The sequence below is a fragment of the Bubalus bubalis genome, chromosome 6 (assembly GCF_019923935.1).
Source record: "Bubalus bubalis isolate 160015118507 breed Murrah chromosome 6, NDDB_SH_1, whole genome shotgun sequence".
NCBI classification, from domain to species: Eukaryota; Metazoa; Chordata; class Mammalia; order Artiodactyla; family Bovidae; genus Bubalus; species Bubalus bubalis.
Window position 1 is genome coordinate 90,286,317 of NC_059162.1, and position 72,089 is coordinate 90,358,405.

General features: G+C 42.9%; 3 long non-coding RNA genes across 8 annotated transcripts in view; 1 reads left to right on the plus strand and 2 right to left on the minus strand.

The window, feature by feature from the left end:
- LOC123333923 overlaps window positions 1–2,398 on the minus strand; it is a 2,921-nt gene extending 523 nt beyond the window's left edge. The window contains exons 1-2 of the long non-coding RNA XR_006551517.1: window positions 431–2,398; window positions 1–29 (exon numbers count right to left, since the gene is read on the minus strand). The exon at window positions 1–29 is cut by the window's left edge and continues 523 nt beyond it. This is a non-coding gene — a long non-coding RNA (uncharacterized LOC123333923). The remainder of the gene's footprint in view (window positions 30–430) is intronic.
- Window positions 2,399–4,069: 1,671 nt separating this feature from the next.
- Window positions 4,070–8,069, minus strand: LOC123334112. Of its 6 annotated transcripts, none has more exons than XR_006551892.2 (3): window positions 7,757–8,069; window positions 5,628–5,751; window positions 4,070–4,747 (listed from the first exon to the last, which is right to left on the minus strand). It is a non-coding gene; the product is annotated as an uncharacterized LOC123334112 (long non-coding RNA). The 6 variants fall into 6 exon arrangements; XR_006551893.2 differs by lacking the exon at window positions 7,757–8,069 and adding an exon at window positions 7,619–7,742; XR_006551895.2 differs by lacking the exon at window positions 7,757–8,069 and adding an exon at window positions 7,319–7,365.
- A 23,384-nt stretch (window positions 8,070–31,453) lies between these two features.
- On the plus strand, window positions 31,454–44,099 carry LOC123334113. Its single transcript, XR_006551896.2, has 5 exons — window positions 31,454–31,516; window positions 33,039–33,153; window positions 38,901–39,044; window positions 40,134–40,329; window positions 43,632–44,099. It is a non-coding gene; the product is annotated as an uncharacterized LOC123334113 (long non-coding RNA).
- The last annotated feature ends 27,990 nt before the right edge of the window (window positions 44,100–72,089 follow it).

Genomic DNA, 72,089 nt, shown 5'->3' on the forward strand with positions numbered 1-72,089 from the left:
TGATGCCAGCTTCAGGGGAGCTCTGGTTCCTAGGAAGGGAAGGATAGAGCAAAGAGGTTTCAAGTTTTTACAGAGAGATGCAGTACATTTTTCAGCTATTAAATCTGGATCATGGATATGCTTGGGCATCTATTTTCTCATTTTTGTGTATTTTGAATATTTCATAATAAAAGAAAAATCTACATCTACCCTTGCACATGAACGCACTCTCTTGTTAACTTCTGCTTCTGTGAACATAAGTATGAAAAGAAACTGAAACTCATTCCTTAAGTCCTGGTTCAGCGTAGTGGGCAGAGTTTCCCATACATTTCTAGTACTTGGCATACAGCAGGTGCTCATAAATGCTTATTGAATTGAAATAGTTTCTGCAATTCCCAGGATTCCCTGTCTTGTCCCTCAGACTGAGGACTTCAACATTCCCTGTACTTACCCATTCCACCAACACTCATCAGATTGGACTAGAAATATTCAGTTAATATCTAGTTAGCTCTGTGAGGGCAAGAAGAGCATCTCCAGGAGATAGCACAGTGCCTGATACTTATTAACTAAAATAACAATGAAAGTCCCATCCACTCCTCACAATCGGTAGCTACCCAGATCAGCCCATTCTCAATACTCCAGAGACAAAATGTGAATCAGGATCCCTTGCCTCTTGACTTCTAGAGAATTATACCAGAGCTGGTCCCCCTTCTGCCACTCTCTGAACTCTGCCCAACTGAGGACCACTTTGCAAACTTGTCCTGGGTTACCCTCTGACTTTGGTGACCTCGCTTTGTACCTAACTCTTCAGCTGTTGCTCTCAGAGGCACCTGGAATCTTTTCCATCCTCCTGCTTTTGGCCACCTGGGTAGAATCACTGGGCTTAAGGGTAAGTTTGTGCTCAGGTTGGTTTTAGTATTGGGTCACCTGGGTTTGGCAACCTGCCTACAAGGAAACTATCACAGAGCCCCTTGACTGAGCAGGTCCTACACACAGGACACTGAGAAAGCACTCAGAATCCCTGGATCAATCTTGAATGGACAGTTTCTAGCCCACAGGGAAATGGCCTAGTGGCCAGCAATGACTTTGGGGCTGCTTGATCTTGTTCCCAGGGTACTGGCCCCACCCTGGACAGGGACAGTCTCATGGTAGTCACACAGTAACCAAAAGTCAGGGCTTAACTGTGACTGCCAGTGCTAAACCCCCTCTGCTAGGCTCTCTCTTTACAAATGGATTACATTGGGTTCTTTTTTGGTTGTCTTTCCAGTAGCTGAGGTTGAGACACTCCCATCTCCTGGTACTTAACATTCCTACCCAGGCAGCACTACTGCTATATATCACTTACACTCCCTGCTGACATTTTATAGGGATTTTAAAGCAGCAGGTGTGTGAGATAGAAGCCATTGTCAATCATTGTGTTAAAAATGCTCTGCCCTTTCAAACGCCTAATCAGCAAATTTGATGGATTGCAGCTGGTTGCAAACCAGCCAAGGTTTGACGCTTTCAAGGCAAATAGCACCAACCCACTTTGGAAAAGAAGAGGGTGGAAGGCTTGGGAAATGGGCAACTGAGAAGCCCAGGCCAGGCTAAGGCACTGCGTGCGTGCGTGCTCAATTATGTCCAATTCTTTGTGACCCCATAGACTGTAGCCCACCAGGCTCCACTATCTATAGAATTTTCCAGGCAAGAATACTAGAGTGGGTTGCCCTTTCCTTCTACAAGGGATCTACCCTACCCAAGGATCAAAACTGTCCACTGTATGGGACTCCGCATCATCATAAAAGTAGTGGAAGTGTTTATCCACCAAAAGGAAGTCAGCATAAGTAATGCGCATGGTCTTGCTCCATACTGTTGCTCTTTGCATGGTATTTATCCATGCCAAAGGTTATATTTTGAAGAAAGCATCCTTAACGACTGGTGTGTGTGTGTGTGTGTGTGTGTGTGTGTGTGTGAGTGAGTTGCTCAATCGTGTCCAACTCTTTGCGACCCCATGGACTGTAGCCTGCCAGGTTCCTCTGTCCATGGAATTCTCCAGGCAAGAATACTGGAATGGGTTGCTGTTTCCTTCTCCATAAGCACTGATAGATGTCTTATTTAGATAACCTGAAGGAGTACCCTCTCAGGGTCTGGTCTCTTTCAAGAGGAGTATTAAATGGGAAACAGGTAACTGACCCACTTCATATGAGGGTCTAGATAGGCTGTGAGACTGCAACTTAATTGTGTGTTGACTGAGCTCATTCACCTTATATCAGAAAACCCCTTCCCTTTACTGTAAAGATTTGGGGAATACTCCCATAAGCAATGTCTGGAGAAATAAGTCCTTGGATCTTCAGCAACTGCAATAACACACATAATACTCGAGCCTCCAAGGTGGCTCAGTGGTAAAGAATCTGCCTGCCAATGCAGGAGTCACAGGAGACACAGGTTCAATCCCTGGGTCAGGAAGATCCCCTGCAGAAGGAAATGGCAACCCACTGCAGTATTCTTGCCTGAATAATCCCATGGACAAAGGAGAATGGTGGGCTACAGTACATGGGGTCACAAAGAATCAGACACAACTGAGCGTGCAACACTCACTGGTGAACCTCAATGACTAATATAGTCTATCTTTTATAAGTGCTCTCCAGGTACACAATAAATGTCCCTTTCTGATCCAGACTGTACTTCCAGATTCTACCTATTTCTAGATTCTTCCATTTTACCAAATCAGGATACCACACTTTAAGTCAAATAAAGGAGAAGTGGAATGTGTGGCTCTGTAACCATCACAGGACGTTTGCATGCTACTCCATGAGACCCACTGAATAAACTTGAGTCCTTGTAACTCTAGCTCTGGGTTTGCCTCTCAGACACTGGCTCTACATTCTGTCCCTTCTTGGACTTCCTGTCTCCTCTGTCAACTGCTCTTGACCTCTGTCTGTCCACTCAGCACTTTCTGTGCATGCTTGTTGGTGACCTGCCTATGAACCCACTGTCTGGGGTACATTTTTGAATTCAAGTACATCTTTGAACAGGGCTCTGGAGAACTTGTTTCTGAGTCTTTTATCCCCACTCAATTAATAGCCTCTGGAAGGTAAAGTCATACTTTACCTGCAGTAACTCAGTACAAAGTAGTTTGTCTCATTAATCTCTGCATTATCAGTCCTCTAACCTCTGCTCTAACAGTTATCATACAGGATCCAATGTCAGTGAGTTAATTGTCTAGTACAAGAGCAAGTTTACTTATCTTTAAGAAACCGCATTTAAAAATACACAAAGGGAGTGTACACAAAGGCCAAGAGGAAGGGACAGCCAAGATACAAATAGCCATGGTATTAGGGGATAGGAAGAGGTTAATTCTCACATGGTGATCCAAGAGATCTTGCTTAGAACTGATGATATTTATAAAGTACTCAGAAGACTGGTCAATCTTCTAACAAAAGAGGAGCTAATGCTGAAAAGAAAGGTAGAACATAAAATGCTGAAAAGAAAGGTAGAACATAAGCTCTGGGGAACTTTGTCATTGACTTTGCCACTGTAAGGATGGGGTTGAAAGAAGACAACTCCACAGGAAACAGGACAAAGACCTCTGGTCTTTTCCCCCATACTCGATTTAAATACCTCTTTTGCTCCTTCTTCTCTGCCAATTGGGTGAAATCTAGGGCAATTCTTTTGACCCTACTGCTCACTCTTTTTCATGAAAGAGTGATGAAAATACACAACCCCAGGTAATGGCCAAAAATTCCAAATCTCATTTTCGTGTAAGCAACTTTCCTCTTGCAGATTTGGGAGGTGAGCATCTTTTTTCTGTCTGATCTCCTATTTCTCTGTTACTCCCCAGCTGGCTAGCCCAGGGTGTAAGGAGGTGTGGGCAGAGACTCAGGAGGGAGCAGAGAGAAGAAAAGCTGCACCCAGACTGATACTATTGTCATCATCCATTGGTGCCTTGGAATTGGTAAATGTTCAAAACTGGCCTTTTTCTCTAATGGTCTGCTTTTGTGGACCCTTCAGTGATTACCTTTGGGAACATTTGACTAAACTTCTTTTAATAGGAAGTATGAGTTACCTGTTACCACATAGATATACATAAAATATCCTAAAACTTAGCACCTTCAAGCAATAAACATTTATTATTTGGTTAATATTATTTGGCACATGGTTCCTGGGCTCCGGAATTCAGGACCAGCTTAGCTAGGCAGTTCTGGCTCAGGGTATTTCAGAAGGCTGTAGTCAGTCTAGTTGGCCTAGAAATAAGTCATCCAAAGGCTTGGCTAAGGCTGAAAACTGCTTTCAAAATGGTTTAATTAACATGATTGTTGGCTTGAGGCTTCCGTTCCTTGCTATGAGGAAGTTCCAGTATCCTTGGAACATGGCACGGTGGTCTCTTATAACACCTTCCTCTACCCCAGCATGAAATCTTGAGCTGGGTTAGGACACCAGGAAGTACATCTTGCCCCTAAAGTGGCCACATCTCCACTCCACCACTAGGAAAATAGCAAAACCTCTTATCCATAAGACTCCTCAGGTGTGGGTCAGACACAAGTTCCCAGAGCACCCACATCTCTCAGATGGACTCTCTGCAGCCTCCTCATTAAACGTGGGATGAGGAAGCATCCATGGAGGAGGCTGAGCAGGGAAAATGCCACCGCATCATAAAACCTTTCTTCTCGGCCCACTGCATACCTCAAGGGTCTATATAGAAGCAGTTGCGGGCAGGAAAGCCCCAATAAAAATTAAGAAATATTTTTACCAGCTCAGTTGAATAGGAACTCAAACAAAATCAGTTGCTCTGTGGGAAAAAAAAAAAGAGAGAGAGAGAATGATATATTGTTTTGCATACCTGAGTGTATAAAGTGCTTCATACTCAGTGCAGAAAGCAGAAAACTACTTATGAGAAATGTGAAAGCATATAGTGACAAATATATTTAAGTCTATGCATTAATCTCATGAAACTGAATGAGATCTTCACCATAAAGTTAGTGTTGGTTTATTTCTGATTCACCTGGAGGGAAATGAGGATCAGAATAAGAGAGGGACTTGCCCAAGTAATACAGTTATTGAGCACCCCATTAGGAGTTAAAACACAATCTCTCTACAAAACTCATTTTCCCCATTTTGCTCCCTCTCCTCCATCACATAATCAATGAACCTCTCTGGGACCCAGTTTCCTTTTATTGACATGCCTATTCATCTAATATTGAGCACTCACCATGTGCGAGGCTCTATACTGAGAGTGAGGGCATGTAATTACACGTGAATATTGTGAAGTTCCTGCCCACAAAGGAGCTTGAATACAAAGGGCTCGTATTCCTAAAGACAAAGTGTTTTTAATGTTATGAAGGAAGGATAGAGTTGGGGGTGCAAGGAGATAGTGGGGAGGTGACATGCTCAATGTGAGCACAGACTGCTATGAGTTAGCGCCACAGTCTCCAGTCTGGACTTGGAACCATTTCGAAAGTTTTTCCTAGTTACAGAAAAGGTCATCCTGGGTGTGGGAGTCAGCACAGGCTCTGCTGGAAAGTTATTTTTGAATATGCATCCTGCAGTGCAGGGAGAGTTAATCCTACATTGCCACTTCCAGTTAGGGGAGGACACCCTGAGAAACTCCTTTGTCTAACTAATATTTGAAGTTCTTTTGCTCTGATTCCAGTCACCTTTTCCAGTCTTACCTTCTGCTCTTCCTTGAACTCTAATTTGCAGGCCAATCCACCTTTATGTAACTCCATGACAGTATCCTTAATGTATCTCTCTTCCATTCTTTCCTCTTCTGCTAAAACCAACCCATCCTTTTCCCTGGAAGAGATGATGGAGACTACTTGTTAGGATTCCCGTATTCAGAGGAGAAAGCAAGGGTTGAAGGAGGTGGGAGTCGGGCGGGGGGTGGAGGTGGAATGGGATGGAGAAGGAGGGAGGGGATGTAATCCTTAATTCAAAATACAGAGGCCTGAATTCAGTCTCCTACCATAAGGCTACCAGGCTACATGACTTAACAAACAGAAAGACCTTACTTCTCTCTGGACCTCAGTTTCCTCATCTGTGAAATATAAAAAGAAGCTTGCCTACCTGGCAGGACAGCTACAAGACTCAAGATCATTTTTGTAAAATGCTTTGCAAATTATGAAGCAATCCTTTATGCATGTGTTTGCTTATGCAAACGTAAGGGATTGTCATTAGTATTCAGAATCTTCCTAACTGATGTGTTTTTGCAAGAGTTTGGCTAGAATCATGATTAAGATATGTCCCAGCTGAGTAGCTTCTTCCACTGCAGCTTCATCCAATAGCCACAAAGGGGATAAAATAGGTCTTTTGTGATTATTTTCACATAGTTGGAAATATTTCAAAGCAAAGTGAGCTCTGCTTTATTTGCATTAAATCTAGGTCCATCAGTGCCAAACAAGTACCATAAACTTATGACTCCAAAGTTAATAGCTTAAAATAAAAGATAAATGTCCTGTAATTTTTTTTTAAGATTCAGGATTTGCAAAGAATTCATATATCACTGACAATACTGATGAGTCACATTTGAAAGGAGAATTGAGGAAGCAATTCTGGTTAAATAGGAAGTTCTTCTAGGCTGATAATGAAGTGTAAAACTTTCTCCTTGGCTGTCAGAAAGATACAACTTGGATTTATTGATTGATTACTTCATTGGATCTATGAACAAACACAACCTAGAAAGAAAAAAACATAATAATCCAAAACTTGAAGGAGAGTATTCCTACCTAAAAGATACTGAAAAAAGGGGTAGGTTGGGGAAGAATAGGATGAATTCATTTTGGAACATATTAATTAGTTTCCAACTGCCTTTGAGAGTATGCACATGTACGTGCTCAGTTGTGTCTGACTCTTTGCGACCCCATGGACTGTAGTCCACCAGGCTCTCCTGTCTATGGGATTTCCCAAGCAAGAATACTGGAGTAGGTTGCCATCCTTCTCCAGGGGATCTTCCTGACCCAGGGATCGAACCCGAGTCTTCTGCATCTCCTGCATTGCAGGCAGATGCTTTACCACTGAGCCATGAGAGTAGGGGTAATGGATTTTGGAGTTGCAAAGCTAAAACTCAAAAGTGGTGAGTTGAGCTGAGATTTGCAAGTATTGGCAAATAGCTGTAGAAATTGGAAGGAGAGATGGTGAGTGAAGGGAATGAGTGCAGCACTGAGGGATCGGCACAAAGATGAGCATCCAGCAAAGAAGGCTCCAGAGGGACAACCAGAAATGTGGTAAGAAATTCAAGTGAATGTGGTATTAGAGTCAGGGTAACTGTAAAGCAAGACAGAGAGTCAGTCAGAAGTGAGAGGCTGCTGATAAGTCTCATACAATGAGAACTATTGAAACTGGTTCACTGGATTTAGCAACATACAGGTGACTCAAGAAAGAGCCACTTTGGTAGAATTACAGGGCAGAACCAGTCTGGAACAGGATGAAGAGAGAATGAAAAATGAAGTAGAGACACAGTAGTCAAGTTTTTAAAATTTCTGCAATTAAAGGAAGGAGAGGAAGGTGGCAACACCTGGAGGGGACATGAGCTCCTGAGTCTTTTGATGAAATTGGCAGAGATCAGGGCATGCTTGATTGTTGACAGAAACAGCCCAGTTGAGAGAAGTTAAAGACAGAGGGGAAAGAGGCACACAATTTCTAAAAAGACAGAAGCACATTTTACCAAAGCACAGATCAGGGTCACTATTCCATCTGATGGTGGAAGGAAGCTACCTGGTGAGGAAGATACCTGACCCAACCCATTTAGAGGATGGGTGAATGTATCCAGGCAGGAGAACAGATGAAGAAAAGTAGAGCTCACCCAGTGCTCATTTCAGTTTTACCACTGGGGCCTCTCAAATTGCTTGGATTGAGTGGAAGAAAGTGTTCTTGAGTAACATTTCATGGAGCTGTAATTTTTCTAAACTCATTTTTATAAATAAAATGTGGGTTTGCTTATACAAGGCTTATATTGTGTGTCTCCACCCAAGGTATATTTCTCATCTGGGTTATTTCCTTTAGAAAATGTGCAGCCAATGATAGTGAGCCTTAACTCCCAAGCGTCTGCAACTATTTATATAATGCAATGGGTTGCCTGACTCCCTATCACATTTCCTATGTTTTTCGTAAGTGAATAATTTCCTTATAATCATGATGCTGCCTAATTAGAATCTGTCCATCTCAGCTGAAAGGAAGAACTTGGCCTTTTAGGTGGTCAGGACTGAACTCACTTGATGAAAGACATATTTTTTCAGTGGTGAGAGTTTGGGGGTGGGTCTGGATTGGGAAGGAGGTTTTTAAAGAGGCAGAATATTCTGTGAGAGGCACTATCCACAAGGAAAAAAATAAGCTATTAAAGATAAAAATGTTTTATTTTTTCAAAGCTAATAGTGTGTACTAACCAAAATACATGGGAAGAAATTTAATTCACAAATAAGTACATGGAATGATATTCAAACTCTCTAATAACTTAAGAAAGGCTCATTAAATTGAAGTAATATTTTCACTATTCAATTAGCAATAATTTCTTTTAAAATACTAGTAACTAAAGCTAGTGAATATATGGTGGAAGCAATGCCTTCAATCATTCCTAACATTGGGGTAAATTAAGGTAATTTTTTGGGAAAGTGATAGAACCATAAAACAAGATATATAAAAATGTTTATATATCTTGATCCAGAAATTCTCCTTCAGGAAATTTATTTTAAAAAAAATAATAAGGTATGAATTTTATCTCACATATTCAGGGTGAAATAATTCTGATTTTTTTTATGATGTGTTGATGATGTAAAGTTGCTCAGTCGTGTCTGACTCTTTACGACCCCATGGACTGTAGCCTACCAGGCTCCTCCATCCATAGGATTTTCCAGGCAAGAGTACTGGAGTAGGTTGCATTTCCTTCTCCAGGGGATCTTCCCAACCTAGGGATTGAACCCAGGTCTCCTGCATTGCAGGCAGATGCTTTACCATCTGAGCCACCAGGGAAGCAAGTTGGTTTTTTATGACTCAATTTCTGACTCTGAAATCCATTTCTTTGATTATCTTGGAAAGTTTAATCTCAATTATCAGGGTTTCCTGAATACAGGATTGCATCAGGATTCCAGGATCATTTACGGTTCTGAAGCTTCTTGAGATTGAGATGAAGTTGACCTTTGAAAGTGAACCATTACCCCACCTTTTAGGTGCCTTAGAGCTCAGCCTCTCTATTGCTTCTGCATCACATGTAAGGCACAGGGATCACTGATAAAGAGGAGAAGAATTTTGTAAAAGGTTGTGCCTTTAGCCCAAACCCAAGCCCCCTCCATGCTGTCTGGATGAGAGGTGGGGACACAGAAAAAAATTAAGATCTCGAAATATTACCTTGATATACATGCATGAAGATTGCTATGATAGAAAGAAATGGTGAAGGGAACAAAAAGTTATCCAACAATGGGACATGATCATGTAATCAATCTCCAGAGCAGACTTTAAAAAATTTTCCTGATTTTAATCTTCATAATAATCTTGATTGACTATCATGTAATCATTAGAAATAATTCTGAAGACAAGGCATCAACCTGGAGTAACATTATCACTAGTAATCACTGGTTATATACAAATATATTTTATATTATCACAAAAACCAAAAGTCATCAGCAAAATTGAAAATATCTTATGCATTTAGGTGGTAGGATTTTGTGTGAATTGCTTTTTTAACTAGGATGATGTAATAACATTAAAAAGAAATCAAAACAGAGAAAAAATACTTATTTTCAGATTTGGAATGAAAAATGAAAAAATCCTTGTGGATTTTGCCTCAAAGGGGATTATTAAGATCCAGTTCCAAGAATTCAAAGCTGTTCCATCAGCTGCCATTGTTAATGAGTTGTGATTACAAAGACAATCTTTTTTTTTTTTTACTTTATTTATTTTTTATTGAAGGATAATTGCTTTACAGAATTTTGCTATTTTCTGACTAATCTCAACATGAATCAGCCATAGGTATACATATATACCTATGAGATTACAAAGACAATCTCTTGATTTAACTTCCTCTGACCCACTAATGATAACATCACCAACTCAGTGAACATGAGTTTGAGCAAACTCTGGGAGATAGTGAAGGACAGGGAAGCTTGGCGTGCTGTAGTCCCTGGGGTTGCAAAGAGTTAGACACAACTTAGCTACTGAACAACAATAACAACAATCCACTGAGACCTCTTCTCTGCTTCTCCAGATCCTGTCCATCTTTTAAATACTGGAGAAGTTCAGGATAAGAAAGAATTAGAAAGACACAATAGTCATTGAGACCTTTGATAAGTGGTGAGCTACCTGGCCCATATGACAAAGCTTTTATTTCTAAAGAAGGGGAAACTCACTGGCTGAGCACCTTCTGTATTCCAGACCTAGGGGCAGAAATTTTACCATCATCATATTTAATAGACTTTATTGGTTTCATTTTACGTATGTGGAAACTGAGGCCCAAAAACACTAAGTGATTTGCCAAATGCCATTCACTGATTGAATCAGAATCCAGACTTAAGTCTGCCTGAGCCTAGAGTCCCGGTTATTTTCCATGACACTATGTGGCTTCTTCTCAAAATGACCTCTCATTGGCAAGCCCATTCTGTCTGCCTGAGGCAATTTTAAAAACACAGAAAAACTTCATTATCAACTTAAATTAGTAGAAATACTAAATAATGCATTGTTCTTACTGGAAACCAATAGCACCATAGACCAGCATTTCTCAAAAGCAGAATCCAAGAATGGTCCCTGATAGAAGCGTTCCATGGCCAAATAACATGGGCAGAAGCTCTATACTACTGGCACCTTTTGGAGATTCATAGTTCACTGAAAGTTCTGAGTATAGTTAGGGGGAAAAAAAAAAAACTTCATTTTTATCTTTTTTGGTCCAGTGATGCCCAGAATTTCATAGTCACAGAAGACTTTTCACACTAATACTCTTACAACTCCTGGCCCAGTTGCTTAAACTTGTCTGAGACCATGGAGGTGGTCTCCAGGGTTAGGCTAAAGGAAGCTACTCTCCAGGGGAAGGAGGGTATTCTCTAAGACACTAGGATAGCTGTGCTCACTGAGATGGTCACCCTAGGAAAGAGCAATGTTCTCCTCAATCCTGAGCAGAACCAAAAAGGCCTTAGCACAGTGAAGGCTCTAGGAAATGTGAATCCACTTTGGCACAGCAAAAGCCTGCAGCCTTGGGAACATCAGAAGACAGGCAGCATCATGCCATGGCATAGAGGTAACCAGCAGTGATGAGAGGTCCTCTGGTGTTTCCCAAGCCACATGCCTCAGTAAGGGCAGTTAGAACAAGAGAGGAAGGCAATGCCTGGCTCAGTACAGGCACACAATCAATACTAAATGAAAAGATGAAAAGTTTGCTTGAATTTGCTCGAGTTCCCACTGGAACACAAGAAAGAGATAGTGGACTCAGAAGAGCTAAACCAAACAACAATTCAATGAAGGGGTTTTTTACAGAGGGCTTCCCTGGTGGCTCAGATGATAAATAATCTACCTGCAATGCAGGAGACCCAGGTTCGATCCCTGGGTTGGAAAGATCCCCTGGAGAAGGAAGAGTTACCCACTCTAGTATTCTTGCCTGGAGAATTCCATGGACAGAGGAGTCCTGTGGGCTATAGTCTTGTGGGGTTTCAAAGAGTTAGACATGATTTAGTGACTAACACACGCTTTTTACAGATACATGGAAAGCGTTAAAGGAATCAACAAAGGATGGAGAGGTATCTAGCATTGGCAACTGCAGGAAGATTTTTCCACCCCTGGGTCTAAGGGGGAAGGGGAGAAAGCAGTATCATTGAAGCTTGGTGGGAACTGGAGCCACAGAAGAGGCCCCATGTGCCAGGGAATGTGAGAGGACAGAAGAGCCAGCCGAACAATAAGACATCTGGGATGGGCTAACAAGCCTGCAGACGTGGATGGTGAAAAAGTTAGTGGAATGTGGATAATTATTATTAACTTACTGACCACAGATGTAATAGTAAGTTTTTTGTCACCCAAATATCATTGACTGGAGATGTATCCATATTCACTTACATAACCAATCGCTGGCAATGGGTGTTAGTTTCTGTAAAAATCCCTTGGTCAATATAATGTTTTAAGAGGTCACAATCTATTGGGTTGGCCAAAAAGTTCATTCAGGTTTTTGTGTAAGAGGAAACAAACTTTTTGCCCAACCAAATATATTCATAGACTGGGGAGACGTAGACACAAGAATTACAGCAACAAACTCAGAATCTAAGAAACTCAGAATCTTAGAATTTTAAAATATATATAGTCATGGTTAACTTGGAAAAAATATATATTTGGGTGAAACTGAGGCTCTGCTTTCCACCTCTGTGGCCCACTGCGTTTTCCTCTGACTCATTTACACAAAGTTTGCTGAGTTAGTTTATGTGTGTTGCCTTCTTTTCAGCTTTCCTCAGATGGGACACTTGAAAACCATGGTGGCAGGTTTATTTGCTTAAACATTTCCTTTGAATGAGCCCACCCAGAGCATCAAGGCTTTTGCCTTAGGTGGAGTGCTTCTACCCGAGCTAAAGAGAAATAGGCCATCAGACCCCACCACGAGCCCCAACCCTGATTTCAAGTCATTCCAGGAACACCCAAGGAACTGTTGTTCTTGGGGCTTGGGTCCCCAAGTCCTTCTCAAAAATGTGCTTGGAAACCACAGGGGTGCCTGGATGATGGCCCAGAATGTGTGGAATGTAGGTCCCAGGATTCTGTGGACCCAAAAAAATGGATAAATACAGTCAGATGTCTCTGAGAGTGGGCCCTGCATAGAGAAAAGATGAGAGATTGACCAAGAGAAGATGATAGCCATGGCCAAAGCCACTACCACCTGTAGGACTAGAGAGACAGGGAGGAGATGCTGCTTCCAGAGTGCCATGAAAGCTAGAATGCCAGTGAGTCTGCTTAGTGGGAGCTTGGACCATAAATAGAGAGAATTATCCAGTGATAGCCAGATTGACTGAAGCAATGAAGGCTTTGCTGAAGATGCTACTGAAAGCAGAGAGAGTTGGGGGAGAGATACCCTGGTGCATCTTCTCCTTCTGCCCTCCAGTCTCCCTCCAGTGTCTCCTATAAACTCAAGCTAGTCTGAAGCCAGATGGCAATGGATATTAGAAACCGTGTTTCCCTACAACATACAGCAGAATTGAAAAAAAAGATATGGAATGGATATAAGATCAAACAGGCAAATTATTACACCCCATTCTCTATGGATGTTCACCCATCACAGCTCTATACTGATCTCTTCAGTATAATCAATGACCTTTGTATTGCCAGCTACTATGGTAAATTCTTATTTCTTACCTTAAACTCTCAATAGTATTTCAACCAGCTGGCCAATTTCTTAAGTCATTTTTCAGTTGGTGTCTCTGGCACATCCCTTGGCTTCTGGTTTTTCTCCTTTATCCTTTGCTACAACTTTTTTGTCCCCTTTTCTAGTTCCTCCTCATTTTTCCATCATCTGTGTTGGAGAGCCTTAAGAGTCTTTCTTTGATTATTTTCTATTTTATGTCTACTTTTATAGGTGATCTTATCTGGTCCCATGGACTTAACTACCACTTATCTAGACATTGTTGGTGGTATTGTGTTAGTCTTTCAGTTGTGTCCAACTCTTTGCCATCCCATGGAATGTAACCCACAACACTACTCTGTCCATGGAATTCTCCAGGCAAGAATATTGGAGTTAGTTGCCATTCCCTTCTCCAGGGAATATTCCCGACCCAGTGATTGAACCCCTGTATCCTGCACTGCAGGCAAATTCTTTACCATCTGAGCCACCAGGGAAGCCCTATCTAGACATTAGCACCCTGAAATATATAAATCCAGATTCATTCCTATTATATCTTGTGTATTTCATGTATCCAATTGCCTGTTGGAGGGATCCAGTGGGATACCAGTGGGTATCTCAAATACAATGCATCCTAAATTTAGATTTTTTTTTCTTCCAGATATCTGTCCTTTCTCCATTTTCAAAGCTCAGTTCTGTGCTCAGAGTAGATGTGGAATTTATATATACTGTAGTGACTATTATGAATACATTTTCCATAATCATTGTGAAGATTTTATAAGCATTTCATTCAATAAACACAAGCCAACAGCCTGAGAGGTGCCCAACTCTGCTCCTGAGTGAAGCACCGAATGAAGAAAAGTGAATCAGACATGGTACCTGACCTCAAGGGAGAGACAGACACATCGTTTATGCCCTTTTGAGCATAAATTGTATATATAATCTTCCAGCTGCCTTTAAGTTCCTTGACCTTGAGTATATTGTTACAGTTCTTTGAGTTGAAATATGGGCTAGTTTGATCAAGAGGCAGGATTTGGGGGTCTCTCATAGAAGTCAGAGACTCATAGTAATTGAATCACAGGAAGGTAGAGAGATCTCAGCAGCAGTGTGTGTGACTTTTCTCTAGAACGCCATGATAACAAGATTCAGCTCCTGTCTCATGGGCATTAAAAGAATAGAATCACAAAGGAGATCAGCTCTGTGAGCTCCAGGCTCCTCATCTGGAAAACTGAGAAATTAAAAATGCAGTGCTGTTGTGAGGATTAAAGAACAGATACACACAAAACACAGGGCATGATATCTGGCCACAATAAGAGCAGCTATCACTCACTGGGTGCTGACTATTTTAGTGTTATTATCATTATTATTTACTGTGACTATCTTTTAAGTGGGCTTCCCAGGTAACTCAATGGTAAAGAATCTTCCTGCCAAGCAGAAGACATGAATTTAATCCGTGGGTCAGGAAGATCCCCTGGAGAAGGAAATAGCAAAGTACTCCATTATTCTTTCCTGAAAAATTTCATGGAAAGAGGGACCTCGGAGACTACAGTCCATGGGATCACAAAGAGTCGGACTTAGCAACTAAAGAGCAGAACAGCATCTTGTAAGTAGATGAAAATTAGGGGCCAGGAGGACAGCAATTTAATGTCACCCTATAAGTTAGAACCGGACATGGAACAACTGACTGGTCCCAAGGAGTACGACAAAGCTGTGTATTGTCACCCTGCATGTTTAACTTATATGCAGAGTACATCATACAAAATGCCAGGCTAGATGAATCACATTTTTGAATCAAGAGTGTCAGGAGAAATATCAACAACCTCAGATAGGCAGATGATACCATTCTAATGACAGAATGTGAAGAAGAACTAAAGAACCTTTGAAAGGGTAAAAGAAGAGAATAAAAAAAAACTGGCTTAAAACTCATGGCATCTAGTCCCATCACTTCATGGCAAGAAAATGTGGGAAAAGTGGAAACCGTGACAGATTTTATTTTCTTGGTTTCCAAAACCACTGCAGATGGTGACTACAGCCATGAAATAAAAAGATGCTTGCTCCTTAGAAGGAAAGCTATGACAAATCTAAACAGTGTATTAAAAAGCAGACACAACACTTTGTTGACAAAGGTCCATATAGTCAAAGCTATGGTTTTCTCAGCAGTCATGTATGGATGTGAGAGTTGGCTGAGCACCAAAGAATTTCTGCTTTCAAACTGTGGTGCTGAAGAAGACTCTTGAGAGACCCCTGGACCGCAAGGAGATCAAACCAGTCAATCCAAAAGGAAATCAACCCTGAATATTCATTCAAAGGACTGATGCTGAAGCTGAAGCTCCAATATTTTGGCCACCTGATGTAAAGAGACAACTCATTGGGAAAGACCCTGAGTCTGGGAAAGATTAAAGGCAGAAGGAGAAGAGAGATAAGATGGTTAGATAGCATCACCAACTCAATGGACATGAAATTGAGCAAACTCTGGGAGACAGTGGAGAACAGAGGAGCCTGGCATGCTGCAGTTTGTGGGATTACAAAGAGTTGGGCACAACTTAGCAACTGAACAACAACAAGTAACTTATGCAGTTACAGAACTGGGACCAGAACCTTGGCCACCAAATTGCTAGTCCAGCACTTTCTTGATAACATCATTGCGCCTCTTCATAAGGTTTATCCCCTGAGACTCAGAGTTATAGAATCACCATGTTTGATGGAATTTTCATGTTTATCAATGATTCATCTTACATTACACAACTAAAGGCTGAACCTATCTGTGAACCAATGAACTCCCCAACAGAGCCCATTTAGGGGCAATCTTCTAGAAAGTTCTAATGTATATCATACCAAATCTACTTCTTTCAACCTCAGCCTTTTGTTTTACCTTCAGAAGACATTCCAAATTTGAATCAATCAGTGTTGTTGTTGTTTTTTCTATGACAGCTTTTGAGGTACTTGAAGAAAGCTCTCATCACACTGAGTTTCCCCTTTTCCAATATAAATGCTTCCATCCATTCCAAGATAAAAAAATTTTGTAATCATTCTAAATTCTGGCTTCCCTTATCTCTGAAACTCTATTAAATACCAATTCTTTTAGTACTACCACATTATAATATCTCAAGCAATTCCCTATGCTCTACCTCTACTGCCACAACTCTACCAAAGATTCTGGCTACCTTTCAGCCAGATTACTGCAATTATCTCTTTAGCGTGGCCTCCACCCTCTACTCTTTTTACCAGTTAACGCATTATCTATACTTGGAGCTAGAGTAATTTTTCTAAAATGCAAATCTGACATCATCACTTGGTTCCCTGAGTAGATGTGTCTGTGTTCAATCGTACCTGACTCTTCATGACCCCATGGACTGTAGCCTTCCAGGCTCTTCCATCCAATGAATTTTACAGGCAAGAATATTGGAGTAGGTTGCCCTTTCCTTCCCCAGGGTATCTTCCTGACCCAGGGATCGAACCAGTGTCTCTTGTGTCTCCTGCACTGGCAGGTGGATTCTTTATTGCTATGAAATCTGGGTTTCCTATTGTTTATCAAATAAATTCTTAACTCCTTACCATAGCACATGCAGACCTTCATGAAAGAACCTCTGGTATATCTCACCATTACCATCCAATGATACTCAACTTTCAAAAGCAGGCTAAGAAAGGCTGTTTTAAAGTTGAAGTGAGAAATGAGAGTATTCATAATGAGGGTGGTGGGATTAGAATCTCAAAACAAGGGTTGTTGGACTTGGGAGGTACCTCAAAAAAATACAGTTTTTACTTATCTCTGCCATCCACAGATAATTTCCAGATTTCCATTTTGATTGACAAAAGAGATGCTGGTATCATTCACAGAGACTAAGACACAGAAGGAATATGATGGGGGAGCTTAGGAAGTACAAGATGACAAGTGCCCTTTGCAATGAGATGGAAGAAACTGTCTGCACATACAGAGGTGTGAGAGACGTGACACGGGAAGCTGCACATCAGTAGTGCAGCCTGTTCTAGAATCAGCTTTTTCAGTGGCCACAGGGCATGGCTGGTTCTTATTGAGCTACAAGTGGAATAAATTCTAGAGATGAAAGGATAATGAAGTCTCGGCCCCTGTCTGACCTTGGAGTGGGAAACCAGCTTCAAAACAGCCATTGTATGTAACTGAGGAAGGTTGTTTTTATTGCTGTAAAGAAACAGTCTACTTCACTCAAAAGATTTGTTTGTTTATCCTTTAATCACGAAGAATGCCTCCAGCTGCGGTAACTCTTCATAACTTATGCTTTCTTTTTCCTTGCCCATGACTCAGAGCTCATCCATTAAGGGAGGGAGGTGGGTCTTTATTTGGCATAGGAATGAAATATAGGCTAAAATGATAACCTTACATCTCCAAGATACATATAGTAGCCTTGTCAGTGGCCAGGTGAAGACAAAAAGTCAGAGTAATCCATTTTAATAATGATAACCACCATTTTATTATAATAGGTTCCAGTAGATCATCAGCAATTATTCAAAAATCTGCCTTTCAGATGGAGATACTGAGGTCCAGCCAAGTTAAATAATTTGTTTAAGGTCACACTTCTACTAGTCAGATCTGTGTGACTCCTTCAGTCTGTCCTCATTATACCCTTCAAAGCAGTTAAAAAATCAAACAAAAAAGCTAGGAGATTGGCTTTGCTAAATAAGTAGCTATGTGCAGAGACACACAGGGTCAGGAGTGCACAATAATTTGCCATGAGACCTAGGTTTGGATGTAGGGACTAGGATCGCTTACTCTTCTGTGTGACTTGCAGCCATTCACTTTATCTATTTCTCACCTGAAACATGAGAAGAATTTTCTTTGTCCTCTTTGCCTGATAATGTTGCTATGGTGTCCAAGCAAGATCAGTTTAGAAAAAATGAGCTACAAACTTTAAAGCTTTGTACACATATTATTTGCTTAACTGCTCAGTTGTGCCTTATTCTTTGTGATTCCATGGACTATAGCCTACCAGTCTCCTCTGTCCATGGGGATTCTCCAGGCAAGAGTACTGGAGTGGGTTGCTATGTCCTTCTCCAGGGGATCTTCCCAACCCAGGGATCGAATCCAGGTCTCCCACACTGCAGCTGGATTCTTTATCGTCTGAGTCACCAGGAAGCCCAAAGTCTAACCACCCCAGATGGGACATGAACCCACAATCCCTGGCTTAGGAAGCCAGCACCTTATCCATTATGCAGAGATATTAATCAAGATCATAATTTGTGCTTATGATGATTATGATCATTATAATAGCAAAGTCATCTCCTTTTCCTCTGAGCCTGAATTAGCACATCCATAAAATGTTTGACTTTCACCAAATAGTTTCTAGATTCCTTGAAGTCCTATCAGCAAAGAATCAAAAGAACTTTAAATACAGAAAGTAAAGGACTAGTGTGTAAGAAATACAAGGAAGATCCCCTTTGCCTGAGAAAACTGCAATGTGAACTGAAAGCTTTCATCTTGAAGGCTAATTGTCAATTTAAGAACCCTGATTAAGCCTCAAATAACAATAAAAGATGTGCATTCTTGAAAATCAATTAGGAAATGCTTTGAAGTGAAGTTAAAGTGGCTCAGTTGTGTCCGACTCTTTGTGACCACGTGGACTATATAGTCCATGAAATTCTCCAGGCAAGAATACTGGAGTGGGTAGCCTTTCTCTTCTCCAGGAGTCCTCCCAACCCAGGGATTGAACCCAGGATTGCAGGCAGATTCTTTAGCAGCTGAGCCACAAGGGAAGCCCAAGGAAATGGTTTGGGGCCACCTAAATAGGGTCACATATATGTAAGGTCAGTTCAGTTCAGTTCAGTCGCTCAGTCGTGTCTGACTCTTTGTGACCCCATGAACTGCAGCATGCCAGGCCTCCCTATCCATCACCAATTCCCGGAGTTTACTCAAGCTCATGTCCATTGAATCAGTGATGCCATCCAACCATCTCCTTCTCTGCTATCCCCTTCTCCTCCCACCTTCAATCTTTCCCTGTATCAGGGTCTTTTCAAATTAGTCAGCTCTTTGCATCAGGTGGCCAAAGTACTGGAGTTTCAGTTTCAACATCAGCCCTTCCAATAAATATTCAGGACTGATTTCCTTTAGGATTGACTTTTTGGATCTCCTTGCGGTCCATGGGACTCTCAGGAGTCTTCTCCAACAACATAGTTCAAAAGCATCAATTCTTCGGCACTCAGCTTTATTTATAGTTCAACTCTTACATCCATACATGACTACTGGAAAAACCATAGCCTTGACTAGACAGACCTTTGTTGGCAAAGTAATGTCTCTGCTTTTTAATATGCTGTCTAGGTTGGTCAAAACTTTACTTTCAAGGAGTAAGTGTCTTTTAATTTCATGGCTGCAATCATCATCTGCAATGATTTTAAAGCCCCCAAAAATAAAGTCTGCCACTATTTGCCATCTATTTGCCATGAAGTGATGGGACCAGATGCCATGATCATAGTTTTCTGAGTGTTGAGTTTTAAGCCAAATTTTTCACTCTCCTCTTTTACTTTCATCAAGAAGCTCTTTAGTTCTTCACTTTCTGCCATAACGGTGATGTCATCTGCATATCTGAGGTTATTGATATTTCTCCTGGCAATCTTGATTCCAGTTTGTGCTTCATCCAGCTCGGCATTTCCCATGATGTATTTTGCATATAAGTTAAATAAGCAGGGTGACAATATACAGCCATGACGTACTCCTCTTCCTCTTTAGAACCAGTCTGTTCAGTTAGAACATGTCCAGTTCTAACTGTTCTAACAGTTAGAACATGTCCAATTCTAACTGTTGCTTCCTGACCTGCATACAGGTTTCTCAAGAAGCAGGTCAGGTGGTCTGGTATTCCCATCTCTTTCAGAATTTTCCACAGTTTATTGTGATCCACACAGTCAAAGGCTTTGGCATAGTCAATAAAACAGAAATAGATGTTTCTCTGGAACTCTCTTGCTTTTTCAATGATCCAGTTTATGTTGGCAATTTGATCTCTGGTTCTCTGCCTTTTCTCAATCTAGCCTGAACATCTAGAAGTTCACAGTTCCAACGGCTTCAATGGAAGTCCACAGCTTCAACAGTTGTTGAAGCCTGGCTTGGAGAATTTTGAGCATTACTTTACTAGCGTGTGAGATGAGTGCAATTGTGCAGTAGTTTGAGCGTTCTTTGGCATAGCCTTTCTTAGAGATTGGAATGAAAACTGTCCTTTTCCAGTTCTGTGGCCACTGCTGAGTTCTCCAAATTTGCTGGCATATTGAGTGCATCACTTTAACAGTATCATCTTAGAAATCCAGTTGAGGTATTTCAAATCCTATCACCTCCACTAGCTTTGTTCATAGTGATGCTTCCTAAAGCCCACTTAGGAAGGTCATGCATGGTCAACCATGAGCATAAAGCCATAGCTGCTGACTTGCATGGGGTTCAAGGAGGTGGTAGGGTGGAAGACTTTATTGCCTGAGGGCTTGTCCCTTGACCTTCACCCATGAACACTTTATATTAGGAGCATTCTGGAGATGTGTGCATTTTAAATTATTTAACATGTTCTCCTCTCATGAAAAACCTATCTTGATATATTAATGTTTTCCCTCTCATTCCTACATACCTGGTCCTCTTTCTCAGTACTTTAACATTGATTTTCATATTTGAATGTAATCTGACCCTGTAAAGCATCTCCTGATGCTGGGAAGGATTGAGGGCAGGAGGAGGAGGGGACAACAAAAGATGAGATAGTTGGATGGCATCATCAACTCGATGGACATGGGTTTGGTTGGACTCTGGGAGTTGGTGATGGACAGGGAGGCCTGGCGTGCTGTGGTTCATGGGGTCGCAAAGAGTCGGATCCAACTGAGTGACTGAACTGAACTGAAAGCGTCCTGGCTTGGGGAGCATACAGAGTGGGTTGAGGCCCAGACCTTGACATCTGCTTGCCATGTTGCTGCTGCTAAGTCGGTTCAGTCATGTCCGACTCTGTGTGGCCCCATAGACGGCAGCCCACCAGGCTCCCCCGTCCCTGGGATTCTCAAGGCAAGAACACTGGAGTGGGTTGCCATTTCCTTCTCCAATGCATAAGAGTGAAAAGTGAAAGTGAAGTCGCTCAGTCGTGTCCGACTCTCAGCAACCCCATGGACTGTAGCCCACCAGGCTCCTCCATCCATGGGATTTTCCAGACAAGAGTACTGGAGTGGGGTGCCATTGCCTTCTTGCCATATTAGACCTTGGATAAATCTGATTTCGGTCCAGGATTCCTTTCTGTGGGACTTTTCTATTACTTTGGGGACTTGCTCTTCCTTAAGAACTATCTGCTGCTTCTGGGAATTCCCCAGCCTTCAGTTAAGAGGGTATAAATCCGAAACCATTCCTTAGTCCATACAAGCTCATCTGTGTACAGAGCAACTCAGACCATCTCTTCACAGGACAACCCCTCAGTTTCCATAAGCACTGAGCACTCTATTAGGTACTGCAAGTACTGTAGACTCAAAATTTATCTGTTAAATCTTAAACCCAATGTGCTAGTATTTGGAGATGAGCGTCTTTGAGAGGTGCTTAGATCCTAATAGTGAAGCCCACATGAATGGAATTTCTGTTATTATAAAAGAGACCACCATTTTACGAGCTACCCCCCTCCTTCTATCATGTGAGGACCCAGTGAAGAGACTGCCATTTATGAGCCAGAATACAGGTGTTCACCAAACACCAACCTGCTGCATCCTGAACTAGGGCTTCTCAGCCTTCAGACCATGAGAAATGTCTCTATTTTATAAGCCTCCCTGTATATGGTATTCTGCTACAGCAACCTGGACTCACAATGACAGGACAGACCCCAGATAAGCTAAAGACACTGCTCTGATCACTAAGCCTGGACTCAGTTTCCTAGACTCAAATTTTTAGCCTTACCACTTCCCAGAATCATCTTGAGAGAAATTACCTAACCAATCTGTGCTTCAGATTCCTTGTATCTTAAAGGGACAATAGTTATATTTACCATATTGGACTATCTTTGTTTTTTTGGTTTTTTTTTTTTTGGCCAACAACATGAAGGATCTTAGTTCTCCAACCAGAGATCGAACCCATGCCCCCTGAAGTGGAAGTCCAGAGTCCTAACCACTGGACTGCCAGGGAATTTCCCCTTGTTGGACTTTAATGATGATTAAAAGACATAATTCATTTAAATGATTTACATTAGGGTCTCCCAACCTCCCCACTATTATTATAGCATCTTGAACCAGATAACTCTTTGCTATGAGGGTTTCCTATATAACAGGGATCCCCCACCCCAGGGCCACAGACCAGTCTGCAGCCTGTTTGGAACCAGCCTGCATAGCAGGAGGCAAGCAGCAGGTGAGAAAGTGAAGCTTCACCTGCCTCTCTCTATCACTTGTATTACTGCCTGAACCATTCTCAACCTCCCACCCCCTCAAGTCCATGGAAAAATTGTCTTCCACAAAATCAGCCCCTAGTGCCAAAAAGGTTGGGGACTGCTGCTATATATTGTGGGATGTTTAGCAGCATCCCTGGCCTCTGCCTGCTGAATGCCATAGCATCCCAAATATGCTTTCAGACATTATCAAATGTCCCCCAGGATCAAAATTGCTCCCTTGAGTTGAGGACCACTGCTTTACATAAGCAATAACTTGATGAACGTTATAACTATTCTTGCAATATTTATTATTGTGTTTGGGTTATCAATATCTTCTTCTAAAGATGAAGTATGGGTTTCTTTCTGTTCTATGGTACTGTAGAGAGGAAAGACCTCTGTTTTTAAAGCTCAGAGAAATAAAAGAATTCTGGTATCACAGATTTTCTGGCTCCAGTTTCCCTGTGTGTTAACTAGAACATCATCACCGCTTCTGGGGCTGGTGCAGATTCAGTGAGCAGACACAGATCACACAGCCTGGTACTGAGTGAGCGTTCACTGACTGTCCCCTGAATCACACTGTATGGAGAGGAGTGCTATGAGCTGAATCCCTGTAAACATCTGGAGGAGGGGCGTGGCTGGGTGGTAGGTCACAGGCTGTACTTGTCTCAGCAGAGCAGAGTCAAGGTGGGTGAGCACAGCTGGGAGTGGCCTTTCCTGGGGTTCCCTAGGGGTGAACCTCTACTCTGTAGATGAGTCTTTTGGCACCAGGTTGAACTCAGCTAAGCCCAATTGAGTGTCTGCCAGGCACAGAGCAGCCTGAGTCTTGCCCACACACCTGCAAACCTCTCCTGCTGGTTAAGGAGGAAGTAAATTCACCTCCAGCCCCTCTGCCTGAGAGAAAACTGCCCTTTCCCTGTCTTTCTAAATAACTTGCTGGGAACCTCAAGTGTGTATTTGTGTCAGACTGACACATCGCAGGGGTTCAACTTACATTTCCTAAAACCCTAGACTGTGCTGATTTTATATATACTGCTTCACTTAACCATCAAAGGAGTCAATATTATTATTGGATTTTGTAGATTAAGACATGAAATCTCAAGGAAGTAAAGTCTATTTCCTAAGAAAACATAGCAAGCAAGCAGTGAACCTTGGATTTGAACCCTTGTCTGTCTCACTCTGTGCCCTCTTATCTTTCTAATATCATACCTGAAAAGAGTTTAAGGAGAAAAGTAAATCAGGAGGTGGTTTTCTGGGATACCTAGCTGTCCAAGTCTTGTGAGAAATATTTGTTGAGGCTCAAACAGATGAAGAAGTTATCCACTCAAAAACACCAAGAAACATCTCTGCACCTTTATTAGGAGCAATTTTATATCTCTGAGAAGTCAGTGTCTCACATATTCCCTCTCTGGCCAGGCAGACCCAGTGTTAGAGCTAAGAATCCCGGATCTGAAAAGCCTAATTCAAAGACTTGCCTGCTCTTGAAATGTCCATTGAGAAAATAGAAGAGATGGTCCTTTTGATATTTCCTTGCAAGGTCTCGATTGTGACAATTGTATATTCCAAGTGCTATGGGAGCAGCAATCAGCTCCATCTGGGGAAATTAGAGCCTCCCATTGAGTCAGATGTGACTTAGCGACTAAACAATAACACTGAAGACAGCTAACTGAATCTTAAGGGATGACTAGGAATAAATACAAAATGATTTGTTCCTAAGCCTGGGCCTGTATGTGGTTGGATGCATCGCAAGATGCAGCCCTGGCTAATAGGGTAGACACTTGCTGGTAATTCATGACCCTTCAGGATATTATATCATGGCCCTCCAGGATATTATATCAAGACATTAATGAGGAAACCTGAAGCCCAGAGAAGTAACCTGGTTTGTTCAGGGCCACTGGAATGAGAACCCCTCTAGTAATTCCCAGAACAACATTACCTTCGTCATTGGCTATTTCTTGCTTAATCACTCTCGCTTGGAGCCACCGCCTGTTTGTCTCCTGCCTGGCCCAGATTCCTGGGTCTCAGACCACAGGAGACCTAAGAGGGTACGTTAGTCATTTGTATTATTATCCAACCAGCACACTTTCCTGGCCACAGAGGCTTCTGGCTTTGAAGATGTATAACATGTGCTCATTTCCCTGCTGGGTTCGGCTTCATTTAAACTCAAAAAAATGAGAAATGCTACAAAAAAATGTACAGTCCTTGACCTTTGAGCTCTTCCACTTGGCCAATGGCCTTGGGTGAATTCCTCCCCTGTGAATCAAAGTAAGGAGACAAGTTGCATTATTTTAAGGACTTCAGGCTCAATGTCTTTTCCCTGTCTGGAATGTTTATCCATTTTCCTCTGAAGTCCTACCAGATATCTGAGGTGCAGGCCAGGTACTACCTCCTTTAAAAGTTTCCCTTATCCCCATCTTTCCATCTCACCCAGCCCATAGTGCTTGCTAACCTCTCTGAATTCCTAACATACTGTTCTTAATAGCCATTTTACACTCAGCATATTTTTATTTAAATATGAGAAAAGAAAATATAGATCATGTCTTGTAACCTTCCCAACATTATATACCTGAAGTTTTTCTCTTATCCCTTTAGGTGTCATCTGTTTCAAACCAATGGCATATTGGCTTCCTTCTACCTTGGTATGTCATTTCTGTCATCCTTCATATTGTTCTCACAGTAACAGCCTTAGTAAGGGCTGAATGTTTAGCCACGGGCCAGCAAATTACCATGCTACCTAAGGGGTCCATTGCAAACTGGATGCTATCTGACCCACCAAGCCATAAAGTTGGGCATACAGAGCTGTACTCCATCATCAAATGGACTTGGTACAGATGAGACTGAGCTCACAGAGGCCCTGAAGACACAGGTGAGTCACATAAAGAAGTGGTCTATATGCCTGTAGTCCCCACTCCTGCTGTGTTAACTTCTCTTCCCAACCTTCTGCTGGCCTCATGAGAAGCACCCTACGATCAGTTGACGCCTTCTCTTGGATGACCATAGAAGCCTTCTCCTGGATGACTCTAGAAACCTCTTAACTGGTCCCCCACCTCCAATCTCTTCTATTTTCTACTCACGGCTACATGTTGCCACCATGATCTTCAAAAAAAAAAAAATAATTCCACTCTGATCGCATTGTTCTTCTCTACAGAAACCTGTGTCCATAACTGTTACTAGCAAAATTCCTGCTCAGTCTTCAAGGTCTTGAACACACCCTACTGATTTCTCTAATCACTTCTCAGATGTCAGCTAGATAGCACTTCTCAAATGTTATATGCAAGGACTCTTAAGGACAAATGAAAATGATCAAGTGCCCCTATGGGTCCTAGAGGTACAGCCCAAGGCCACCTCCTTAAGAGTCTTTAAGGACTAATGACTTATCTAAGAATTATGCCAATTTGACCTTCTAGCCCATATTTCTAGAAGTGTTCATGTTATTTAAGTTACCTATAAGATTTATGAGCTGAGAACTATAAAACACTAATAAACAAAATCAAAGATGGTTCAAGGAACTGGAAAGATAGCCCATGCTCTTGGATTGGTGGAATCAATGTAGTTAAAATGGCCATATTGCCCAAAGCAATCTACCAGTTTAATGTGATCTTTATCAACTTACCCTTGAAAATTTTCACAGAACTAAAATAGTCCTAAAGTTTATATGGAATCACAAAAGACCCAGAATTGCCCAATCTATCCTGGGGAAAAAGAACAAAACTGGAGGCACAATCCTTTCAAATTTCAGATAATGTTACAAAGCTACAAAAATCAATCAGAGTGGCACTGGCACAAAAGCAGGCCTATGGATCAAGGACACAGAATAGAGAGCCCAGAAATAAATCCTCACACCTACAGGCAATTGACAAATGAGGCAAGAATACACAATGGAGAAAAGACAGTCTCTTCAGCAAGTGGTGCTGGGAAAGTTTGACAGCTACATGTAAATCAGTGAAGTTAGAACACTCCCTCACACCATACAACAAAATAAATTCAAAATGGCTTAAAGAGTCAAATATAAGACATGATACCATAAAACTCCTAGAAGAGGACATACACAATATGTTCTCTGACCTAAATTATAGCAATGTTATCATAGGTTATTCTTCTAAAACAATAGAAATAAAAGCAAAAATAAACAAATGGGACCTAATCAAATTTATAAGCTTTTTTGTACAGCAAAGGAAATCATAAACAAAATATAAAGACAACCTACTGAATGGGAGAAAATATTTGCAAATAATGCAAAAAACAAAGGATTGATTTCCAAATTATACAAATAGCTCATACAATTCAATAGCCAGAAAAACAAATGGGCAGAAGACCTAAGCAGACATTTCTCCAAAGATATACAGGTAGCCAACAGGCACATGAAAAGATGCCCAACATCAATAACTACAATGATGTATCTCCTTATTCTGGTCAGATTGACCAAAATCAAAAAGTCCACTAATAATAAATGCTGGAGGGGGTGTGAAGAAAATGAAACCCTCCTACAGTGTTGGTGGGAATATATATTGGTGCATCCATTAAGGAAACAGTATGGAGGCTCTTTAAGAAAATAAAATTAGAATGACCATATTCTTTAGCAATCCCATTACTGGGAATATATCCGGAAAAGATGAAAGCTCTAACTCATAAAGATACATGAGCTCCAATGTTCAACATTTACAAAAGCCAAGACATGGAAGCAACATTAAGAGTCCTTCAACAGATGAATAGGTAAATAAGATGTGAAATGTACACACACACACACACACACACACACACACAATGGAATATTACTCCACTATAAAAAAAGAATGAAATAATGCCATTGGCAGCAACATGGATGGACCTAGAGATTATCATACTAAGTGAAGTAAGTCAGACAGATATATTTTATATATCACTTATATGTGCAAACTAAAAAAATAGTACAAATGAACTTATTTATAAAAACAGAAACTAACAGACATAGGAAACAAACTTGTGACTAAAAAAGGGGAAGTGGGGGAGGGAAAAATTGGGAGTATGGGATTAACACATGCATACCATCATATACAAAATAACAAAGACCTACTATATAGCACAGGAAATTATATTCAATATCTTATAATAAATTATAATGGAATCAAAAAATAATATATATATACAAATCTTTTTGTACACTTGAAAAGGGTTGATTTACTTACACGTCTCTAGTAAATTTGATATTCCATGCAATGCTTTATCTTTCTCCTGTAGATTTTTATATACAGCACTGACATGCCATCAGTCTTCCTTCATGCTCAGATCAGATCAGTCGCTCAGTCGTGTCTGACTCTTAATTTGAGAAAAATGGACCCTCTGGCACTTTTTCTGGACTTCTGTGACGTGGGCATGTTTCTGTGCCTGAGAAACTCAGTCTAGAGAAGAAAACCCCATACCTGGCTAAGAGTGGGTATACATAATAAATAGTACATAGTACACAGTAGTGGCCGAGAAGGCAATGGCATCCCAGTCCAGTACTCCTGCCTGGAAAATCCCATGGACGGAGGAGCCTGGCAGGCTGCGGTCCATAGGGTCGCGAAGAGTCGGACACAACTGAGCGACTTCACTTTCACTTTTCACTTTCATGCATTGGAGAAGGAAATGGCAACCCACTCCAGTGTTCTTGCCTGGAGAATTCCGGGGATGGCAGAGCCTGGTGGGCTGCCGTCTATGGGGTCGCACAGAGTCGGACATGACTGAAGCGACTTAGCAGCAGCAGCACACAGTACTGGGCATCTGGAGGGCTTGCGTACTCTCAATATCAACTGAAGGCTAAATTCCTTAGCCTGAAATTGAAGTTAAGTCCTGACTTCATACAAGAATCTTAATAATAACAGTACTATTTACATAATTCCAGTAGCTACAACCTATACAGTACTTGCTCTGACCAAATAATTCTCTAAGCTTTTCATTTGTATTAACACATTTAATTCTCAGATCCACCTCATACAATGAGTCTTGTTAATATTTTCATTTCAATTATATGAGGAGAAAACTGAGTTTGGCTTTGAAGCAGGCAGCCCAGCTTTGATGACCATGACTTAAACCACTCTGTTATGACACGTCCCAATTATCTTTAATATTAAATAATTGTAATAACAGAAGAAGTTATAATAATAGTTGCAGCTGTAACCACAGTAACTACACAAACACACACACACACACACACACACACACACACACACACAGAGTCTCTTAGACACTAAATGAGATAGCATATAAATCACCATGAAATCCTCCCAGCAGAGACTAGTCCATTATAAGGCCTTCCTAAACAACCGCTCTCTAAGCTCCCCCACCCTTTACTACCCACAGAAGTTCAAGCAAAGGTCTCCTAAGATCTCTGTGGTTAAAAGTTCAGGGAGAACATGTTGAGATTGTATGGCTATGCAAGCAAATTAAGACAGATCTGTGACTGGAAGAGTCATAGGCAATAAGAAGGTGTAGTTTCAAAAAGGTGAACTCCTCTCATGGGTATTCAAGGACCCACTTTGGTCTGGATCCTCCTAACCAATTGGTATCCTCAAACTTAAGATGCCCTTCCTCAGAATGAAATTCATGTTTTAGATCCAGGAACAGGCTCTATTATTGAAAGAATGTAAAGGAGCTAATGGTGGGAAGCCGCAGGACATGATTTTAGATATAACTAACCCCATGTAATCCCCACAAGGTCCCAGTGATGGAAGTAAGACCATCATTTTTCAGATGAGGACACTGGTGGTCAGAAAGATTCCATACCTTACCCATGGTGACACAGAAATAAATGTGCAGCACTGGTATTTGGAGTCATATACATCTCCCCACAAAGCTTATTTATAGCATACATGCTACAAAGGGCCTATGTTTCTGACCAAGGATATAACATTGTTATAAAACTCTAAAAGAAAATGGCCTCAGAAACACTAGGAACTTTAAATTGGAAGTCTCTCGCTTAGTGTGACTGCTTTTATAGGACATGGTTTCCTAAAATCTGAAGTCAGAATTCCCTTAAATATTGTGCATTATTAGATGAAATGGGTGCTTTTCCGACAGGCGTGGTGACAATGGCGCAATGTGTACTTTCTAGGATCCAGCCATTTGCAAAGCTGAAAGGAAAGGGCAGGGGACAGAGGGTAGACACAGCAACTGGCGATAAGGGAAAGTCTGAGCAGGAGAGACACACCTCTGAAGATTTAGCTCAGTCAGTTATTTGGAGGAAGAGCAGTTAAATGGATGAGGGTGGGGAGTGGTTATGGTTGCTATTGGGAGAAGGAACAAGCAAAGACTTCCAGGTTTGGATTTCACTGTTTTCCCCTACAGGTTACCAAAAATGGTATCAGGAACAAGACCTAGGTCTAATAACAGAAACAGGAGCAGAGGCCAAATATCCAAACCAGAGATCAATGCAGGAACAGGGTTATCAGAAAAGGTAACGACACAGAATCCTAGGAAATGCCAAACAAGGACTCTTATCTGTATCTGGGGATAGCTGTGTAGGATTTTGCCAAATGCTGAGATCATAAAGGGTACAAGAGGTAAAGAACAGCATGTACCAAAACATAAAGGGTGGATCGGTGTGGCATTTCAGGGGAATAGTAAATGTTCTATTAGGTCTGGGATTAGGAGAAGTCATACTTAGAAAATGTTCATTAGGGGCAAATGATAGAGGGACTTGAGTGTTAAAGATCCTGGAGTTTACTGTAGGGAATCAACAAGTCTGGGTGATGCCAGCTGGTAGATGATAGAGAAGAAGACACAAGGTCCGTGGTGGATGCTTTAAAAAAAATGGATTGTGCATTGACTACAGCCGAGGGGTGACACACAAAATAATAAAGAAATGATTGAAAATATTTAAGTTAGAAAGAGATCTTGGGGACTCCCTGTGTAATTTCTTATTTCGCAGTTGGGAAGACAAGTCTATGAGTGGGACCTCACGATGATTCATAATAAACTGATAACCAAGTCTCTTTCTAGTCCATTATACTTTGCAATTGCAAGGTTAAAAATTCTATTTAAAAATGCTCCATATTTTGGAATTGTTGGTTATAAAGTATGGGGAAAAAAAATAAAATCAGAAAATTGTGTCCTGGGAGTGGGGCTAAATAATAACTCAAAGTCAATTTTCTGTCTTAAAAAACACAAAGTCCAACTTGACCATGGGTTGTCCTTGGCTCTTCTCCCCAACTGCTGCAGGTCAGTCTTTTGTGTATTTAATCCCTTGGTCTGCAAGCCTTTTAACCTGTAAACTGCATAAAACATTGAAAAGTCAGGCAAATAATTGCAAGAGATTTCCTGTTTGACTGACTTAGCCTGGAAATGAAATCTGATCCTAAGAGAGAGCTAGACACTAAATCCAGGGAAATGAAAGATCAATATAAAGATAAATCCAGTTAAGTTACCAGCCACCAGCTGGCATGTTCCCTTTCCCTTAACAGAGGCCTAAATAGAGAAGTAAATAAAATGAACTTCTAATACCTAAGTCTCCCAAGGTGGCAGAGATCCACTGCTTACTTCTGTCTGTCTCATTACACACGGCTGCTGTAAGTGAGACAGAGACACTCATTGTGTACATGGAGCCCAGAAGAGGAAACCATCACCACTGGGGGAACCAGAAGCCTCACCAGGAGACAGATTTGTATTCATCTTTGAAAGATTAGAAGGTGCTTTTTCAGACAGACAAAAGACAAGAGGAAGGTTATTTCAACAGAGGACACAATTTATGCACAAACATGAAAGGGACTACTGAGTGGATAGCAAACAATTCAGGCTGGTGAGAAAATGAAGAGATTGAGGATGTGGAGAAAAGAAAAACATTTCAGGCTTGTGAGAGGACATTCAGGTGTGAAAGAACCTGAGTCTCAGGGCAGTGTCAAATAGTTCCAGGTGGGCTGAGCCCAAGGCCACACAAGCAGGCATGTAGAGGCAGACAAGGCTGGAAAGAAGAACGGCCCCAGCCAGGGAGGCTGTGAGTACCTTTATAAAGAAGCTGGCTTTTATTTTGCAGGCAGTAATGGGTGGGGGAAGCTAGAACAAACCTAGACAGAGTGTTGAAAAGCAGAGACATTGCTCTGCTGACAAAGGCCCATATAGTCAAGGCTATGGTCTTTAGAGTGGCCACGTACAGTTGTGAGAGCTGGACCATACGGGAGGCAGACAGCCAAAGAATTGATGCCTTCAAACTGTGGTCCTGGAGAAGATTCCTGAGAGTCCCTTGGGCAGCAAGGAGATAAAACCAGTCAGTACTAGGGGAAATCAACCCTGAATATTCACTGGAAGGACTGAAGCTGAAGCTCCAGTATTTTGGTCACCTGAACTGAACAGCTGACTCATTGGAAAAGTCCCCAGTGCTGATCGAGAGCAGAAGGAGAAGAGGGTGTCAGAGAATGAGATGGCTGTATGGCATCATCGATGCAATGGACATGAACTTGGGCAAACTTCAGGAGATGGTGAGGGACCGGGAGGCCTGGCGTGCTGGAGTCCTTGGGGTTGCAAAGAGTTGGACACGACTGGGAGACTGAACAACAACAACAGGTTGGGGGGTTGGGGGAGAAAAGCACCTGAGCAGAAGGGTGACACCATTAGAGCATATTCTGGGGGAAATGGATTAGAAAATGAGACTGGAAACAGAGTGGTTAAAACATGTGCTAGGTAAGAAATTCAAAGGATGCCAGCAAGGGCCTGATTAGTGATCTAAAACCAGTTCTACCAAGAACGTTTCCCCAGGTTTTCCATCTGCACCAACGTTGCCTTGCTCTCCCACATGACTACTAACATGAGTCCTGGCTACTGGACGTTTAACAGTGCTGCTAACTGTAGATTTGCTCTCTGCTTGAACAGCTCGAAGGCAAGGATAGGGTCTGAATAATCTCAGTATCCTGACACCTAGAAAAGAGCCAGCCCCATGAAGAGGTCTGTTGAGTGAATGCAGGCTGGCATGTCCAAATCAATCAATGGAAATAGGATGCAGCTGTATACACCACCCACCTTGTTCCCTTTCCCATCCCCTCCCATCCTTACCCAGATCCTAACACTGGCTGAGTAAATAGGGCATTAATTGTTTCTTCCTTATTAATTACCTTTAAGGACCACTTGCTTAACCACTCAAGGAATGTGGGGGCAAATATAACCAGTTCACTGGTGACTGGAAGGATGTCCTATTTCCTCTGACCAGGACATCCTGAATGTAACTCACGCTATTCCTCAGGTCTACCCTGGTTCTACCTATACCCCACAGAGCTGAGTCCTGGTATTGAAAGGGGTGATTAAAAAACAGACACAGTTGGGTCCTTAAGGCCTCATGTACCTGGCTCAAGACCACAGGGATAGGATCCTTCCAAATAAGTAACTGTCTTTTCCCATCTATTATCCATCTGTACTGGATGGCACAACAACATCACAAAGTAGGTTGGTTTTACAGTCCCCATGTGACAGATGAGGGACCCAAAGCCTAAAATGATTAACTCAGTGGTTCTCAACTCTGATTGCAGTGGACAATCAACTAGGCAGCTGTTCAGTGATTCCACGACCAAGCCCCAGGCCAGGCTGCTCCTATAGAGCTTCTGGGATAAGACTCAGGTATCAGAGTTCAAGGTAACTTGGCTGGTGAGTAGAAAATTTAGGACTGGAACTCAGCCTCCCCCAACCTCAGTGCCATTTCCAGGGCTCCATTGGAAGTAAGTAAAATTCTGTAGGAGCTCTAAGTCTGATGAGGAGCTGAGTAAGAGACAGAGAGGATGATAAATGGAAAAAATAGACATCAGTCTTTCCGTTTTCTATGCTCTTGCTTTTTATCTCAAATCACAGGATTGATCTGTGACTTCTATGGGACATCAACTGTTTAGGTTCCTCAGGTCCGTCCTACTCAGAACACAGCACAGCCGCTTTCCTGCCAAGCAAGAACTTTCGGGCACAAAGGCCTTGCCTCTGCCTTCTCTTGGGGGCAAAGCAAAGGGCAGCTTTGGCAGCTCTATGGGCTGCTCCTCAGGTTGCTCATGCAGCCGCCTGACTGATGGCCTGCCGCCCTGCACTGCTGGGGCCATGTCCCCAGCTCCACCAAAGGAGCTCACTCAGGCGTGTGTTTTGGCTCCTTTTTATGGGAAGATCTGTGTTAGCCATGAATCACAGAGTATCCATGCTGAAAAACAACCTTAAAGTTCATTTTGTCCCCGCGTCAACTGTCATCACTCCCTGGACACTTTTCTGATGGGAAAATGGAGGTTTATTTGATAATGAAGTATTAATAATCACAAAATTCAATATAGTAAAATATTTCAATACCAAGAAATAACTATAAAATGGAAGTTTACTTTGCATCAACTACATGCCAGAGACTACTTCACACACATTATCTTAAATAATTTTAAGGGCCACTACATTGCACAAATCCAAGGGTCATCTTTAGTCTCATAGAGTATATATGATACATGCCAGGATGTGCATTGATTCCCTAGAATACTGCTATACATAATTTGTGTGGCCATACCTGGTAGCCTCATAAGCCTAATGTCAACCTTAAAATGAAGCTATCATTTCTGTAGTGGTTCAGGTTACCAAAGAGCCCTCTTCCTTCTGGAGCACAAAGATTACCAGTTAAATGGGAAACAAACATCACTTTTTAAAATTTATGTAATCATCCTCTGTATCTGGTGCTTTTGTTATATAACAGATCACCCCAAAACTTATGAGCTTAAAATGATAACCATTTGTTACTGCTCAGAAAGCTACAGGTCCACTCAGCAGTCCTGCTGATCTGGGCTGGGCTGGGCTGATCTTGGTTGAGCTCACTGATCTATGTGCATCATTTGATAGGGCAACCAGAGGATGGCCAGTCTGTGATGTCCTTGAGAGGGCTGGTTCAGATGACTGAGACCTCTCTCCATTGGTTTCTTTTCATTCAAAAAGTCAGCCTGGCTGTGCATGGAGGTCACAAGGTTTCAAAAGAACAAAGGGAAGCAAGTAACATCTCTTAAGGCCGAGGCTCAGACCTCTCCAATCACTTCTATTTCTTTGCTTTGGCCAAAGCAACTCGAAAAGCCAATCCAGATGACAGAGATAAAGAAACTGACTCCACATCTCAAAGGGAGAAGAAACAAAATCCTGTGACCTGTAACTCAAAATTACTGTCAAGGGTTAACAGTTGAAAGGGCTTAGGTTTCCATCTGAAAGCAATATGACATACACTCTTCCTGTGATACACCCAGTTATACAGGGAGAATCTAGAACAGGCAATAGAAAATGGGAATTGTTAGCAAGTGGTCAGAGTTTTCCTTCCATTGGCACTGAGCATATTAGATTCTGCTTTTCAGAGAGAAGTGTGTAAGAGAGTGGAAAAAGAGTGAGTCAGTCTCCCTGAGAGGTGTGTAGAAGGGACAGTCTCTTCTCTACAGGTCAAGGTGGAAAGTGGAAAGAAAATCCCTTCTTCATCAACAATCTCCAGTTCTCTGAGCCTCCATTTCCTTGTCTAGATTTGAAGTTACATGGCCAAAAACACTTAGTATAAAAGACTACACATGTTGCCCAGATTTTACTATCAAGGCCAGCTAGGACCAGCTGTGCTTGATGCCTGTCCTTAATAGCTAAGAGCCCTTTGCTGAGAGAGCCAAACAAGGCTGTCAATTGTATGAGCTGATGTTTTGGTCCAAGCACCCTTCTAAGCTCCTTCACAGAAAATAGGACCTAAAATCTTCACCACTCCAAATGACAGCATTATTCTTCTCATACTGCATGAAAAACACTAAATTCTGAGAGGTGATGAGATGTATTCAAGATTACAGTTAGTTAATGGGGTAACATGGACCTAAATTTGAATTAAGGTTCTCACCAAAGTCCAAATTTTTTCTCTTTGTCATATATTATACACAGCAGGCAAACTGGGTTATTTTCCTTTCTAAAAGATTCTTCTTTATTCTTTAGTTCCTGCATTCTCTTGCCTTGGAATGTGCTAACAACCTCATTTTGGATGATGTAATCTTCCCTACCTGCATCTGCTACCCTATTTCAATCTATATGACCCCTAGCATCTTTAAAAGACCAACTCAAATACAACCTTCTTCAGGATCCAGAATTAAGGTCTGCTCTTTCCTCATCCCTCCTGCAGGAAGTCATCTCCCGCTACTTCCTCTACACTCCTACAACTTTTGATTTCATACCATTTTTGCCATATGGCATTACTGATATTTACTTATTTACATCTTCTATGCCTTGAAAGCTTGTTGAGTCATAAGGCTCATCATTGCAACCCCAATACCCAGAACAGACCTTTGTCATTGACTGAAGGGACAAAAGCAACAACAACAACAAAAAAATAGGAGCTACATGATTTCCATGCGCAGGTTGCAGGCATTGAGTAAATCCTCATTTGCTGCTAGCAAACCTGGGAAGGCTGCCTGGAGGAAGCTTTGGATCTGGAACCATGAGAAACTTCTGATTTTCCTCATTGCTTTCTGTCCTTCTCACCTCTTTGGTCTCTGATGTCTAAAAAGGGTTGAAAGCACTTTGGTAGAAATCAGTAGTTTGTCAAGTTGGTTACAGACATTCTTGGAAGAGACAAGGAGGAAAAGTGCACAGAATGGTATGGTAATAATTCATTTTATCCAAATAAGATGTGGAAGACTGCTTGAAGAGACACATTTCTGGCAGTTAATTGTCCCCAGAAAAGATAAAAGAAAGGAAGAGCAGAGAGCACTTTGTCGAAGCTCTCACCACTCCAGAACTAAACCACTCTTCTTTCTAATTCTCAGAGAAAAGAGGGAATGGGAGAAGTGATCTTCTAAAGGTAAAAGAGTAAAAGTCTTCACTGGCTCTGAGTGGGGGTCAGGTATCCAACAATTCCTAGCATGTGTACAGCACTTTACAATCTATAAAGTGCTTTCCAACTAGTCCCCCAGGCACATAACAAGCCTAGGCAGTAGATGAACCCATTGGAGAGCGAGAAGTGCTTGAAGCTTAATCTCATGGTATAATTTAAATTTTGCATTGACACTTTTAGTATGACACATGTTTTCTTTTCGATGACCTTTGACTCTTATTCCAAGACACAAAGACTGTCTCTTTGAAGACAACTCTGCCCCCGCCAGGCAATCTAATGGAGAGGAAGTGATCCAAGACAGAAGAATAAAAGGAGTAAGATAAAGACTTGAAAGCAAAAGAAACATTTCTGGCTCCAGATTCTAGCCTGGGCTTGCTTATAACCCACCTCAAGACCTTGGACAAGTTGTTTCAAAAGTCTTAAGTTTCCCAGGCAAAGAGTTCATCATTTCCTCCACTTTCTTCCCAGAGTGGTTTCAGCACTATATTATCATTTCCATGGTTTAATGTGTACTGTTTTCTACAAGCTTGTCTACAAGTCAGACAGACTCCCTGATCCTCCTATGCGGCATGGCTTCTCTCATCATTATTCTCAGTCTCAGTCCTTTGCTGGCTACCTTCATAGCACTGATCACAACTTACCAGTATTTTCTTTATTTCTTGGCTTACTTGGTAGCATTTCTGGCTGTCTCCCCAGATGGAATGGCAGCCTAGTGAGGGCAGGGGACAGGTCCCCTGTTGTTCACCAGTTCTGTGCCTCAGGGAAGTCAGGTCTAAAATACTGACCGAGTGAGTGATGCCTCCTGCAGGAGATGGGGGAGGAGTGGGGTTCTTCTTTTAGTCTAGGGTCTGTCACAGGACTAGTGCTCAATTAGGACTGTAATTAACAAGAGGAACATGGCTCCACCCCTGACCTCACACTTCAGTCTGGCCAACAAAGGAGGGAGTGTCTGCTCCCAGCCTTTATAATAGATATGCTGCTGCTACTGCTAAGTCGCTTCAGTCGTGTCCGACTCTGTGCAACCCCATAGACGGCAGCCCACCAGGCTTCCCATCCCTGGGATTCTCCAGGCAAGAACACTGGAGTGTGTTGCCATTTCCTTCTCCAATGCATGAAAGTGAAAAGTCAAAGTGAAGTCGCTCAGTCGTGTCCGACTCGAGTGACCCCATGGACTGCAGCCTACCAGGCTCCTCTGTCCATGAGATTTTCTAGGCAAAAGTACTGGAGTGGGGTGCCATTGCCTTCTCCATTATAATAGATATAGACATAGACAAAGCTAATTAGAGCTCATTAGTTGGGGAGGCAAAGCATTCCCATAGTAAAAGTGCTATCAAACCAAAATCAGAGAGTGCCTGCACTAGAAGATACTGAAGGATGATTTTCTACTTTAACGGTCTCTTTTTACAGGTGTAGAAACAGGTTCAGAAAGGTAAAGTGACTGGCCCCAGGTTAGCCTAAACACAGTTGTGCATAAGAAGCCATGATGCAGAGCTTGGGAAAGTTCTAGAAATCCATGCAGAGAGCTTCAAAGAAAAATGGGTCGCTTGGTGTGTGTGATCCCTCACTGGGGAAGAAGATGCTCTTGCTTTGCACATAAGGCCTGGGTTGCACGTCCCTTCCTTTAAGATCCATGAAAGCTCCCTCTATTATTGGGAGGTGGGGAAGTTTAATTCTTTGTCCAGGAGATCATTCCTAGGAAGCCATAAGCCAGGCCTAGCAATTTAGTCCTCACAATTCTCCATCAAGATGGGAATCATCTCATACTGTGGAGAAGGAAACTTAAAAGTACCAAACAGCTCTGATACTCTAAGTCCAAATAACACAGCTCATAGCTGCCCTCTCTGATGGGATGGGGGGAGGGAGTGGACAGCTGTCTTGTTTCTGAAGACCTTCTCTTCCCAGGCATCCTGTGGTACCTGCTTCTGCTCTCCCTTGGTCATTTGTTAATCAAAATCACCATGCTTATTTGTTTGCAGTATTTGTTTCTTTAACAGAAAACATGCTTCATGGGGGGAGGGAATCTTGTCTGCCATGTTTTTTAGTATTTCTCTGGGCTTCGGGCAATGCCAAACACTCAAGAAAGGAGGAGGGAAGGGAAGGAATAGGGAAGAAGAAAGAGAAGGAAGGCAAGGAGGAGAGGGAGGGAGGAAAAGAGGGAATGAGAAGACAGAGGAAGAAATTCTGTTTCTGCTCTTCTTTCTAGAATCAGATCATTGTAATGACAAACCTTCAAATGTGTACAGCCTTTACCTTCTATAGAATGTTTTTGCGTTGCTTGCATCCTTCCAATAGCCCTGTGATTAAAAAGAGAAGGATCTTTATCCCTATTATATAGATGCATCCATAAATTAATCATCTCCTGACAACCACTGATAACCATGATAGCCATGGGGTGCTGTTCTGACCGCAACCTGGCTCTCTCAGGGTTCTGTTTTTGCCCATCTTCCCAAATGAGTATTTCAAGCAATAGGGGCCTGGAATGGGGCTTTGTACAGAGGGAAGCAATTTGTTCCAAGAGGGCTTCTGGAGCTTTGTCTTCCAGGCAGAGCAGATGCTTGAGACGAGGTTTGGAGGAGCATGTGTGGAAGAACAGCACATATGAAAGTGCACACGTCTGGGAAAGGGTGGAGCCTTCTGAGACCAACGCGGCTGGAACCTCAAGACGCGTGCAAAAGAGCAAATGCAGGTGCTGAAACTGGAATCGTGAATGGGGGCCAGACCTCAGGGAGGCCTTGAAAGCTTAACATCAGCTTGAGACAAAGGGACAGTTGATGGTTGTGTGCTAGACAGTGGCCTGACCTGATCTTCACCCTGGGGAAGAGTGGAGTGGAGCAGGGCAAGGTTGAAGGGCAGCGTGAACAGTTAGGAGACTGGAAGGATCACCCTGGATGGACAGGAAGGCAGACTGCACTGAGGCTGGCCTGTAGCACTGCAGCTGAGGCAGAGGGGGAAGGAAGGATCAACACCAAGAGGGATTGAGCTTCTGGAAGTGCAGATCTGCCTGAAGGCTCCAATGCAAGCAGTTGGCAAGCCTAAATCTTCCGCATCCTAGTCTAGCATCCTTTCCCTGCAGGGCGAGCACTGCTTCACACTCTCATACATGCTGGCTGGCTCCCTGCTTTCTCACCCCCACTTCAGTCTACTCTCCGCTCACCCACCAACTCCTAGGACTGGCTGCCTCTGTCTGCCACCACAAGATTAAAATTTCTTTCCCCTTTCAGGAAGTTTAGAGATTACAAAGCTGCAAGGGATAGTTAATTGCTCAGTCGTGTCTGACTCTGCAAATCCATGGACAGTAACCCACCAGGCTCCTCTGTCCATAGAATTCTCCAGCCAAGAGTTCTAGAGTGGGTTGCCATTTCCTTCTCCAGGGGATCTTCCAACCCAGGGATCGAACCTGTGTTTCCTGCGTTGCAGGCGGATTCTTTACCATCTAAGCAACCAAGCATGTAACAGGAGAATGTCCAGTTCCTTCTACCTTTGCAAGTAAAAGGGAGCCATCGCTCCCTGCTGTACTTCCTATTCACTGGTTTACTCAGCAAGTATTTATTTTGTGCGGAGCACTGGGACTCACCTGGCCTCTTGGGAACCTTCTTTACTTCTATTTCTGAAGGCTTGTTTAGTGCTAAAACTCAAGAAAACCTTTGAATTCACCTACCCGCTCCAATATTCTTGCCTGGAGAATTCCATGGACAGAGGAACCTGGCGGCTACAGTCCATGGGGTGGCAAAGAGTCAGACACGACTGAACAACTAACACTTTCACTTTTTTTCAGGTTCAAGAGAACCATGTGATTCATTAAAGGCCACAGCAAGCAAGTGGGCAGATCAGGTCTCTGACTCTCAACCGCGTAGAATTTCCATGACCTCTTAGTGGCCTAGAAAAGTAGGACTTGCACTTGCGCCTGGTCGAACCAGAATGCTTTCCTTTAAAGGAATGAGGAGGGTGGTGATGCACCAAGGAACCGACAGGTGAGTGACTGCCATTGGTTCCAGGTGAGGCAAGTACAGAGCTGGCTCCCTCTCCCCCCACAACACCAGTCAGCGCTCGGATACATGTGGTGTTTATCTTTCTCTCATTCTGCGGTGATGTGTTTGTTGATGAGCTGTGGAGCACATCCAGAATGTTTTTGGAGCTGTTAGCTATTATGTCCTAAAAAATAATAGATCGCATGCTGTGGCTCTGTTTCTTAGCCCTTTTCTTGCTTTCAAAGCAACTGGAGGGCTAAAAATACCAAGCTCCTTCCAGGACCCACAACGCATCAGAGTCACCACCAACAGGAGGGTCCCCCTGGCCCTGGAGCCCTTGTTTACTTTGAAAAGCTCACTCAGCACCAGCTGAGAGCCCTCTTGGCCCCGGTGCCTCCCAGAGGATGCCTTCCTGGGCTCCTTTGTGCAGACACAGACAGAGGGCTGCCCATTGTGCTGGGGTACAGGGCTGCACCCCCAGCCCGCGGCTGGCCTGCTCCCTGGGCCACCAGGTCTGCGTTTATTATTCCAGATGATAAAGCATACTGTCCTGAGGAGTTCAAAGCTCCAAGTAACCGGCTGCCTCATGGGCAGGAAAGTTGCCGTTGTTTATTTCCTAGAGTAACCAGCTCTCCCCTTGCCCTTCCCGCCCCTCCCTTTCTCTCTCTCTCCCCTCCTCACCACCCCCTCTTCTCCCTAACCTCTTTTTATCTTTTCCTTCCCTCTCAGAACCTATTCCACTTCCTCTATTCTCTATTCTGCTCCTCTTCTTTCCCTATTCTTTTCTCAAGCCCCTGAGGCAGCTGTATAGAAAACAGTTTGAAACCCCTGAGTTAGATGCTAAAGTGCTCCCTGGCACTGATGTCATGTAAGAGCCATTCCTTGCCATTGCATCTTAGGCAATGCATTTGGAGTGAGAGTGTAAAAGGTGGGCACTAACTGATAAATGGGTATGAACTTGAGCAAATTCCGGGAGACAGTGGAGGACAGAGAAGCCTGGTGTGCTGCAGTCCATGTGGCCACAAAGAGCAGGACACAACTTAGCAACTGAATAACAACTGATAAATGCCCAGCTCTTAAGCCAAGGAATAGAAATCCCAGGTCCAGCCTAGCCTGCCTGGACTACAGTATATTAATAACTTATTGACCAGAGACATATTAATGTGTCTTTTGTTACATGAAAGTGTTTTAATAGTCACTTACATAGCAAATCACTGGTCACAGGCATTGATTTCTATAAAAATCCCTCAGTCAATAATGTGTTAAAAAGCATGAGCAGAAATGAGAATATCTATGTGAATTGATTAGAAAATTAGACAATTCCTCAACATTTCTAGATCTGAAGAAAATTATTTCCCTGTAGGCCTCAGCTTCTAATACATCTAAAGAGGTTAGGAATCCCTATCCTGCCCTCTCCCAGGAAAGATTAAAGTTTACCTAGGATCACAGGAAAATTCTTTGGTGCCTCCACACCAGTATAGTAATTTTATTAAGGGCTACATACTACCCACGATTATGGTTAAGAGTGAAATAGGAATATGTTTATAAAATCCCTCTCAGTGTGTCAGGCATCAAAAAATAACATTGACTGCAATTTGGCTAGATAGTCCCCAAAGCAGCAGGCTGTGAAGGGGTGTGCAAGCATGAACTATATCTGGGAATGCTTTCAGGAACCCCATATCCTAAAAGGGAATGAAAGGAAAGGGAGCAAGATCAGGTAAAGGAAGATGTGGATGCCAACCCAGCTTCAACAGAGGTCTCGGCCATTGTTAAGTGGGGAGGGACTTTCTGAGATACACCAAAATAGGGGAAGGGGACCCTACCCTACCCACATCAGTGAATGTGGCTGCCCCAGGAAGGCAGTATGATCTCAGAAGGGATAGTTCATTCTCTTCAGCTGATGCAATCCTCAAAGAGGACTAAGAATTGAGGGCTGTCTGCTGGCAGCCCTCCCAGCAGCTAGAGGAATAATTTCTTGAGCACAGAGGTGAGATTTTGACTATACATCCTAATATCCCCTACAACGTCATTATAATTACATAAATAGAGTGATTTATTTTGTTTCCTTGTGTAGCTAAAAGAAATTCGGCTATTATCCAAAGAGTTTGCAATATTAGAGAAATGTGGGGAAACTATTTCTACCTAACAAACTAGTAAGTAACCCCTGATCAGCAGCTCCCCAATGAACACACGTCAGACTGACCTAGCCAATGGGTCCACAACAGAGACTCATTATTTCTCAGATTAATTGTAATGGCCCCTTAACGCTCTCCCAGCTCTGCACTCTCTGTCACCCCCTACTGGCCAATCCTGTGTACTACCTCTGTGGCTTTCTTCCTCTTGCCCCTATGTCACCCGATTGTTTAAACATAACTGATGACTTCCGTCCCCTAGGAAAGCAGTGAAGACTCCTTTTCACAACTAGCCCATCTCCCCCTTAGCAGGCTCACTCCCTGCCCCTCCTTCAACCCCTCCACCTCATGACCCCAGCAGTCATCCAACACTCCAAACGCAGTGCTGTGTTCATGCCTAGAATCCCTCCCCACATTTTCCTCATGATGGATTCCTACACATCCTTTCAAGCTCAGCCCAAATGCTCCTTTTTTTGTGTCCTGGATGCACTGCAGTTATAAGACTTAGATAAATAAACAGCCAATCATCTTCAAGGTGATGCTTCTGATACTAAAAGCAGAGCATCGCTGTAAGGAACAGGCTTGGCTTTACAGCTGAATGGACTTGGTTTGAATCTACTCTACTGCCTCCTGACTTTAAGCTGGGAAGTCTCCTAAGGACTTTGAGGCTGTTTCCTTATCTGTTACCAGAATAATACCTTCTTGAAAGGATTGTTTGGGAAATGGATGTATAATATTCGACTGAGTGTTGGGCATGAAATCAATGTTTGCCCAGCTGCACTCCCTGTTAGGCACACAGGGAGCAGCGTTCACTCTGCCTTTTCTTCTTTGAACACAGATTCAGCATGGCACAGTTAGATTCCATGAGGACAAGGTCTCTCTTTCCTTGCTCATGATTCCTTTCCTCATCTTTTGAGCCTCAGTGCCCCCAAAAGATTTTTTTTTTAAACAAGTGAAACACAGCCATTCTGGAAATGTTGAAGTAAATGGACTTGAGTTGAATTCCTGAAATTGTCTCCAATGCAGAGGATATCCATGTGATTTTTAGAGAAGGGTGAAATGAAGTCTCCTAAGATGGTGACCAGCCCTGCAGCCTTGCCAGATAGGTTTAGGGGTAAGAACGGGCCTGCCATGATGATTAACACCCTCATCTTTCTTTTCTTTCTGAGGCAGCTGCTCTCCACAGTGACGCAGCCATGCTGGACAAGTTCAGACTAAACACATATACATCATTGTCTTCATGTGTGCTTCTAATGTGTCCGCATCAAACTCTGGATAGGACTCCTGGGGACAGTAAATGGGGCTGAGACCACCTCGAAGTAATTTGGAACGTGCGTACCTGTCATCCGCCTGTCAGTCTTCCTGGAGTAGCGTCGGGGCAAGTCCATGGGGGCAATGATTCCATGTTTCCATACAACCTCTAAATGCATCCTGCATGACCTGGGCCCAGGCCAGCACACCAGATCCCACTTCTAAGAAGAGAGCATATCATGTGGCTGACAAGAATTCCAGTGAAAAGAGCTGGTCACCTCTTAGCTTCTTTAATTGTTCCTCATAAGGGACATTTATGATATAACGATGGGTTTTTGGAGGAACTCACATTCAGACAGTAATTTACTTGGTGGGGGGGGGACCTATAAACACTGAAAAGAAGACAAAGAATATCAAAGGTTGTATTTTTCTTTCTCACTCGATAGTGAACAAATATTTATTAAATATCCATGTGTCAGACATTACTCTGTGTACTAAAGGTCCAGGGATATGAGACTCATCCCTGCCTATATAAAACCTACACCTAACCAGGCAGTCAGTGTGATGAGTCCTCTGGTTAGCTAAGTATACAGGCAGATCAGAGCCCCACTCTGGACTTGGAAAGATTCCCAAGAAAATCGTAATTTAGCTGAGGCCTAAGGGATCATCTCAGAGTTCCTCTTGTGAGAATAGGCAGTAGAAATATGGGGGAAATGTGCTTCTATGAGAGAAAATGGTATGTGAGAAAGCATAAGAGCAAAACAGAGGATTGGCCATTAGAAATGACGAATCAAGTTATGGCAGCTAGAACACTAAGTGTGCAGATGAGTGGTCACAAGGAGGCTGCAGGAGGTGGCAGAGACCCCACAACAGAGGGACTTAGAAACCATGTTGGAATGTTCAGATCTTTTCTTAGAGCACAGAAGAGCCAGAAAAGCCCTTCAAGCAAGATCAAAATGCTTGGTAGAAGGGTACTATCTGCTACCTTCATTCAGTGAGAGTCTCCCAAGTTTCAGATCCTGTGTTGGCCCTTGCTGCTGCTGCTAAGTTTCTTCAGTCGTGTCCGACTCTGTGCGACCCCATAGACGGCAGCCCACCAGGCTCCCCCGTCCTTGGGATTCTCCAGGCAAGAATACTGGGGTGGGTTGCCATTTCCTTCTCCAATGCATGAAAGTGAAATGTGAAAGTGAAGTCACTCAGTCGTGTCTGACTCTTCGAGACCCCATGGACTGCAGCCTACCAGGCTCCTCCGCCCATGGGATTTTCCAGGCAAGAGTACTGGAGTGGGGTGCCATTGCCTTCTCTGGTTGGCCTTTGAGTGCACTCTAAATAATCAACCAAATCTAAGAGAACTTAAGCTCTCTTGCAGAGCTTGTCAAACTCTGAGGGAGAATGAGAAATAGAAGAGTAGATTAATTTGATGGTTAATTCTATGGGTCAGTTGGGTAGGCAATGGTACCCAGTTGTTTGGGCAAATAGTAGTTTAGATGTTGCTATGAAAGTCTTTTGATTTTCATAGATAAACATTTATAATCAGTGGACTTTAAACAGATTATCCTCCTTAGTGTAAGTGGGCCTCATTCAATCAGTTAAAAACCTTAAATGCAGTTTCCCAGCAAAGAGGGAGTTCTGCCTCAAGACTATAACATGGAAACCATGCCTGAATTTTCAATCTGCTGACCTGCCCTGAGGATTTGAGACTCAAGACAGCAATATCAACCCTTAACTGAATTTCTAGCCAACCAGGCTGCCCTGCAGATTGCAAGCTTGCTAACCCCTATAATTGCTTCCTTAAAATTAATCTCTCAATAGATGATAAATAGATGGGAAGAAAAATAGATATAGGAGGAAATGTATACACACACACACATTTTCTGTATCTTTGGAAAACCCTGAATAATACAGCTAGGCATCTGAAAACTCATTCCAATCTTCTGTCTGTCATTAAACTTCCCTGAGCCCATTGTCTCATCATCATAATGGAGACTAATCACCCACCTTTAGCACCAAGGCTGGCACATGATAGGTGCTTTAGGTCATTTCCTTTCCCCTTTCTGTGACTGATTGATAGGAATAGATACATACCCAAAAGGGGCACTTTTTGCTGACACAGGCTGCACTTGATGAAATCTGATCTAGAATGAGGAATACTAAACAAATCAAAAAGAATTTACTCTTCGAGCATTATTGCCACCGTGATGGATGGCTGCTCCAAAGGCTATTTCTCAAGAGTTCACAGCAGAGAAAAATGTTCAGTCTTGATTTTATATGTGTCCAGAAAATAAATTGTATGACAAGGGTGGCGACATTTGGACGGGGAGAGGGCTTAGCCAAGGAATTAAACATGTCAGGAGCCTCAGAAGGAAAATAATGTTGAAATGGAAGGTGAAAGGGGCTTATTTGGAGAACTTGACAAGTGGCACAATGGGAGGAAAGGTGGCACTCTGGAATGGGATGTCAGCCATTATCTGCCACTAAAGCCGCGATCTGCCCTTAGTAACTCAGCAAGGTGGAAAGGAAAAAATATGAGCCCAGGTTCTAATGCTCTATTATCACAACTGGCTTAAATTATTTTTCCTTGCTTCATTGACCACACAGCAAACACACAGAGAGTAAAACCAGGCAGGCCTTTTTTTTTTTTTTTTTTTTTGAGGAATCTTTGCCTAGGTCATCTCTCAAGTTGCTGTCAACAAAACTCCCAACATTAGAAATGAATGAGATGCAGAGAAAGAAAATATCTGGGATGATATCACACAGAACACTAGCAGAAAACCCAAGCCTAAAACCCAGACCTGTGAGCTCCCAACCCCAGGGCTTTGTAAGGAATGAAGAATATTATCTAAGCAGGGGGATGGCAAACAGGCTGCACTCAGTTTTAATTGATTGATTGTGCTGACTGAGGTGTGTGAGAGCAAATGCAGGTTTAGCTGCCTGAAAGTGGGGCTTAATTGATTAGTGATGTCCGTCATGGGAGCCAGAGGTTCTGCAGGCTGGACAAATATGTATCATTTTTGTCTGATCCAACCTTTTTCTCCCTCCTGTATTATTTAGCTCAGCAAAATATAGCCCACAGGCCAAAGTAGGCCCACTGCCTGTTTTTATAAATAAAGTTTTATTGGAACACAGCTTGATTCATTCATTTGCATATTTTCTCTGGCTACTTTGGCTCCACAACCACAGAACTGAACAATTACAACACAGATCATACAGTCCACAAAGCCTAAAATATATATACATTGTCCCTTTATAGAAAAAGCTTGCCAAACTTGTTCCACAGAATACTGTGACCCAGGCTGACTTGATTCCAGATAATGAGGCCATTCATTGACTCATTGCATATTTATTGCATGTCTGATATGATATGTTCCACACACATTATTAAACTGTATAGAGCTTCTCCATCTTTGGCTGCAAAGAATATAATCAATCTGATTTTGCTGTTGACCTTCTGGGTGATGTCCATGTGTAGAGTCTTCTCTTGTGTTGTTGGAAGAGTATGTTTGCTATGACCAGTGTGTTCTCTTGGCAAAACTCTTTGCCCTGCTTCATTCCGTACTTCAAGGCCAAATTTGCCTGTTACTCCAGGTGTTTCTTAAATTCCTACTTTTGCATTCCAATCCCTATAATGAAAAGGATGTCTTTTTTGGGTGTTAGTTCTAAAAGGTCTTGTAGATCTTCATCAGATCAGATCAGACAGATCAGTTGCTCAGTCGTGTCCGATTCTTTGCGACCCCATGAATTGTAGCATGCCAGGCCTCCCTGTCCATCACCAACTCCCAGAGTTCGCCCAGACTCACGTCCATTGAGTCAGTGATGCCATCCAGCCATCTCATCCTCTGTCGCCCCCTTCTCCTCCTGCCCCCAATCCCTCCCAGCATCAGAGTCTTTTCCAATGAGTCAACTCTTCGCATGAGGTGGCCAAAGTACTGGACTTTCAGCTTTAGCATCATTCCTTCGAAAGAAATCCCAGGGCTGACCTCCTTCAGAAAGGACTGGTTGGATCTCCTTGCAGTCCAAGGGACTCTCAAGAGTCTTCTCCAACATCACACTTCAAAAGCATCAATTCTTCACAGTCCAACTCTCACATCCATACATGACCACGGGAAAAACCATAGCCTTGACTAGACGAATCTCTGTTGGCAAAGTAATGTCTCTGCTTTTGAATATGCTATCTAGGTTGGTCATAACTTTCCTTCCAAGGAGCAAGCATCTTTTAATTTCATGGCTGCAATCATCATCTGCAGTGATTTTGGAGCCCCAAAAGATACAGTCTGACACTGTTTCCACTGTTTCCCCATTTATTTCCCATGAAGTGGTGGGACCGGATGCCATGATCTCCGTTTCCTGAATGTTGAGCTTTAAGCCAACTTTTTCACTCTCCTCTTTTACTTTCATCAAGAGGCTTTTTAGTTCCTCTTCACTTTCTGCCATAAGGGTGGTGTCATCTGCATATCTGAGGTTATTGATATTTCTCCCGGCAATATTGATTCCAGCTTGTGCTTCTTCCAGCCCAGCATTTCTCATGATGTACTCTTCATATAAGTTAAATAAACGGGGTGACAATATACAGCCTTGACGTACTTCTTTTCCTGTTTGGAACCAGTCTGTTGTTCCATGTCCAGTTCTAACTGTTGCTTCCTGACCTGCAAATTTCTCAAGAGGCAGATCAGGTGGTCTGGTATTCCCATCTCTTTCAGAATTTCCCACAGTTTATTGTGGTCCACACAGTCAAAGGCTTTGGCATAGTCAATAAAGCAGAAAGAGATATTTTTCTGGAACTCTCTTGCTTTTTCCATGATCCAGCAGATGTTGGCAATTTGATCTCTGGTTCCTCTGCCTTTTCTAAAACCAGCTTGAACATCAGAAAGTTCACGGATCACATATTGCTGAAGCCTGGCTTGGAGAACCTTGAGCATTACTTTACTAGCGTGTGAGATGAGCGCAATTGTGCAGTAGTTTGAGCATTCTTTGGCATTGCCTTTTTTGGGATTGGAATGAAAACTGATGTAGGTCTTCATAGAACTGTTCAATTTCAGCTTCTTCAGCATTACTGGTTGGGGCATAGGCTTGGATTACCATGATATTGCAAAAATAAGACCAGGAGCTGACTGTGGCTCAGATCATGAACTCCTTATTGCCAAATTCAGATTTAAATTGAAGAAAGTGGGGAAAACCAGTAGAGCATTCAGGTATGACCTAAATCAAATCACCTATGATTATATGGTGGAAGTGAGAGATAGATTTAAGGGACTAGATCTGATAGACAGAGTGCCTGATGAACTATGGACCAAGGTTCGTGACATTGTACAGGAGACAGGGGTCAAGAACATCCCCATTTAAAAGAAATGCAAAAAAGCAAAATGGCTGTCTGAGGAGGCCTTACAAATAGCTGTGAAAAGAAGAGAAGTGAAAAGCAAAGGAGAAAAGGAAAGATATAAGCATCTGAATGCAGAGTTCCAAAGAATAGCAAGGAGAGAAAAGAAAGTCATCCTCAACAATCAGTGAAAAGAAATAGAGGAAAACAACAAAATGGGAAAGACTAGAGGTCTCTTCAAGAAAATTAGAGATACCAAGGGAACATTTTATGCAAAGATGGGCTCAATAAGGGACAGAAATGGTATGGACCTAACAGAAGCAGAAGATATTACGAAGAGGTGGCAAGAATACACAGAAGAACTGTACAAAAAAGAGCTTCATGACCCAGATAATCACGATGGTGTGATCACTCAACTAGAGCCATACATCCTGGAATGTGAAGTCAAGTGGACCTTAGAAAGCATCACTACGAATAAAGCTTGTGGAGATGATGGAATTCCAGTTGAGCTATTTCAAATCCTGAAAGATGATGCTGTGAAAGTGCTGCACTCAAGATGCCAGCAAATTTAGAAAACTCAGGAGTGGCCACGGGACTCGAAAAGGTCACTTTTCATTCCCATCCCAAAGAAAGGCAATGCCAAAGAATGCTCAAACTACCTCACAATTGCACTCATCTCACACACTAGTAAAGTAATGCTCAAAATTCTCCAAGCCAGGCTTCAGCAATATATGAACCGTGAATTTCCAGATGTTCAAGCTGGTTTTAGAAAAGGCAGAGGAACCAGATATCAAATTGCCAACATCTGCTGGAGCATGGAAAAAGCAAGAGAGCTCCAGAAAAATATCTCTTTCTGCTTTATTGACTATGCCAAAGCCTTTGACTGTGTGGACCACAATAAACTGTGGGAAATTCTGAAAGAGATGGGAATACCAGACCACCTGATCTGCCTCTTGAGAAACCTATATGCAGGTCAGGAAGCAACAGTTAGGACTGGACATGGAACAACAGACTGGTTCCAAACAGGAAAAGAAGTACGTCAAGGCTGTATATTGTCACCCTGCTTATTTAACTTATGCAGAGTACATCATGAGAAATGCTGGGCTGGAAGAAGCACAAGCTGGAATCAAGATTGCTGGGAGAAATATCAAGAACCTCAGATATGCAGATGACACCACCCTTATGGCAGAAAGTGAAGAGGAACTAAAAAGCCTCTTGATGAAAGTGAAAGTGGAGAGTGAAAAAGTTGGCTTAAAGCTCAACATTCAGAAAACGAAGATCATGGCATCCGGTCCCATCACTTCATGGGAAATAGATGGGGAAACAGCGGAAACAGTGTCAGACTGTATCTTTTGGGGCTCCAAAATCACTGCAGATGATGATTGCAGCCATGAAATTAAAAGATGCTTACTCCTTGGAAGGAAAGTTATGACCAACCTAGATAGCATATTCAAAAGCAGAGACATTACTTTGCCATCAAAGATTCATCTAATCAAGGCTATGGTTTTTCCAGTGTTCATGTATAGATGTGAGAGTTGGACTGTGAAGAAAGCTGAGCGCTGAAGAATTGATGCTTTTGAACTGAGGTATTGGAGAAGACTCTTGTGAGTACCTTGGACTACAAGGAGATCCAGGCAGTCCATCCTAAAGGAGATCAGTCCTGGGTGTTCATTGGAAGGACTGATGCTAAAGCTGAAACTCCAATACTTTGGCCACCTTATGTGAAGAGTTGACTCATTGGAAAAGACTCTGATGCTGGGAGGGATTGGGGGCAGGAGGAGAAGGGGGCGACAGAGGATGAGACGGCTGGATGGCATCACTGACTCAATGGACGTGAGTTTGAGTGAACTCCAGGAGTTGGTGATGGACAGGGAGGCCTGGCACGCTGTGATTCATGGGGTTGCAAAGAGTCAGACACGACTGAGCAACTGAACTGAACTGATGTAATATAATAAAATTTACTATATATCATAGTAATCTATACTATGAAGGGAAACAATCTTAGCTTGACATGTTTATAGATAAATTTACATTCAATATATTAGATAAACATTTATAATTGGACATATATATATATTTCCAATCCAGCTCACCCTAAAGCTGTTTCCCTTGATAGTCACAGGATGGCTGACAGTGGCAACCTGGTCTGTATGCTTCCTTGTTTATATCCAGCAGAGGAGAGGAAGATTCTGCTACCTCCAGAAGAAGTTATAAATCCTCCGCTTCTTTCAGTTTAATTAGGCCACTAAGGTCACAAGCTCAAACCTAGGTAAACAGCATTTGCCAAGGCTTTGTTAGGCTCCATCCCTCAACTAGGGGTGGTGGCAGCATCCCCCTAGCCACATGCGAGAGAGATGAATTCATGCCCAAAATCAAGTTTCTCGTAAGGACAAGGAGACAGATGGATGATGGTGACTGGTAACCACCAAGATCTACCTGGCTATCTCAATAGCATAGAAGATAATGGTGACTTCTTAGAAGAGACCAGAAAAGAACAGAGAAGAGTAGAGACAGGAGGACTTATTAGACTGGATGTGACCATAGAGAGCACAAAGTCGACCTGCAAGTTTCTGGCTTGTGCAGTGAGTCAATGATGTTTTAGCAATAAGACAGAGGAGTGGAAAGGTCAGAGAACTCTAAACTAGGAAGACCCAAGTCTTCCTGCCCATTTTTAAAGCCTGGCAAGCTTTAAAAAATATTTGTGTCTGGGCCGCCCTCCAGACCAATTTAAACCAAGGTCTCTAGAAAGAAGCCTGGGCATTGGTGTTTTTGAAAAGTTCTCCCAGGAGGTTTGAATGCACAGCCTGTGTTGAGAACCACTTCTCTAAACCATTCAAGCAGGAGTGAAGCCAAGAGATTATCTGACCAAACCCCTCACTTTGAGTGAGAAAATCTGAATCCTGCCCAATGTCGCATCCTTCACCACATTTTCCTTTCATTTCTGTAAATTGTGTCTGGGTGGCCATGCTGCGGGTGACCATGTGATGAGACACCAAGGTTAGTAGAGGGTCTGACGCACAGGACTGCAGAGGCCGTGGGAGGAAGGGCCACAACTCTGGCCTGTGTGCTGGAGCAGGAAAAGTGTAGTTTCTGGAAACAAAAACCAGGCTTCAGTTCCTGGCTCTGCCACCATGAATTCTTGGATGAATTATTTAAACAAGAGTCTTTTACACTTGGAGAGATGAGGACGATAACATGTGTCTCACGCAGGAGTGGACAGGGTTAACTAAGAAAACATATGGAATGCCCACAGAGGACCAAAAGACACTTGGAAATTATTAGCACCTTTTTAAACAGGTTGGGGATGGTTAAACCCTTGTTTGTGGACTGGAAAGATCCCGGGCTGGGAAGTAATTCTGCAACTGAACTCGAGGCTTCTGCCAGATGATCTCAGTGGACCAAGAGCCTACAAATGCATAGTATGGTGAGCTATTATGATTCCAGAGTAGATTTTAGTAACAAAATGACTTCTCTCCTCGAGATGACTGATCCCAGAAGACAGCCTCATCTAAAATTTAGAGGATTTCATAGCTCTCTCAAAAGCCCAGAAATGTGATTTGTCTTCAGGCTTCAGAGCTTCCAAGATCATTGCCAGAGCCACACTGATCATGATTCTCTCTTGTTCCCTCTCTCTGCGTCTTGAGCTATGAGTTACTGCAACCACAGGATCACTTTGGGAACTGAGAGATGCACTTGACTGGCCTCCACTCCCAGAGCCATCCAGCTTTCCACGGTCATCAGATGTCATTAGGACAGGATGTGAATCACTGGGAACTTGCACGTGTGTATGCCTGTGTGTGTGTGAGAGAGAGAGAGAGAGTGCAAGAGACTTACTCATTCCTTCTATATACATTACCAAAGACAACCACAAAGCCATGAGTGACCTGGAATGATGGGGCCAAGTGATCATGCGCCCTGGGTCCCTAGACCTGACACAAGACCATAGACAACCTCAGCACACGAACACACGCCTAACTTCCCCTGTGACTTTCCCAAGGGAACGGCTGGCCTGAGGTGCCCCAGTCAGGAAAAATAACCTTTAGACTCAGGGAGGGGGTTTAAGCTCCTTGGGAGAGAAAAAGTCAGACGAAAGTGGACAAAAAAGAAATACTCTGCAAAAATGATGTCAGGATTGAAAGTGACCTTTGTCTGCAGAGGAACAGGACACACCTAACTGAGCACTTCCTATATGTCAGGCATTGACATGGCAAATGTGAAGCAGAACTATAGCGCTTCCCTGGTGGCTCAGTGGTGACAAAGCCACCTGCCAATGCAAGAGACGTAGGTTCAATCCTTGATCTGGGAAAATCCCATATGCCACAGAGAAACTTAGCCCATGGCCACAACTATTGAACCTGTGTTCTAAATCCCAGGAGCTGCACTCCTGAGCCCATGTTCTGCAATTACTGTAGCAAATGCTGGTGACTAATGAACATTAGAGAAGGTGACTAATGACCATTAGTCTCTAAGCCAGGCCATGTACTAAATAGGTTACCAACACCATCTCATGGATTCCACAGCACCCCTATGACAGGCATAGCTTAGAGCCATGGCCCAAATGAGAAAACTGAGGCCTCCACCTGAGACTCAGTGTCAGATTTCACATTAAGAGCAGAGTCAGTACTGTGAGCCCTGGGGGCCTGATTCCAAATTTTATTCCCCTCAATTAAGGGGGACATTATAACTGTTGTTGTTACTTAGTTGCTAAGTCATGTCCAACTCTTTGCAACGCCATGGACTGTAACACACCAGCCTCCTCTGTCTTCCATTATCTCCCGGAATTTGCTCCAATTCATGTTCACTGAGTCGGTGAAGCTATCTGTGGGGCACTTTAATTTTCTAAACTGTAAGGTAGCAAAGCATGGTCTTGAGCCTTTTCATTCCTGCCTCCTCATCCACTGTTATTTCAAACTTCTGCCTTAAAATGTCCCATAAAATATAAAGCAGGTCAAATGGCCAAAGAGGGTGGGCAAATTTCCTGTGGTTTCAGGGTGTTTAGGAGCCTTCCCTGCTGAGAAGCCCATGGAAAAACGAAGGCCAATAGGGTGGATCACAGCTCATGGTGTAATAGGAGATACTTAACAAATGGCAGCTGAGCCAGGCATTTATGCACATCATCTCATAGAGTCATCAACCAAGCCTATGAGCAAAGTAGACTTATCTCTGCTTTAGAAGAAACTGAGGCCCACAGAATTGAAATGACTTGTTCACAGTCACTTAGCTGGGATTTGACAGAGTATGTACTAGAACAATATTTTTTTTTCCTTACTATATCAAAATTCCTTGAGGTTAGAGCATGTTTTGATAGCCTTCTATTCATAACATCACAATGCCTGGAAAAGAATCAAGACTTGATAATTGAAAGTTGCTATGAACAAATATGTGCCAATAAAATGGACAATCAAAGAAATGGGCAAGTTCTTAGACAGGTATAGTACCCCATGACTGAACCAGGAAGAAATAAAAAATATGAACAGACCAAGTACCAGTAATAAAATTGAATCATTAATATGAAAAAAATCCCAACAAACAAAAACCCAAGACAAGATGTCCTAATTGTCCAACAACAGACAAATGGAAAGATGATGTGGTATATATATAATATGTGTGTGTGTGTGTGTATACATATGCTGTGCTTAGTCACTCAGTCGTGTCTGACTCTTCATAATCCCATGGACTATAGCCCACCAGGCTCCTCTGTCCATGGGAATTCTCCAGACAAGAATACTAGAGTAGGTAGCCTATCCCTTCTCTAGGGGCTCTTCCCAACCCAGGAATTGAACCATGGTCCCCTGCATTTCAGGCGGATTCTTTACCACTTTAGCTACCAGGGAAGCCCATGTGCGTGTGCATGCGCGTGCACGCACACACACACACACACACACATACACAATGGAGTACTACTCAGCTAGCCTTTGCCCGGCTTTATTTTGTACTCCAAGGCCAAACTTTCCTGTTACTCCATGTATCTCTTGACTTCCTACTTTTTTATTCCAGCCCCCTATAATGAAAAGGACATCTTTTTTGGTGTTAGTTCTAGAAGGTCTTATAGATCTTCATAGAACCGTTCAACTTCAGCTTCTTCAGCATTAATGGTTGGGGCTAACAAGCAAGTTTGGCCTTGGAGTGCAAAATAAAGCAGTGCAAAAGCTAACCAGGTTTTGCCGCGAGAATGCACAGGTCATAGCAAACACACTCTTCCAACAACACAAGAGATGACTCTACCCATGGACATCACCAGATGGTCAATACCAAAATCATATTGATTATATTCTTTGTAGCTGAGGAGGGAGAAGCTCTATACAGTCAGCAAAAACAAGACTGGGAGCTAACTGTGGTTCAGATTATGAACTCCTTATTGCAGATTGAGACTTAAATTGAAGAAAGTAGGGAAAACCACTAGACCATTTAGGCATGACCTAAACCAAATGCTTTACAATTATACAGTGAAAGTGACAAATAGATTCAAGGGATTAGATCTGATAGAGTACCTGAAGAAATATGGACAGAGGTTTGTAACATTGTATAGGAGGCTGTGATCAAAACCATACCCAAGAAAAAGAAATCCAAAATGGCAAAATGGTTGTCTGAGGAGGCCTTACAAATAGCTCAGAAAAGAAGAGAAATGGAAGACAAAGGAGAAAAGGAAAGATATGTCCATCTGAATTCCAAGAGTTCCAAAGAATAGCAAGGAGAGATAAGAAAGCCTTCCTAAGTGACCAGTGCAAAAAAATAGAGGAAAACAAAAGAATGACTAGAGATCTCCTCAAGACAATTAGAAATACCAAGGGAATATTTCATGCAAAATGGGCACAATAAAAGAAAAAAATGGTATGGAACTAACAGAAGCAGAAGATATTAAGAAGAGGTGGCAAGAATACACAGAAGAGAGAGAGACCAAAAGATCTTCATGACCCAGATAATCACGATGGTGTGATCACTCACCTAGAGCCAGACATCTTTGAGTGTGAAACCAAGTGGGCCTTTGGAAGATCACTACAAACAAAGCTAGTGAAGGTGATGGAATTCCAGCTGAGCTATTTCAAATCCTAAAAGATAATGGTGTGAAACTGTTTCACTCAATATGCCAGCAAATTTGGAAAACTCAGCAGTGACCACAGGACTGGAAAATGTCAGTTTTCATTCTAGTCCCAAAAAAGGGCAACGCCAAAGAATGTTCAAACTACTACACAATTGCACTCATCTCACATGCTAGCAAAGTAATGCTCAAAATTCTCCAAGCAAGGCTTCAACAGTACATGATCCAAGAACTTCCAGATGTACAAGCTGGATTTAGAAAAGGCAGAGAAACCAGAAATCAAATTACCAACATCCATCGGATCATAGAAAAAGCAGGAGAATTCCAGAAAAACATCTACTTCTGCTTCATTGACTATGCTAAAGCCTCTGACTGTGTAGATCACAACAGACTGTGGAAAATTCTTAAAGAGATGTGAATACCAAACTATTTAACCTGCCTCCTGAGAAATTTGTATGCTGGTCAAGAAGCAACAGTTAGAACTGAACATGAAACAACAGGCCAGTTCCAAATCAGGAAAGGAGTATGTCAAGGTTGTATATTGTCACCCTGCTTATTTAACTTATATGCAGAGTACATCATGAGAAATGCTGGGCTGGATAAAGCACAAGCTGGAATCAAGATTGCCAGGAGAAATATCAATAACCTCAGACATGCGGATGACTTGACCCTTATGGCAGACAGAGAAGAGGAACTAAAGAGCCTCATGATGAAAGTGAATGAGGAGAGTGAAAAGCTGGCTTAATACTCGACATTCACAAAAAGAAGATCATGGCATCTGGACATCACTTCATGGAAAAAAGTTGGGGAAACAATGGAAAGAGTGACAGACTTTATTTTCTTGGGCTCCAAAATCACTGCTGATGGTGACTGCAGCCATGGAATTAAAAGATGCTTGCTCCTTGGAAGAAAAGCTATGACCAACCTGGACAGCATATTAAAAAGCAGAGACATTACTTTGCCAACAAAGGCCCATCTAGTCAAAGATATGGTTTTTCCAGTAGTCATGTATGGATGTGAGAGTTAAACTATAAAGAAATTTGAGCACTGAAGAATTGATACTTTTGAACTGTGGTATTGGAGAAGACTCTTGAGAGTTCCTTGGACTGCAAAGAGATCCAACCAGTCAATCCTAAAAGAAATCAGTCCTGAATATTCATTGGAAGGACTGATGCTGAAGCTGAAATTCCAATACTTTGGCCACCTGATGCAAAGAACTGACTCAATGGAAAAGACCCTGATGCTGGGAAAGATTGAAAGCAGGAGGAGAAGGGGAAGACAGAGGAGGAGATGGTTGGATGGCATTACTGACTCGATGGAAATGAGTTTGAGCAAACTCTGAGAGTTGGTGATAGGGAAGCCTTGAATGCTGTAGTCCATGGGGTTGCAAAGAGTCAGACACAACTAAGCAACTGAACTGAACTGAACTACTCAGCTATAAAAAAGAATGAATTTTTTTACATTTGCAGCAACATGAATGGACTTGGAGGATATTATGCTATGTGAAATAAGTTAGACAGATGAAAGACAAATATTCTGATATCGCTTATACATGTAATCATAAAAATAGAACAAACAAGTAACTATAATGAAAAAGAAGCAGACTCACAGACATAGAAAACAAGCTATTGGTTATGGGGTGGGGTGGGAAGAAGAGGGAAGGAGCAAGATAGGGGTAGGGGAATAAGAGGTATAAACTATTAGGTATAAAATAAGCTATAAGGATATGGAACACAATACAAGGAATATAGCCAAGATCTTATAATAAATATAAATGGAGTCCAACCTTTAAAAATTGTGAATCACTATATTGCACACTTGTAACTAAAAAAGAAAGAAGAAAAAAAAGGTTTATATTCCTCTTTGACACTAATGTTATCCACTCAAGAATGTGCCTGGCATTGTTCTAAATGCTTTATAACACATTATTTTTCCAGTATTCAGAATAAGCCTATGAGATAGCTTTTACATACACTTTTAAGGTAAGGAAACAGAGAGAGACTAAGATTCTATAATTGATATCTTGGTTTGTAGAACTCCAATATTGTGTGTTGTCCAAGTCTATACATCTCTACTTTTTTGAAGGACTTTGGGGCGAATAGTCTAATTTCTGGAACTGCCCAGCATCCACGTCCTGAATGCCCTCAACAATCTTCTTCCATTAGCCCCATTGTGCTTGCCAGATGAGAAAATGGAGGCCCATTGAGGAACTGAGTTTACCAACATTTTCCAGGACGTCTTGGTATTCCTCGAGTCTGAAATCAGTTTGCAAGGAGCACCAACCTCTGATAATTCTATTTTTATACCTGGAATGTGTTGTGAGCCAGCTGGCTGCTGCTACAGCTCAGATATCACCTGGCGCTTTCTTCTGAGCAGGGTAAATAAATCACATGAACAGCTAAACCAGACTGTGTCTGTCTGGGTCTGTATCTGATAAGAGACTCTCAACAAGTGAACTGTGTTCCTCTTACTGCAGGGCTGGCTGTGTAAAAGGTGGCGGCCCAGTGGATAAGAATCACGGAACTTCAAAAGGAGGAGGCCCATCCAACCCCATTGCTTTGCAAGTAGACAAACTGAGACCCAGAGCCTTAGGCTGGTATATTGGCTTGCAAGACATGGAAATCCATTCAATTTATGGAGAGTGGTGTTGTTGCTGTTGTTCAGTCACTCAGTTGTGTCCTACTCTTTGCAACCCCATGGACCGCAACACACAGAGTGCTATATTTAAATACAAAAAGGTATTTTATGAAACCCCCTTGTAGGAAAGACAACCGGAATATATGAGAACTGGAAAGTGCTCCCCCTTGTGGTATACCCAGAGATGCATCACACGGGACCCCCTTCTAGGAAACACTTACTGCCCAGCTCAGGAGAGTGCTGTCAGCAGACCGCTTCCAGCTAGCAACTCCTTCAGGGTCTGCCTTAGCTCTGAGGCCAGGCTAGTCTCACTCAAGGTCATGCTCTTGCTGGCGTAGCCCACATCCCATGATTATGCAAGGCAGGGTATAAAGTTCCAGTCATTTCAACCTGACAAGTTACAAGTCTGATAAGCAAAATTTGCTCCAGAACACACACCTGCAGTTGGAACTCGATCACAGTTCAGCTTCTCCCTCCTCCTGGTATTGCCTCCTCTTCCTTTCTTTCACAGGTGTTGGTCCCTAATAAACTTTGTGTACCCAAATTCTAAATATCTCCTTTGGGAATCCCAACACCCTCTCTGGCCAAGTGGGATTTCCTTTCTGCACTCCTTGGTTTGCTTCATTTAACAGCACTTTCCCTATAGTCCACTTATGACTTCTTCTTGAACATACCCATCACGACTGCTTCCAGACCTGTGACAGACCATGTTTTCGAAACCTACAAATGCAAGATTTTTCAATGCTGCAAGTTATTCCAAAAACTGGCCACTCCCCACTAAGAGGAAGAATCTGTTTCTCCTCCTGTTGAAGCTGTACTGGACTTTGTGAGTACTTTGATGAATAGAATGAATGTTATTTCCTTCATTCTGGAGCTAAGTCATCAAAAATAATATGGGGTTATTACTGGGGTTCTACTTGGGGTTCTCTCTCTCTCTGTCTGGGGACACTCAATCTTGGAACCTAATCACCAGGCTGTGAGGGAGCCCAAACTAGCCCATGTAATGTGATAGTATGGAAAGGAACCTGAAAACGAGCATCAACCACCAAACATGTGATTGCATGAGACTTGAGATGATTCCAGCCCCCCACTTTTGAATCTTCTAAGTGCCAGACATGGTGAAACAGATACAAGGCTGTTTATTTTTGTGTGTCTCCCATTGGTGCATAAGCTTTTCATGAGATAAAGGGCTTCGCTTCACCTAGGGCAGTGCTTGGTACATGGCAAGGCAGGTGCCCAATAAAATTTTACTGACTAAATTAATGAGGTATGCACTGTGCGGTCTTAGGCAAACTACCTCTCCTCTCTGAGACTTAGCACCCTGCCTTCTGAGAAAGGGATAATGACATCCTCTTCATGGGTTGTTGAGAGGCTTAAATGAGATAAGCATGCAAATCCTGCCCCAGAGCAGGTGTGTAAGACATGCTAATTCCCTTTCCTTGGAGTTCTGCATCCAGTAGGTCAAAGTGGAGTGGGACAGACAATAAAAAAGTGAAGAGGGGAATGAAGAACTGGTGCTGGAAAAGTTAGGGACATCTTCCTGGAAGAAACAGAACTAAAACTAGGCTTGGAAGAGGCGAGCTGAGCTATGTTTGCTTCAGAGCTTTCAGGATGGACTCAAGTTCCAAATGAGGCAGGGACAATGGTTCCCTGTATGTGCTACCCCAGGTCCCCATCAGAACAGAATCATCAGAGTAGAGACCCTGTAACAAGAGGATGTGCTGTCCCCTCAAAGTTCGTGTGTTCCTGGCACCAGAAATTGACGCAAATGTCTCTGTTAAGACTTTTGTAAGCTAGGGGCTTCAATAGATGAGAGTCTGAGTTCTAACCCTCTCCGTCCATGGACAGATATCAAGCAGTCATCTCGTGAGGATGTCAACAAAGCAAGTTACACAGTTATTTGCATGTGGTTTTCTTTTGTATTAAATTGTCAAAGCAAACCCTGAAGAAAAATCTAACATGGTTTGCTAGGAGGCATGGTTTGGGAGTCAAGAAACAGAGTCAACGCAGCAGAAGTGGGAGTTAACTGGCTCTTGGCTGTACATATTTTCTCCCCCTTTTTGGGCTTCGATCTTCCCATCTATGTAAAGAGAGATCTGGGTGAAAGATTGGAAGGCATCTCTTTTATGATTCTCTTGGGCTGAGATCCTTGAGGAATAAATGCCAGGAATGCTGATGGGCCCCTCAGAGGCCTGTGCATTTGGACAACCTTCAGGGTTGTGGAATCTGCAGCCACATCAGGATGGCCCCACCACTGACCTCATTCTCTGGCACATCCTCTGTTATGACAAAAGCCTTGGTGTATCCAATAGGCCTGCCCTGGGCCGGGGTGCAACTGGAGCACAATCCAGCCAGCTTCAGCAGAGTTACCTAAACCCCAGGAGTTGTATCCCTAGGAGGCCAGCTGGTGCCAGTAATAAGGGTGGATGGCTAAAGTGACTCACAGAACCTGCCAAGGGTCGCAAGGGGGTGGCAAACCAAAGAAGCATTCCAGTCTCCGTCCCAACCAACTGAATGTCTATAGGCAGGTGTTCACCCTTTCTGAGGACCCGCTTTCCACATCTCAGATAAGGGATAGGATCCTGCACACCTCAAGAAAGCCTGTGAAGATCAAATGAGATCACAGATGCAGGCCCTTGGAATATTACCAGCTCACAAGGTTAAGATAATGTTGTTTTTGATGGCCTGCATCTACAGAGCACTTGACAATTTATGAAGCTCGTTACTGCTAACGCACATTCACATGGGTTATCTCACACACATGCCCCCACCAACAGCCCTAAAAGGAGACACAATGAACCTTCTTATCCACTTGCCTCTTATCTGCTCCTCTCTTGGGGCACTTAGAACATTAAACCTTCAACTCTATGTTTTTAGTTATTTATGCACATGTCTAATCTCCCCACCTTGAACAGAAGCCAGAGCAGGCATGAGGGCTGATGATTCTTGCTCTGCCACTCCCCATCTCCCCATCTACTCATTGACTTCTGCATGGTAGGTCCTCAGCCAGTAAGGAAAGTAAGGAAAATGAGGAGGGTAGGAGGAAGACAAAGAGAGACAGGGAAGTAGTATAAAATGAGTCTTTATTTCAATGGTGTAAGTTACGGTGTCTACCATGGTAGCTACTAGCTACATGTGATCATTTCAGTTTAAGCTAATTAAAATTAAGTTAAGTTGCTCAGTCGTGTCTGACTCTTTGCGACCCCATGGACTGTAGGCCACCAGGCTCCTCCGTCCATGGGATTCTCCAGGCAAGAATACTGGAGTGGGTTGCCATTTTCTTCTCCACGGGATCTTCCTGACCCAGGGATTGAACCCAGGTCTCCTGCATTGCAGGCAGACGCTTTAACCTCTGAGCCACCAGAGTTAAAAATTCAGTTCCTCTGTTGAATGGCCACATTTAAACTGCTCAGTGGCTCAACATTTCCATCACCGTCGAACACTTGGTTGAAAAACACTAGTATAGAGAAGGGAACCTGGGCTCTGGAGTCAGACAGAACTGGCTTCCAAGGCTGCATCTGTGATTCTTGCAGGCCACCTCACCTCTCTAAGCCTCACTGTCCATACTTGTCAATCGAGGATGCTCATAGACATAATTATAGCAAGGTCCCTCATTCAGCATTGTTGAGAGAATTAAGCAAACTACTCGCTTCACACTAATGTTAGCAGCGCCTCTGCTCTGATGCCGCCACATGATGGTAAACAAAACGGTGGAACTTGAGGCTAGTGTTTGCACCACAGGAAGAGATGGGGCAGAATGGAACGAAGATAGAGATATGGGCAGACAGACTGACGTTTGAATCCTGGTTCCGCTTGCCAGATACATGATCTTAGAAAGATCATTCAGCATCTCCGGCACTCATTACCTTCCTTTTCCAGGTGGGGGAAAAAAAAATCATCATCTTGTTTGATTCTCATAACATCCCTAGAAGTTAAATATTCAATATATAAAAAATATTCCTCAGTCGCATAGGACATGTTCAATAACTAGAAGATTAGTACATTATAGTAATATAAAAATAAAACACATAGTTGGAATTACTAGTATCTGCTTTAGGCATGTATGGTCATTGTTTTTGTTATTATGTTTACTACTACTTCCCAGGTGGTGCAAGTAGTAAAGAACCCACGGGCCCATGCAGGAGACATAAGAGATGCCGTTTCAATCCCTGGGTCGAGAAGATCCCCTGGCAAAGGGAATGGCAACCCACTTGAGTATTCTTGCCTGGAGAATCCCATGGACAGAGGAGCCTGGCGGGCTATAGTCTATGGGATCACAAAGAGTCTGGCACAACTGAAGAAACTCAGCATGCATTACTACTACTAACTGAGGGTAGGTGCTCTAAGCATAGTGGGAGGTTTAGAGATCCTGAGAGTTGAAATAATGTACTTTGCACAAAGTAGACAGAAATGTATATTCTGTTATGAAAATCAGATCACGTCATCATCCGGATCAAAAACGACAATGTCCTCGCCTCATGCTCGCAGTAGAGTGCAATTTCCTCCCGTCTCCAACACCCTCCAGCACCTGACCTCGCCAGCCTCTCCCTCCAGGCACCAGTGCCCTGACCTCACTGCAGGTCCTGCTCTTGCCCAAACATGCAAAGCTTGTTCCTCGTGTTCAAGACTCTGCCTGAATCTTTACTCCCCTACAGGACGCCCTCTCTTGTCTCCCATGAACCTCTGCTCAAACATCACCTCCACAAGGGCTGTTCTTCCTCCTGTGTGTGTGTGTGTGTGTGCACACACATGCTCAGTCCTCTCCTACTCTTTGCAACCCTGTGGACTGTAGCCTGTCAGGCTTCTTTGTCCTTGGGACTTTCCAGGCAAGAATATTGGAATGGGTTGCCATTTCCTCCTCCAGGGCATCTTCCTGACTCTACTTTTTATCAAACTGCTTTATTGCTCTTTATAGACTATCATCTCAGGCAGTGATTTACTTCCATCCCTATATTCATCTTTGAATTCAATGTTTGTTAATGTAGTAATTAGTAACTTGAACATTATCTCTGTGCAAGAGAGACATCGTTATCTTTATTGCTTTTATCCTGTGCCTAAAACAAGACTTAGCCTGGGACAGGTTCTCAGTAAATTTCAATGAATTTCAACATTCAAACAAAATCTCTCAGGTCCTGGTTGGCTATCCATTTTAAATATAGCAGTATGTACATGTCCATCCCAAGCTCCCTAACTATCCCTTCCCCCCCATCCTTCCCCTCCGGCAACCATAAGCTCATTTTCTCTAAGTCTGTGAGTCTGTTTCTGTTCTGTAAATAAGTTAATTTGTATTATGATTTTTAGATTCCACACCTAAGGGATGTCTTACAATGTTTCTGCTTCTCTGACTGAATTCACTCAGTATGACAGTTTCTAGGTCCACCCAATGTTGCTACAAATGACATTACCTACTGTACACCTCAGGGAACTCTGCTCAAAGTTATGTGGCAGTCTGCATGGGAGGGCGTTTGGGGGAGAATAAGGCAACGGCACCCCACTCCAGTACTCTTGCGTGGAAAATCCCATGGATGGAGGAGCCGGTAAGCTGCAGTCCATGGGGTCGCTAAGAGTCGGACATGATTGAGCGACTTCACTTTCACTTTTCACTTTCATGCATTGGAGAAGGAAATGGAAATCCACTCCAGTGTTCTTGCCTGGAGAATCCCAAGACGGGGGAGCCTGGTGGGCTGCCGTCTATGGGGTCGCACAGAGTCGGACACGACTGAAGCGACTTAGCAGCAGCAGCAGCAGCCATGTGTAACGGAGAAGGCAATGGCAACCCACTCCAAGTACTCTTGCCAGGGAAATCTCATGGACGGAGGAGCCTGGTAGGCTGCAGTCCATGGGTCACTAAGAGTCAGACACAGCTGAACGACTGCACTTTCACGCACTGGAGAAGGAAATGGCAAACCACTCCAGTGTTCTTGCCTGGAGAATCCCAGGAACGGGGGAGCCTGGTGGGCTGCCGTCTATGGGGTCCCACAGAGTCGGACACGACTGATATGACTTAGCAGCAGCAGCCATGTGTAACCCTGATGCTGAGAAAGATTGAAGTCAGGAGGAAAAGGGGATGACAGAGGATGAGATGGTTGGATGGCATCACCGACTCAATGGACATGAGTTTGGGTAAACTCCAGGAGTTGGTGATGGACAGGGAAGCCTGGCATGCTGCAGTTCACGGGGTCGCAGAGAGTCGGACATGACTGAGTGACTGAACTGATACTGATATCCATGTTAAAAGACAGAAATTAGAGAAAAACAAAATTATTTTTTCTGTGTATTAGTCACTCAGTTGTGTCTGATTTTTTTGCGACCCCATGGACTGTAGCCCACCAGGGATTCTCTAGGCAAAAATACTGGAGTGGATTGCCATTTCCTCCTCCAGGGGACCTTCCCTACTGTACATAGAGAATTCATTAATGTGCATTAGAGGATACCCCAGGTTAACTGACAGAGAAAACTGCCTCTTGAGCCTTTAAATTCAATACCAGTTCTACACCTCTGGTTGGCCGATTGTTTGTTTCTTTATTTAGGTTTTAAGGTGAAGGAACTGGGGCTATTTGGGAACCTGATTGGGAATCTAAAGGCACAGTTGAAATGTCTATTTTTCTTGCTATGCTCAGAAGAGACTGCTGCAAATCTACTCTACAATTCTCATTCTGTTCAGCTTACAATACAAATAGTTTACTACTTTTTGCAACCTATGTCTTATAATAAAGCAGTGCTGAAAAATAAAATAGAAGAAAGTTCAGTTGCCATATAGGCTATGAAAATGATTTGCTGGTGGTGATTTTTAAGCTTGATTCTAAGTAGATTTACTAACAAGGGCACTTGGAAGATGTGGTTCAAATTTTTCTGTATAGGCTCACTCTCCCTAAAATTTCAAAAAGCATAGAACTTAGGCTCTTAAGGGTATAGCAGTGATAAAAGCTTTCATAGTCATTTCTAAAAAGCAACACTTCATAGTTTTCCCTCTCCAATAGATTTCTAATATACTTGTAGAAGGAAGGCAACAGAAAACCAAGAATAAAAATAGGTGAGCTCTCCACAATTGGGCTTCCTGCCTATTTTCCCTGTTCAAAGAAAAGGGTACTCCTGCTCAATATCTAGTTATACATGTTCTCAATCATTTTGATTATTGATGCATTTTTATTATTGTGATACGGTGATTTAGTATAAGAAATATATTAAATATATTGGGTCTTTGTCCATTATTCCTGGCACATAGCTCCTAAAAATCTTGGAATTTCTTAACTGATGGAATCAGTCCTGAATATTCATTTGAAGGACTGAGGCTGAAGCTGAAACTCCAATATTTTGGCCACCTGATGTGAAGAACTGACTCATGGAAAAGACCCTGATGCTGGGAAAGATTGAAAGCAGGAAGAGAAGGGGACAACAGAGGATGAGATAGTTGGATGGAATCACCAGCTTGATGGACACGAGTTTGAGCAAGCTTCAGGGAGCTGGTGAGGGAGAGGGAAGCCTGGCGTACTGCAGTCCATGAGGTCGCAAAGAGTCAGAAGCGACTGAACTGAACTGAAGTGATGGGAACTAGAAAGGTAACTTTTGTTATGTTAATAAGGGGACCCAACCTAAGGATTGGAGAAGGAAATGGCAACCCATTCCAGTATTCTTGCCTGGAGAATCCCATGGACAGAGGAGCCTGGTAGGCTACAGTCCACAGGGTCGCAAAGAGTCGGACACGACTGAGCAACTAAACACACAACAACCACCTAAGGGTAGGAACTTGTTGTCAGGAGAGCCAGCTGCAGAATTAGACAGTTAGAACTTTCAGTCCTACCTCCTTGACCTCTGGAGAGAGGGGAGAAGGGCTGGAGGTTGAATTAGTCTCCAATGGCCAATGATTTAATCATTCGTGCCTGTATAATACAGTCTCTGTAAAACCTCAGAGAGGTTCAGAGAACTTCCAGGTTGATAAACATGTGGAGGTTTGAAGAGAGTACCACACTCAGAGAGTACAGAACTTAGAGCACCTTTAACATACCTTGCCCTGTGCATTTCTTCCATTTGGCTGTTTCTGAGTTATATCCTTTTATAATAAACCAGTAATGAAGTAAAGAGATAAAAGATCTCCCAGGTCCTTGGAACCAACCCTCCCTCTTCTGATATACACAGATGTAGTCTTGAACTAAATGGCCATACTTCCAAATGTATTCATTTACCCACCCATTCCCCAATTATTGACCACACACAGCATGCCCAGGCCCTGGCACAGTGCCTGCCCTAACAGGAAGCAGATGCCCTTCCTTTAAGGATCCTTTTCCCAGCCCATGGTCCCATCCACATGCAGGACATTGCCAACTTCAGTATATTAGATTGAGTTGAGGGACAGAATTCTACAGAAATCCAGAGGAAGGGATGCCTTCTTCAGCTGAAGGGCATCAGGAGTGGAGACGACCTGTGGGCTGGGACTCATGGCCCGGTTGACAATACTATACCCTCTGGAGTCAGGTTGCCTCCACTACTTCCCAGCTGAGTGTCAATGGCAAGTTCCCTCACAGATTGGTCCCTCAGGTCCCCCATATATAAAATGAAGACTATAATATTATATGCCACATAGAGTTGTCATGAGAATTAAATAGAATTACCCATTAAAAGGGCTTCCCTGGTGGCTCAGTGGTAAGGAATCTGCCTGCCAATGCAGGAGACATGGGTTTGATCTCTGGGTGGGGAAAATCCCCTGGATAAAGAAATAACAACCCAGTCTAGTATTCTTGCCTGGGAAATCCCATGAACAAAGGAGCCTGGCAGGCCACAATCCTTAGGGTTGCAAAAGAGTCAGACATGACTTAGTGACTAAACAACAACATTCGTTATTAAAAAAAAAAAAATCCTGGTGCCCGGTACATAGTTCATGTCCAATAAATATTACTTATACAGCCATTTTCTTGGGACAGTGGAAGCATGCTGGACAGTCATGGAAGGAGGCCAGTGCTCCCTCACAGCTGGAACATAGAGTCTGTGAGACAGAGCAGCATGTGGAAGGTGAGGCTGGCTGCAGCCACGCCATGGAGGACTTCGTAAGCAGGCAGAGTTTGGCTTTGATCTGAAGAGAAGGGAAAAGTCATAAAAAGATTTTAAGTTGGAAAGTAATGTGCTGGCATTTGCAGTTTAAGGAACAGTCTGACTGTAACATAAGGATGGGAAGGAGCTGGCCAGACTGGAGGCAGGAAGGAAGGAGGCTGTCATGCAAATCCAACTGAGAAATAGAGTGACTTATTCGTAGGGGGAAGAAAAGAAAGATCCTGGGGAAATAAAATGAATAGGCTTGGCCACTTTTGCACTCTAGGTCTGGCAGGACACAAGAGGCACAGTCAGATGGATTTAACCCAACAGAGCTTAGGAAAAGGCCTTTTTGAGAGATGTGGTCAGGGATCAGGGAACCAGGCACGACCATGACGGGAAGGCACTGCCAGCCCCAAACCTGAGGGACCTTGGGAGGGGATGATATTACAAGAGCTCAGAGAATCATGGGCCAGGGAAGACAGCTGACCCAGCAGGGGCTGCAGTCTTAGTGAGGATCACAGCTTCCATAGACATGGCCAGGTGGCGGGAAGTGAGGGTAGGATTAAAGTACCCAGCCTCCTTCCCCTTCCACCCTGATCTCATGTCAGTGCCTCTCATTGGCCAAAACTAACTGAAAGCCACAGGTCAGGAGAGCTTGGTCATGTGATCTATAAATGTCAACCTCCGTGGGTCAACGGGAGGTCAGAGGAGGGTAAAATGGGTCTGGGGGCAGGGTTTATACATGAAGGACAAGTATCACAGTCACTCATTAGAGGGGAAGGGGGATTAGTTGGGGGTGGGGAAGGACAGGAATTTTTCCTAATCCCTGAGGTTCCCTGCTAAAGAGATTTACCCAATTAAATATCCATGAACTGGAGGATTGAAATGCCCATCCATGCAAATCACATTCGAGTCTTCACGTGCCCCTCAGTGTGTGCCCCAAACATCTGGACCTTCTTCCCCTTCCCTTTCCTTCTGCAGATACGTACTCTTGCTAAAGGCTTGGAAAAGTTAGCCAGAAGAGGATTTGCAACAGATTAGTATAACTTCACTGGTACCATAGCTGAAAAATAAACCTGCCTATAACATATGTTCAAAGTCATAAACAAAGATAAATACATGAATGACCTGGGGCGAGGCGAGGTGAGGTTGGAGGAGAGGCGGATGACAGGGCGCAGGGAGTTCCTTTCTCACTCCTTTGCAAATAAAAATTAATTTTTCCGCAAACACTGCTGGGATCCAAAAAATGAGATGGAAACTGTCCCAGCCCTAAGGCCCTGCCCCCCTCTGCCTGACACATCTAATTCCCTTATCTCTGACGGGTTGCAGGCCTCCATGATCTACCACAGCAGAGCACCAGGCCAGTGATGTTGTTCTCTGAGTGATGCTGAGGCAGGCACACCCCAGAGACGGGAAAACCACCTGAGATGAGGCTTCTGTGACTGAGAGAGGCTCAGGAACTGCTGACAGCAACAGTTAGGACTTCTTTCTGCAAAGTGTGCCCAGGAAGCCCTTACTGGCCTGAAGAGAAGAATGGCTTTCATCATTAACTGACACATTTTCCACCCTGGGGCCAGAAGCAGGACTAGCCCAGAGACACTGGGAGGTGTGGAGGAGACGGCCGGCAGGTATGGGCAAGTCTCGGCTTAGAACTCCACTCTGTGTATCACAGGATAAAGTCTTAGCTCCTTGGGAGGTCTGCCGAGACACTTCAAGATCTGATGTCTGCTTGTCCAGGTCACTGCATAAGCACTTTCATGCTAACCTTTCACCCAACTAAGCTACTAGCATTTTGCTCAGACGCACTCTGCAGCACTTCAGGTGCCTAGGTTTTTTCACAATTGCCTGTGCCTAGAACGCCCTTCTCCTCTTTTCCACCCAGAAGTCTCCTATTTTTTCTATAAGACTCTTCTCTCACTACATCCAGATTTCTCAAGAAAAACACTGCAGAGGAGTTGACAGATGGTCCTACCTCAGTGCCTCTGTAGAAACTTGGACCACCCTCCGAAGCAGTAAACCGAGGCTGATACTACATTGTAAATAGGCTATACTTCAGTTAAAAATAAAAATAAATGAGTAATTGGGGAACAGTGTGCTATTTCTACCTCAAGACTATGCACTCCTAAAAGCAGGTTGGGCATCTTAGTAAGCAGTGGTATTCATACCTTAGCACTGGGTTTGTCCCAGAATAATAACTTGACTAGCTCATGGCACCAAAGCTGACAGTTCTACGAGACAGATTCTCACCAGAAATTTCTTTCCAATTTTTTCCCCTGAAATCTGGAGCATTTATCTGACACTTATCAATCTTGTCTTCTAAAGTCATCCATAAAAGCCCCTTCCTGGTGCTGTATTCCAGCCACTGAGATCTTCTAAATCAATATCAAGTACCCACTAAGGCTCCTATCCACCATAGTCTTTCTTTTAGCCTGAATTAGCTTTTTGCAAAACATCAGTTTTGGATTCAAACAGATTTGAATTTGGATATAAGTTCTGCCACACCCTTATCCCAGGTTACTTATCTATCAAATGGGAATAATATCAATAGCAATCTATACTCTGCAGGGATGTTGAGAGAAAATGAAATGTTGGATGGAAAACAGCTATAACAGGTCCTGACAGATAGTATGTCTTCACAGAAATAGTTACTGATGGATTGAACAATGAATGAGTGAGCTGGGGCTATGTGTTACATAGATGGAGTAATATTTTAGATCTCTAACTCTCTTATTTCAACACTGAAATCAGATTGATTATATTCTTTACAGCCAAATGGAGAAGCTCTATACAGTCAGCAAAAACAAGACCAGGAGCTGACTGGGCTCAGACCATGAACTCCTTATTGCCAAATTCAGACTTAAATTGAAGAAAGTAGGGAAAACCACTAGACCATTCAGGTATGACCTAAATCAAATCCCTTATGATTATACAGTGGAAGTGAGAATAGATTTAAGGGCCTAGATCTGATAGATAGAGTGCCTGATGAACTACGGAATGAGGTTCGTGACATTGTGCAGGAGACGGGATCAAGACCATCCCCATGGAAAAGAAATGCAAAAAAGCAAAATGGCTGTCTGGGGAGGCCTTAAAAATAGCTGTGAAAGAAGAGAAGGGAAAAGCAAAGGAGAAAAGGAAAGATATAAACATCTGAATGCAGAGTTCCAAAGAATAGCAAGAAGAAATAAGAAAGCCTTCTTCAGTGATCAATGCAAAGAAATAGAGGGAAACAACAGAATGGAAAAGACTAGAGATCTCTTCAAGAAAATTAGAGATACCAAGGGAACATCTCATGCAAAGATGGGCTCGATAAAGGACAGAAATGGTATGGACCTAACAGAAGCAGAAGATATTAAGAAGAGATGGCAAGAATACACAGAAGAACTATACAAAAAAGATCTTCACAACCCAGATAATCATGATGGTGTGATCACTGACCTAGAGCCAGACATCCTGGAATGTGAAGTCAAGTGGACCTTAGAAAGCATCACTACAAACAAAGCTAGTGGAGGTGATGGAATTCCAGTTGAGCTATTTCAAATCCTGAAAGATGATGCTGTGAAAGTGCTGCACTCAATATGCCAGCAAATTTGGAAAACTCAGCAGTGGCCACAGGACTCGAAAAGGTCACTTTTCATTCCAATTCCAAAGAAAGGCAATGCCAAAGAATGCTCAAACTACCGCACAATTGCACTCATCTCACACACTAGTAAAGTAATGCTGAAAATTCTCCAAGCCAGGCTTCAGCAATATGTGAACCGTGAACTTCCTGATGTTCAAGCTGGTTTTAGAAAAGGCAGAGGAACCAGAGATCAAATTGCCAACATCCACTGGATCATGGAAAAAGCAAGAGAGTTCCAGAAAAACATCTATTTCTGCTTTATTGACTATGCCAAAGCCTTTGACTGTGTGGATCACAATAAATTGTGGAAAATTCTTCAAGAGATGGGAATACCAGACCACCTGATCTGCCTCTTGAGAAATTGTATGCAGGTCAGGAAGCAACAGTTAGAACTGGACATGGAACAACAGACTGGTTCCAAATAGGAAAAGGAGTACGTCAAGGCTGTATATTGTCACTCTGTTTATTTAACTTATATGCAGAGTACATCATGAGAAACGCTGGGCTGGAAGAAGCAGAAGCTGGAATCAATATTGCTGGGAGAAATATCAATAACCTCAGATATGCAGATGACACCACCCTTATGGCAGAAAGTGAAGAGGAACTCAAAAGCCTCTTGATGAAAGTGAAAGTGGAGAATGAAAAAGTTGGCTTAAAGCTCAACATTCAGAAAACTAAGATCATGGCATCCAGGTCCCATCACTTCATGGAAAATGGATGGGGAAACAGTGGAAACAGTGTCAG